This window comes from Ranitomeya imitator, chromosome 2, assembly GCF_032444005.1.
Source record: "Ranitomeya imitator isolate aRanImi1 chromosome 2, aRanImi1.pri, whole genome shotgun sequence".
Classification (NCBI taxonomy): domain Eukaryota; kingdom Metazoa; phylum Chordata; class Amphibia; order Anura; family Dendrobatidae; genus Ranitomeya; species Ranitomeya imitator.
Window position 1 is genome coordinate 94274346 of NC_091283.1, and position 72089 is coordinate 94346434.

Here is a 72089-nt window from a genome sequence, read left to right on the forward strand (position 1 = left end):
TGGCAGCTGCCGCCTGGTGCTGGATGCTGCAATTCATGTTACAATCTTCCAGTATTTATATGTCAGCGATACCTAAATGCCTCCCGCACAATGCACAAGTAACACGATTGCTATCTATGCTGAAAGGCTTTTAATTTCTTCCCAAATTTAATGTCCCTTATTCTATAATTATTATTATTATTATTATTCTCTGGGTATCTCCAGACCCCAGAGCATAATAAATGTAAGACGTAAAGGAAGAAAAATCCTTATACTCACCTCTCCGGCCCATCTGCTCCTCACCATTACTAGTCCACTTCTTCATTGCTGACACTTGTGCTGAAATCCCCAATTACTCATTATTTATGATATGAGCAGTTATTGGTAATCTAGCGACTGACCAGTAATAAGCAGCGGGGACAGTCATCTGCCCCTTTTTCCCTGATGAAGCTGGTCCACTCAGCGAAACATGTTGTGGAGGGATAGCTGAATTCATATTTTAGTAGTCAGAGTTCAGGGCTTCTTAAACATTGACTCGATAGCTTATGACACTTGGTGACCTGCATGCCCCTATATAACTCCAATGATCATAATCTATGACTGTGAATGACTATATAATCTTCATCCCTGTAAATTTTATCTTTTCCTTGACCTTGCATTGAGTAACCAATAAATATTAATTTTTATAATACAAATAAATAATATAGTGTTGTGGGAAGTTGGATTCTAATTTGCCCTAGATAAAACAGTGATTATCTATATTCTTAAGGATTAGGTACATCTTTTGCTTTGTGTATGTGCCAGAAATTGACTGGGGTAGATTTCAGCTACAATAAAGCATAGGTAACGTTCAAGGATAACCAGACATTTATAGTTACATAGCTCCGGATTATTAAAGGTGAAAGCATTAATGATAATAATAAAACAACAAGATATCAACAAGCTAATTGTACTTTTAGTGCACATACCAGTCTAGTACATCCAGGACTGTCACAATTCTTCTTCCCTCTGAGGAAGCGACATTTTAATGCGAAACGCGCGTCGGGGAACATGGCCGCCGTCTAGGCAGGACGGACTACTGAAATTGCTAATTATTCCCTGCATTACTAACATTGACATGCTATATTGAACGTTGTATTGTTTGCCTTTATAACTGTTCACATGTTTATCACTAAGTTATATGAGATGTTAACTGTGTATAGGCATTTCATATATCTTCTCATCAGTTTCCATAATGGGATAACCCTTCTTTTTGTTTGCATCTTAGAATGTATTATATAGGTATTATATAGGTAAAACCATCAGACCTTTAAATGTAAGATTTTGCGAACATTATTGTTCAATCCAATCAGGGAAAGGATCTTTGAGGCGTATAGAGCAAGAAAGACACAATTCAGGCCTGAAAACCTTGCATTTGGTTAAGAGGCAGTATTAACTTCTGGACCAAGGTTAGTCTGGACATAGATACTGTATACCCTTAGAAGAAATCTCTTATGTCCTTTAATGAATAAAATTGCAATTTATTAGTTATAAAAATCATGTCTCGAGAATGATTTTTAATGTAATTGTTTATTGCTCATTGTCTAGGTTACTGGCTACCACTGCAGTTTAGCAGCAGTGGCCAAACAAGTGCTGCACTTACAAGTTTTTTTCGATAGAGCTTGTAAGCACTTCTCTGAAGAGGGCCGGATTGCTGGAGTGCACTGTTAGCGCCTGATCCAGCAAGCTTCAGTGAAACATTGATCCTCTGTTCCTGCAGAGAGAAAGCCGCCTATTCTACTTAAAATTCTTGCAGCCGACTTTGCTATTTGTGCTTTTTTTGTGTTGTTCCAATACACACAAAGGAAAACAAACGTGTATAACAAAATGTCTGTAATTGCAATAATTGTCTGCAAGAAATACTTCATTTTCTGGAACAACTTCAACGGTGCCATTTTCAGCCATGATTGTAGCTTTTTGGTACAGATTATACCCGATATTTTTAATGTGGGCCCCTAATCCATAGGTTAAACCACCGGCCTGGAATTATTTTGTTGATTTCCACAACACAAATTTCACATAAAAACACATAAATAAGTGTGGAAAATAAGTGCGGATTTTAGATGCAGAAAATTTCAGTTTAGAAATACGTGCAACTTGTGAACCTCACCTAAAATGTAAACATATATTAGGAAAAAATATCGTAGCTGGGAAATAATTGTCAGTAACTAAATCTAACAGAAAAATCTGGTTCATGATGATTTAGAGAAATTGTGCAGTATCAAACTGTGCTGGCATCACATCCTTGCACATACGCTCGGGTGGACAGAAAACTTGGAACACCACTTCACCACTGATGCAGTCAGCACTCACTGGAACTAAACTAACTCCATCTGTGTGATGTCTGCTTAATTATCAAGAAAAACTTTAACCTACAGTTGTGGCCAAAAGTATTGACACCCCTGCAATTCTGTCAGATAATACTCAGTTCCTTCCTGATAATGATTGCAATCACAAATGCTTTGTTATTATTATCTTCATTTAATTTGTCTTAAATGAAAAAAAACACAAAAATAATAGTCCTAAAGCCAAATTGGATATATTTCCACACCAAACATAAAAAAGGGGGTGGACAAAATTATTGGCACTGTTCGAAAAATCATGTGATGTTTCTCTAATTTGTGTAATTAACAGCACCTGTAACTTACCTGTGGCACCTAACAGGTGTTGGCAATAACTAAATCACACTTGCAGCCAGTTGACATGGATTAAAGTTGACTCAACCTCTGTCCTATGTCCTTGTGTGTACCACATTGAGCATGGAGAAAAGAAAGAAGACCAAAGAACTGTCTGAGGACTTGAGAAACCAAATTGTGAGGAAGCATGAGCAATCTCAAGGCTACAAGTTCATCTCCAAAGACCTGAATGTTCCTGTGTCTACCGTGCGCAGTGTCATTAAGAAGTTTAAAGCCCATGGCACTGTGGCTAACCTCCCTAGATGTGAACGGAAAAGAAAGATTGACAAGAGATTTCAACGCAAAATTGTGCGGATGTTGGATAAAGAACCTCGACTAACATCCAAACAAGTTCAAGCTGCCCTTCAGTCCGAGGGTACAACAGTGTCAACCCGTACTATCCGTCGGCGTCTGAATGAAAAGGGACTGTATGGTAGGAGACCCAGGAAGACCCCACTTCTTACCCCGCGACATAAAAAAGCCAGGCTGGAGTTTGCCAAAACTTTCCTAAAAAAGCCTAAAACGTTTTGGAAGAATGTTCTCTGGTCAGATGAGACAAAAGTAGAGCTTTTGGGCAAAGGCAACAACATAGAGTTTACAGGAGAAAAAAGGCATTCAAAGAAAAGAACATGGTCCCTACAGTCAAACATGGCGGAAGTTCCCTGATGTTTTGGGGTTGCTTTGCTGCCTCTGACACTGGACTGCTTGACCGTGTGCATGGCATTTTGAAGTCTGAAGACTACCAACAAATTTTGCAGCATAATGTAGGGCCCAGTGTGTGAAAGCTGGGTCTCCTGTTGTGAATTCTGTGGCTGAATTCACTCCTGTGGTCACAAGTGGTACTGCAGCTTCTGAGCTTCCTCCCTCAGGTGTTCTGGTGAGCTCGTTAACTGCTTCATTACTTAACTCCGCCTGATGCTGCTATCCTTGCTCCTTGTCAATGTTTCAGTGTTGGATCTGAGCTTCTCCTGATTGTTCCTGTGACCTGCTGCTCTGTATAGCTAAGTGCTTTTTGCTTTTTTTGTTGCTTTTTTTTTCTGTCCAGCTTGTCTTTTGTTTTGCTGGAAGCTCTGAGACGCAAAGGGTGTACCGCCGTGCCGTTAGTTCGGCACGGTGGGTTTTTTTTGCCCCCTTTGCGTGGTTTTGCTTTAGGGTTTTTTGTAGACTGCAAAGTTCGCTTTACTGTCCTCGCTCTGTCCTAGAATATCGGGCCCCACTTTGCTGAATCTATTTCATCCCTATGTTTTGTCTTTTCATCTTACTCACAGTCATTATATGTGGGGGGCTGCCTTTTCCTTTGGGGAATTTCTCTGGGGCAAGTCAGGCCTATTTTTCTATCTTCAGGCTAGCTAGTTTCTTAGGCTGTGCCGAGTTGCCTAGGTAGTTGTTAGGCGCAATCCACAGCCGCTTTTAGTTGTGTTTAGGATAGGATCAGGTGTGCAGTCTACAGAGTTTCCACGTCTCAGAGCTCGTTCTTGTATTTTTGGGTATTTGTCAGATCACTGTGTGCGCTCTGATTGCTAAGCACACTGTGTTTCTGGATTGCCTTCATAACACCTGTCATTAGCAAACATAACAGTACAAGGAGCCAAACTAATGATTCTCAATAGAGGGAAAGAAAAAGTTCTGACATCATTTTTTTTTTTTTTCTGCTCTGTGTTCACTTTTTTTTTTTCCCCTAGACATTTGGGTGATTCTGGACACAGGTGTGGACATGGATATTCAGGGTCTGTGCTCTTCAATGGATAATCTCGTTATAAATGTACAAAAAAATCAAGATACTATTGATCAGAAATCTATGTTAGAACCAAGAATTCCTATTCCTGATTTGTTTTTTGGAGATAGAACTAAGTTTCTAAGTTTCAAAAATAATTGTAAGCTATTTCTGGCCTTGAAACCTCATTCTTCTGGTAATCCTATTCAACAGGTTTTGATTATTATTTCTTTTTTGCGCGGCGACCCTCAAGACTGGGCATTTTCTCTTGCGCCAGGAGACCCTGCATTGAGTAGTGTCGATGCGTTTTTCCTGGCGCTCGGATTGCTGTACGATGAGCCTAATTCAGTGGATCAGGCTGAGAAAAATTTGCTGGCTTTGTGCCAGGGTCAGGATGATATAGAAGTATATTGTCAGAAATTTAGGAAATGGTCAGTACTCACTCAGTGGAATGAATCTGCGCTGGCAGCTTTGTTCAGAAAGGGTCTCTCTGAGGCTCTTAAGGATGTCATGGTGGGATTTCCTATGCCTGCTGGTTTGAATGAGTCTTTGTCTTTGGCCATTCAGATCGGTCGACGCTTGCGCGAGCGTAAATCTGTGCACCATTTGGCGGTACTGCCTGAGGTTAAACCTGAGCCTATGCAGTGCGATAGGACTATGACTAGAGTTGAACGGCAGGAATACAGACGTCTGAATGGTCTGTGTTTCTACTGTGGTGATTCCACTCATGCTATTTCTGATTGTCCTAAGCGCACTAAGCGGTCCGCTAGGTCTGCCGTCATTGGTACTGTACAGTCCAAATTCCTTCTGTCCATTACCTTGATATGCTCTTTGTCGTCGTTTTCTGTCATGGCGTTTGTGGATTCGGGCGCTGCCCTGAATCTGATGGATTTGGATTATGCTAAACGTTGTGGGTTTTTCTTGGAGCCTTTGCGGTGTCCTATTCCATTGAGAGGAATTGATGCTACACCTTTGGCCAAGAATAAACCTCAATACTGGGCCCAGCTGACCATGTGCATGGCTCCTGCACATCAGGAAGTTATTCGCTTTCTGGTGTTGCATAATCTGCATGATGTGGTCGTGTTGGGGTTGCCATGGCTACAAACCCATAATCCAGTATTGGATTGGAATTCCATGTCGGTATCCAGCTGGGGTTGTCAGGGGGTACATGGTGATGTTCCATTTTTGTCGATTTCGTCATCCACCCCTTTTGAGGTCCCAGAGTTCTTGTCTGATTATCAGGATGTATTTGAAGAGCCCAAGTCCGATGCTCTACCTCCGCATAGGGATTGTGATTGTGCTATCAATTTGATTCCTGGTAGTAAATTCCCTAAAGGTCGATTATTTAATTTATCCGTGCCCGAACACGCCGCTATGCGCAGTTATGTGAAGGAATCCCTGGAGAAGGGACATATTCGCCCATCGTCATCACCACTGGGAGCAGGGTTCTTCTTTGTAGCCAAGAAGGATGGTTCGCTGAGACCGTGTATTGATTACCGCCTTCTTAATAAGATCACTGTTAAATTTCAGTATCCCTTGCCTTTGTTATCTGACTTGTTTGCTCGGATTAAGGGGGCTAGTTGGTTCACTAAGATAGATCTTCGTGGTGCGTATAATCTGGTGAGAATCAGGCAAGGAGATGAATGGAAAACTGCATTCAATACGCCCGAGGGTCATTTTGAGTATCTAGTGATGCCGTTCGGACTTGCCAATGCTCCATCTGTGTTTCAGTCTTTTATGCATGACATCTTCCGTGAGTATCTGGATAAATTCCTGATTGTTTACTTGGATGACATTTTGATCTTCTCAGATGATTGGGAGTCTCATGTGAAGCAGGTCAGAATGGTTTTTCAGGTCCTGCGTGCTAACTCTTTGTTTGTGAAGGGATCAAAGTGTCTCTTCGGTGTGCAGAAAGTTTCATTTTTGGGGTTCATCTTTACCCCTTCTACTATCGAGATGGATCCAGTTAAGGTCCAAGCCATCCAGGATTGGATTCAGCCGACATCTCTGAAAAGTCTACAAAAGTTCCTGGGCTTTGCTAATTTTTATCGTCGCTTCATCTGTAATTTTTCTAGCATTGCCAAACCATTGACCGATTTGACCAAGAAGGGTGCTGATTTGGTTAATTGGTCTTCTGCTGCTGTGGAAGCTTTTCAGGAGTTGAAGCGTCGTTTTTGTTCTGCCCCTGTGTTGTGTCAGCCAGATGTTTCTCTTCCGTTCCAGGTCGAGGTTGATGCTTCTGAGATTGGAGCAGGGGCGGTTTTGTCACAGAGAGGTTCTGATTGCTCAGTGATGAAACCATGTGCTTTCTTTTCCAGGAAGTTTTCGCCCGCTGAGCGTAATTATGATGTGGGCAATCGAGAGTTGCTGGCCATGAAGTGGGCATTCGAGGAGTGGCGTCATTGGCTTGAAGGAGCTAAGCATCGCGTGGTGGTATTGACTGATCATAAGAACTTGACTTATCTCGAGTCTGCCAAGCGCTTGAATCCTAGACAGGCCCGTTGGTCGTTATTTTTTGCCCGCTTCGACTTTGTGATTTCGTACCTTCCGGGCTCTAAAAATGTGAAGGCGGATGCTCTGTCTAGGAGTTTTGTGCCCGACTCTCCGGGTTTATCTGAGCCAGCGGGTATCCTCAAGGAAGGAGTCATTGTGTCTGCCATCTCCCCTGATTTGCGGCGGGTGCTGCAAAAATTTCAGGCGAATAAACCTGATCGTTGTCCAGCAGAGAAACTGTTCGTCCCTGATAGGTAGACTAATAAACTTATCTCTGAACTTCATTGTTCGGTGTTGGCTGGTCATCCTGGAATCTTTGGTACCAGAGAGTTAGTGGCTAGATCCTTCTGGTGGCCATCTCTGTCACGGGATGTACGTACTTTTGTGCAGTCCTGTGGGATTTGTGCTAGGGCTAAGCCCTGCTGTTCTCGTGCCAGTGGGTTGCTTTTGCCCTTGCCGGTCCCAAAGAGGCCTTGGACACATATTTCGATGGATTTCATTTCTGACCTTCCCGTTTCTCAAAAGATGTCAGTCATTTGGGTGGTCTGTGATCGCTTTTCTAAAATGGTCCATCTGGTGCCCTTGGCTAAATTGCCTTCCTCCTCTGATTTGGTACCTTTGTTCTTTCAGCATGTGGTTCGGTTGCATGGCATTCCTGAGAATATTGTTTCTGACAGAGGTTCCCAGTTTGTTTAAAGGTTTTGGCGAGCCTTTTGTGGTAGGATGGGCATTGACCTATCCTTTTCCTCGGCTTTCCATCCTCAGACTAATGGCCAGACCGAACGAACCAATCAGACCTTGGAAACATATCTGAGATGTTTTGTTTCTGCAGACCAGGATGATTGGGTGTCCTTTTTGCCGTTGGCTGAGTTCGCCCTTAATAATCGGGCCAGCTCGGCTACCTTGGTTTCTCCATTTTTTTGCAATTCTGGGTTCCATCCTCGTTTCTCTTCAGGACAGGTTGAGTCTTCGGACAGTCCTGGTGTGGATTCTGTGGTGGATAGGTTGCAGCAGATCTGGACTCAGGTAGTGGACAATTTGATCTTGTCCCAGGAGAAAGCTCAACTTTTCGCTAATCGCAGACGCCGTGTGGGTCCCCGACTTCGTGTTGGGGATCTGGTTTGGTTATCTTCTCGTCATATTCCTATGAAGGTTTCCTCTCCTAAATTTAAACCTCGTTTTATTGGTCCGTATAGGATTTCTGAGGTTCTCAATCCTGTGTCTTTTCGTTTGACCCTCCCAGACTCCTTTTCCATACATAATGTATTCCATAGGTCGTTGTTGCGGAGATACGTGGCACCTATGGTTCCATCTGTTGAGCCTCCTGCCCCGGTTTTGGTGGAGGGGGAATTGGAGTATATTGTGGAGAAGATTTTGGATTCTCGTGTTTCTAGACGGAAACTCCAGTATCTGGTTAAATGGAAGGGTTATGCTCAGGAAGATAATTCCTGGGTTTTTGCCTCTGATGTTCATGCTTCCGATCTTGTTCGTGCCTTTCATGCGGCTTATCCTGGTCGGCCTGGGGGCTCTGGTGAGGGTTCGGTGACCCCTCCTCAAGGGGGGGTACTGTTGTGAATTCTGTGGCTGATTTCACTCCTGTGGTCACAAGTGGTACTGCAGCTTCTGAGCTTCCTCCCTCAGGTGTTCTGGTGAGCTCGTTAACTGCTTCATTACTTAACTCCGCCTGATGCTGCTATCCTTGCTCCTTGTCAATGTTTCAGTGTTGGATCTGAGCTTCTCCTGATTGTTCCTGTGACCTGCTGCTCTGTATAGCTAAGTGCTTTTTGCTTTTTTTGTTGCTTTTTTTTTCTGTCCAGCTTGTCTTTTGTTTTGCTGGAAGCTCTGAGACGCAAAGGGTGTACCGCCGTGCCGTTAGTTCGGCACGGTGGTTTTTTTTTGCCCCCTTTGCGTGGTTTTGCTTTAGGGTTTTTTGTAGACTGCAAAGTTCGCTTTACTGTCCTCGCTCTGTCCTAGAATATCGGGCCCCACTTTGCTGAATCTATTTCATCCCTACGTTTTGTCTTTTCATCTTACTCACAGTCATTATATGTGGGGGGCTGCCTTTTCATTTGGGGAATTTCTCTGGGGCAAGTCAGGCCTATTTTTCTATCTTCAGGCTAGCTAGTTTCTTAGGCTGTGCCGAGTTGCCTAGGTAGTTGTTAGGCGCAATCCACAGCCGCTTTTAGTTGTGTTTAGGATAGGATCAGGTGTGCAGTCTACAGAGTTTCCACATCTCAGAGCTCGTTCTTGTATTTTTGGGTATTTGTCAGATCACTGTGTGCGCTCTGATCGCTAAGCACACTGTGTTTCTGGATTGCCTTCATAACACCTGTCATTAGCAAACATAACAGTCTCCCTCAGAGGTCATGGGTCTTCTAGCAGGACAATGACCCAAAACACACTTCAAAAAGCACTAGAAAATGGTTTGAGAGAAAGCACTGGAGACTTCTAAGGTGGCCAGCAATGAGTCCAGACCTGAATCCCATGGAACACCTGTGGAGAGATCTAAAAATGGCAGTTTGGAGAAGGCACCCTTCAAATATCAGGGACCTGGAGCAGTTTGCCAAAGAAGAATGGTCTAAAATTCCAGCAGACCATTGCAAGAAACTCATTGATGATTACCGGAAGCGGTTGGTCGCAGTTATTTTGGCTAAAGGTTGTGCAACCAAGTATTAGGCTGAGGGTGCCAATACTTTTGTCTGGCCCATTTTTGGAGTTTTGTGTGAAATGATCAATGTTTTGCTTTTTGCTTCATTCTCTTTTGTGTTTTTTCATTTAAGACAAATTAAATGAAGATAATAATGCCAAAGAATTTGTGATTGCAATCATTTTCAGGAAGAAACTGAGTATTATCTGACAGAATTGCAGGGGTGTCAATACTTTTGGCCACAACTGTATATAAGTTTTGACAGCAAGTGATACTTTCTATTTCAGAACAGCAAATACATGGACAAGATGAGCAAAACTGATAAGTTCCCGCAACTGTCATCATTATATTGATGCAGTGATATCATAAAAAGTAAAGTGTATAGGTCCTGATTTATTATTTGCAATTTTTAAGCAATTTTTTATTTTTTGTCTTAAGGCATTCATTGATGATTTCTGTGCCAAATTCTTCAAAATAGCACACTTAGTTCATGAAAAATTCTCAAAATCAAAAATACCTTATTTTTATTCTTTACAGGAGTTGTCCGGTCATAGGAGGAAAGACTGCAGTCACTTTATGCGTCTACAGGCGTCTCAATTCTTACAGTGTGCGCCCCACACATTGCCAAGATTCTATAGTGCTGCCGGTGAGTGTGGATTATCATCACGTGTCCGTAGGTATGTGATTTACAAATTTTCTGGCCACATCCCAACTAGACATGCATTGATTGAGATCAAGATCGTTTAGTCGGCATGTGACTGCATTTATGCAAATTGCATTCGTGCGCTGATGTGACTGTCCATTCTCACCGGGGAATCCTGACCGTGTGTGATTTTCACACTGTAAAAATTCAGAAGTCTGCAGTTACATAAATTGACTGCAGACTTTCATTAGCCGACTGGACAACCCCTTTATCATTTCTTGCAACTTTTTTTACTATAAAAAGTTGCATGTTCTGTTAAGATTGCGCTAAAATTTCAGGCTTAGGTAAAATCGTTCCAGAGGAGACTCTTGTGCATTTTCACAAATTTTTTCAACTTTTTAATAGGTCAAAACTGATTAATTAGCCAAAAATATCTGCAAACTCCCCCAAACCTCCCATAGTGACAAACATAATGAAAACAGGTGAACACATGTAACATACACTTTAAAAAAAGGTGCAAATGATAAACACAGTATAAGGCCATGTGCACACGTATAATGGGACCCTGAGGATTTTTCTGCTGCAGATTTGCTAAATCTGCAGTAGAAAACCGCTGCGGATTTACCGCGGTTTTTCCGCTTTTTTTCTGTGGTTTTACAACTGCGGTTTTACATAGGGGCAGTTGTAAAACCGCTGCGGAATCCGCAGAAAGAAGTGACATGCTGCGGAATGTAAACCGCTGCGTTTCCGCGTGTTTTTTTCCGCAGCATGTGCACAGCATTTTTTGTTTCCCAAATGTTTACATTGAACTGTAAATGCATGGGAAACTGCTGCGGATCCGCAGCTGCCGAAACGCTGCGGATCCGCAGCAAAATCCACATCGTGTGCACATACCCTAAGAACATCAAAACTAGACAACACGACACAAATGCAATAATGAATCAGACCCAAAGGCTCTATAGGTAAGTAAAATACATGCACTGTGCAAGATGCTCGGTAGATCGTAAATCAGGACTCAATCATTTCCCTTTCTTACGGCATTGGCTTCGTTTTATGAGCGGAGTTCCCCTTTCTCTCCACAGCAGGCATCTATGTGGGAAAATCATTTACATCCAGATTGCTCAGCATTCCCTCCAGTTTAACAAGACAGATTTCCGTCATAAGCTGCTCTTCAAATCTAAAATCTCTTTTTCTAAGGGAGCGTTTCATGGGTAAAACAACCATGACTTTAATAAAGGCCGATTTATTTTTTGCCTCTCAACCATCCATTTGCTTGTTAATAAAATCACAGCGAGATCTCATAATATTTAAGAGGGAATTCAGTGACGCTTTGCATTAGACCATAGAGGATTTGGCGTTTAGAGTTGTTAAAATGCTGTAAAAAAAAAAAAACCGAACCCTCGTGTAATTAGCTTACAATAGCTCGTTAGATCATTAAAATCATCTGCAGTTTCCATTTTAACCAGATGAAATATGAATAGTAACTGTGTTATTAGTATCCCGTTTATTGCAACCGGCGAGACATCTATTAGCATAGTTAACAGTTATAGTTTGCCGTGTATCACTACAATGCAAATGATTCTTCAAATAAACGCTCGCTGCTCTAAAATATTCCCCACGCAGCGCATTGTAAAAGGATAGATAAATAAAATGAGCTCTCGAGGATATATTGTGATCCATTATTGCTCTTCTCTCTGAAAGTATCTTTTTACTCCATCAGGAATATAACTAGATAATCATTCAGTACTGCAATATAAAGTGGCTGTTCAGGATTCGGAAAAAAAATTCTTCATTTTCCCTAGAAACAGTGGCAAGCCTGTGCATCCGTTGTGTCTAGTATTTCAGTTTACCACCATGTGAGCGAATAGGGTATAACTACTTTATCAGATGCAGCCTAAGGATAGTTTCACACATCAGTTTTTTGTGTTCAGGCTAAATCCGGCCAAATTGGTAATAAAAACGGATCCGGCGCAAACTGTGAAAAACTGATGCACCGGATCCGTTATTTAGCTGGATCCATCCTTCTTTCTTTGACTTCCTGGTTCGGGAGGAGAGAGAAGAGAGAGAAGAGAGAGAAGAGAGAGGAGAGAGAGGAGAGAGGGGAGAGAGAGGAGAGAGAGTAGAGAGAGGAGAGAGAGAGGAGAGAGGAGAAAGGAGAGAGGAAAGAGAGAGAGAAGAGAGAGGAGAGAGAGGAGAGAGAGGAGAGAGAGGAGAGAGAGGAGAGAGGAGAGAGAGGAGAGAGGAGAGAGAGGAGAGAGAGGAGAGAGAGGAGAGAGGAAAGAGAGAGAGAAGAGAGAGGAGAGAGAGGAGAGAGGAGAGAGAGGAGAGAGAGAGAGAGAGAAGAGAGAGGAGAGAGAGAGAGAAGAGAGAGGAGAGAGAGGAGAGGAGAGAGAGGAGAGAGAGGAGAGAGGAGAGAGGAGAGAGAGAGAAGAGAGAGAGACCAGAACGGAAAATCTGCATGATTTGTATGGAAAATGCTTTGAAAACCGGATGCGGGCGCCGGATTTATTGTTTCACACCTCCGTTTCATGTGTTTTTGGCCGATTCCGTCACTGTGCATTTTTTTCCGCCGGACAAAAAAACGTTGCAGTTGACGTTTTCTCCATCCGCCGGAAACGACTATTTTGACGGATCCAGAAAAAAATGGATGAAACGTCTGGTAATCAGGCACAATCCGGCGCTAATACAACTCTATGGGAAAAAAACAGATCCGGCGTAAAAAAAATAACGGATCCGTTTTTTCAAAAAATTGCCGGATTGTGCATGAAGCAAAAAGCCAGATGTGTGAAAGTAGCCAAAGGTCTCTTTCAGATGACCCTATTGTTAGTCGGAGTGTGAGTGCGATCCAACAAAATATCGAACTGCCATCGTACCAGTGTAATTTCATGGGGTCGTGAACTTGTCCAATATTTTTCCGAGAAACTGGGCCATGCAAGTCAATGAGTCAGAGACAAAACATCGGATGGCACTCAGTTGACAACCGGGAATGACCCGATTTTCACATACTGAGAGGATGGAGAAACCTTTTATTTCCCATCTTCTTATCATCCAAGAACACTATGATTACACATTGATCAAACTCTGATCAGAGTGTGATTAGCATAAAATTGACCCTATTCTCTTGGATGAGAGGAAATACAGTCAAGTGACCCTAGCCGATAGACAAAATGATGTTATTTCTAGAATGTGAGCAGTCTTATTATTTTTAATCCTGGAAAATCCCTTTAAATAGAGCTGGAACTTAAAGAATACTTAACACCAGGTCAAAAGTGACCAGTATTTTCTGTCATACTTTCCCGCTGCTCCCCTGAGTGTTCCATTTTTTTAAAATTGGCCCACATGGTTCCAGAGATATGGAGCCTTTCATTTGGCGCATACATTTTGTCATGAAAAATGGGAGGGACTAGCAATGGCCTCCATGCCTGCTATCCAATTCCTCCTTTTAGGCCACGTTCAGTGTTTGTTCAGTATTTTACATCAGTATTTGTAAGTCAAAACGAGGAGTGGATGATAAATACAGAAGTGGTGACGTGTTTGTATTATACTTTCCGTCTAACTGTTCCACTCCTGATTTTGGCTTACTGATGTAAAATACTGACTGTGAATGGGGCCTTAGACTTAGCCAGAAGCTGGATCCAATAGAATATCTACAAGTGCTATAATGACAGGAATAACAAACTGCATAGAGTAATATTGCAATGTGTTATATGAGTGATCTAGCTAAACCCTTAATGGGACTAAAATTAAACATTAAAGCAGTTAAAACAGTTAAATCTAAATTTAGTGTAATAGGAGTGATCTGTAAAATAAAGTTAATGAGTCACTTTTACTACATTGTGAACACTGTAAAAAATGCAGAATTGCTCTTTTTCATCACATTAGAGGTATCTCAAAATGGTATAATTTAAAAATGCTTGCCAGGAAATACTCACCGACACCCAGCTCCAGCGATGTCTCCTCTCAGCGCCGGCAGCCTGTGCTGTGTGAGTGGTCACGTGGTCCCGCTCATTACAGTGAGGAATATGCGCATAATCCTCACTGTAATGAGCAGGACCACGTGACCGCTCACACAGGGCCTGCTGCCGGCGCTGAGAGGAGACATCGCTGGAGCTGGCGGTCGGTGAGTATTTCCTCGCAAGCGGGAGGGGGGGGGAGGCGCACAGGGGATGGGAGGCGGGAGGGGGCGCACATTTTTAAGGGAAAAGAAAAAAAAAGATTATTCATTCCTTCTCTCCAGCGAACGCTGCTGGGAAGAAGGGATGAATACCGGGTTCAGCACTGCACGCAGGGGACAGCGCTTAACTGTAGCGCTGTCTCCTGCATGGTCCATGTGGTCCTCAGTCGGCACACGGGCGGCACACGGCTGCCGCACGTGTGCCACACTGATGTGCTACGTAAGCACATGGACACGGATAATTCCGGTACCGATTTTTCCGGTACCGGAATTATCTGGACATGTGGGACAGGCCTTATTATCGGAGTTAAAGGGGTGGTAAACTATTATATAACTGCTCCCCATCCATCCTAACAGCTGCTGACAAGAATATTTATAATTGGTTTTTATTTAATTACTAGATGGCAGCCCGATTCTAAAGAATCGGGAGTCTAGAATCCATATATACTTTATTTATTCAAATGTAAAAATAATACAATTAATAAATAATAGTAAGAAAGAACAAAAAATGACTGCACTCACCAGCTCTTGACAATTCTTGTTATTTAAGGTACAGTTACACAGGATCCATGAACATGCTTATGAGGGGAGGGATGAAAGACATCAGACGACAACTTTGCGTGTTGCGGCAAATACCACAACAACGGTTCTTTGCTTAAGAACAATGTCAGGTAGTAGGAAAATACCCAGTTAATAATAGGCAATAGTTCTTTGCAGGAATGCAGATATTAATAAATAGGCAGTTTATATTGCAGAGAAATTGCTGGGCAATAATGGACAATGTCCTTATGTGGCAAATAATAGAGCAATATACCCAATGTGGCAAAGAAGAGGTTAATAAACGGCAGTCTCTCAGTATAACAGTCAGTGAATAATAGGCAGTATATGGAGAAAACACCAAACAAAAGTTCAAAATTGGTGTGAAAATGTCACTGAACCACTTCACAACTAAATATATATAGTTTTGGTAAATGGTATTATCATTTTTTTGACGAAATTCGGCAGGAGCTTGAAGAGCAACGTCACTGGGCCCGCCTCCACGCAGTAGAAACTTGCTGTGAGGTAAAAATTCAAAAATCACACCAAAATGGCGGGCGGAGTGTGTCACAGTACGGCACGTTTCTGATTGGTCGCTCGCAGCAGGCGGCAACCAATCAGACACTGGACACTGTTGACGTCACTTATCTCCGGACATTAGCTCCGGACATTATCTCCGGACATTAGCTCCGGACATTAGCTCCGGACAGGAAGTTGGCACAAATTGCAGGAAGTAGTATTCTAGGCAATTATATATTAGATATCCTTTCTGGCTAATGGTCACATGATTCGATGTGTCTCTATTCTACTTTCTTCTGATGACTTTCTGTCAATTTAGCTGGCTTGAAGGTAATGTGTAATTAGAAAAAAATAAATTGTTTAAAAAGGTTTTTAAAAATGTATATCTCATATCAAAATAAAACTGAGTAATTTAGCAATTTTCACACTGGCTACTGGGGCTACTATAAATTCTAACTTCTTGTTGTTTCAGGAAATGCACATGAACATTGTTAGGGCTGGCGCAACAAACCAAATAATTAGAGAAAAGGAATAAGGTGCGTTCGCAGCCCGGGGTCCACCATGCAGAGATGGAACCTGCTGCTAAGCAATGATGAATTATATGGCAGTACAATGAGGACACACACACGGGTTAGCTTCACCCTGTGTCAAAGAAGCGATCCCTGTTTTGTCACAGAGCCGCAGTACCGCACGTAACAGAAATAATAATAAAGTAGCACTAGAGTGCATGCAGTGCCGCTCTGGCAGACGCTTATAACCACCAGACTTGGGTTATGAAAGTGCGGAGATAGTGCACGGTGCTGCACTGGCGGTCACAGTAATAGACGTTGTTTGTGTACTAGTGTTGGTAATGAGTCGGGCGCTAGATTACAATCATCCTCCTTACGTTAGCATTTAAACACAAGGGAGGGGATGTTTAAAGAGCGACTTTCACTCACAACACACACACGTAAACAAGAGTATACTAGCGCATTGCCATGCGGCCATGCAAACCTTTTATAGCTGCAGCAAGTTCAGGACCTTCCTAGAGGACCAATGAGAACTGCTACAGTAACTGAGCAACTTCAGGACCTTCCTAGAGGACCAATAGGAGTTGCTGCAATACCTGAGCATGTGACCCCAGATCTCCACTGAGAGGTCTTCCTTTAGGCATGCTCAGAAGGGAAAAAGCAGTACATAGTCCCAGAGACAAAAAAACTTGTTCCAGCTCCATATTAAAATACAGGCTTGATACTTTATTAAATCCTGTTTAGAAGCAGTGGCCGTACAGCCCTCAAGAAGCATACGGGAGAGAGCGACGCGTTTTGATCTTTGTCAAAGCTATAAATGTAAGTTCACATTCACATTAAATTGAATCCGATGATGAATAGAATTCCCACAAAAAGTCACATGACTTGTCAAAGGTCCTAAACATATGAACTAAAGAAAACTACAAATAAGTTTACCTCTATGCATTAGTCCCAGAGACGTCTGCTCGCCGCTGATCAGTACAGGCTACAATGGCAGAGCCTGAAAAGGCAGCAGTAACCCTTTGTACAGAATCAGACTGAGCGAGGCGCTGGGACTGATGTCTCCGCTGAGCAGGATCTACTGTGGCTCATGCAGAATGAGAGGCTGCAGCAGACATGGTTCGAGATTCCCCCTGTGCAGCGGCGGGAAGTTGACTCCTAACATTACCCCCTCCTTGGGCCTCGCTACGCTCAAAGGCTGCAATGAGCAGTGGAGCCCGAATGTGCTCTACAGGTTCCCAGGTTCTGTCCTCAAGACCGTGGCCCTTCCAGTCCACCAGATAGTATTTTTAGCCATTGTACTACCTTGCACCCCACGATAGCATTCACCTCGTACTCATCTGTGGACGACCCCTATTTCCCGGCAGATGTCTCAGAAAACCGGGACATATAGTCGGGCTTTAAGAGGGAAACGTGGAAGGTGTCAGTGATACCAAGGTGCGGAAGAAGAGCCTAATGGTAGACCACAGGGTTAACCTGTTCCAGAACCTTGAAAAGACCAATGTAGCGAGGCGCAAACTTAGTGGACTCAACTCGAAGCCTGTTGTTATGGGCAGAGAGCCACACTAAGTTGCCAGGAGCGAAGGTCGGAGCGGGGTGCCGGTGAGCATCAGAAACCCTTATTCTCTCCTTGGAAGCCCGAATGGCATCTTGTGTGCGGTCCCAAATGTCACGTGCTTCCACTGCCCAATCTGCCACCCTGGAATCAGTGGATGACACGGGCATGGGCACAGGGACACACGGATGCTGGCCGTAATTAAGGAGAAAAGGAGTCTGCCCAGTGGAATCGGCTACGGCATTGTTCAGAGCAAATTCTGCCCAAGGTAGCAAAGATGCCCAGTCATCCTGCCTAGCAGACACAAAATGTCGCAAATATATCACCAGAGTCTGGTTGGCCCGCTCTACCAACCCATTCATCTCAGGATGATATGCAGAGGAGAGATTTAGTTCTATGCTGAGTAGATGACAGAGCTCTCTCCAAAACCAAGACTCGAACTGGGGACCCCGGTCGGTGACAATTTTATCAGGCATACCATGTAAGCGGAAAATGTATTTAATGGACAACGCCGCCAAGGCCCATGCAGAAGGTAACCGTGGAAGCGGCACCAAGTGCACCATCTTAGAGAAATGATCGGTGACAACCCAGATAATGGTGCAGTTACGAGACTTGGGTAAGCCCACCATGAAGTCCATCCTGACCATCTACCAGGGCCTGTCTGCCACCAGCAGGGGTAAAGTTGCCCAGCAGGCCATAGCCGAGGAGACCGATTTTTGGCGCAGGAGACACATGCCTGAATATAGTCACCAACGTCATGGGCCATATGCGGCCACCAGTACGTCCTCACCAAGAGCTCAGATGTTCTCTTGGTCCCAAAATGTCCACCCACCCTGGATGAGTGAGCCCAAGAGAAAACCTCCGGTCGCTAATTAGATGGAATAAAAGTCTTGCCTGGGGGCACAGTCTCTAGCAAATCCGGAGCCACAGTTCTCAGGTTCTCAGAAGGGATAATAAGCTGAGGCTCCTCCTCCTCCTCAGATGACACTACGTAGCGAGAGAGAGCTTTGGCACGAATGCTCTTCTCCCCGGAGAGAAGATGGAGAGTAAAATGGAATCGGGAAAAGAACAGGGACCATCTAGCCTGGCGAGAATTCAGCCTCTGGGCCATCTGTAAGTACACCAAGTTCTTGTGGTCTGTGAACACTTGGAAGGGAAAGTGAGCTCCCTCCAAGAGGTGTCTCCACTCTGACAAAGCCAACTTCATGGCTAGCAACTCCCTGTCCCTGATGGAATAATTCCTCTCCACTGGTGAAAAGGTCTTGGAGAAGAAGAAGCAAGGATACTTCTGACCTTGAGCATCCTTTTGGAAAAGGACTGCTCCAGCACCAACGGATGAGGCATCCACCTCCATAATAAATGGCTTATCTACATCGGGGCGATGTAGGATGGGAGCGCTAGCGAAGTGTGACTTAATGGAGAGAAAGGCCTTGGAGACCTCCTCTGACCACAGCTTGGGATTTGCTCCCTTCTTGGTGAGGGCAACCAAGGGAGCTACCAAAGTTGAGAAGTGTGGGATGAACTGACGATAGTAATTAATGAACCCCATAAAGCACTGCACCGCTTTAAGAGAATGATTGATTATCTTAAACTTGGTAACTAGGGTTGAGCGAAACGGGTCGAACATTTTCAAAAGTCGCCGACTTTTGGCGAAGTCGAGTTTCATGAAACCCGATCCGACCCCTGTGAGTGGTCGGCCATGCGGTACGCGACTTTCGCGCCAAAGTCGCGTTTCAATGACGCGAAAAGCGCCATTTCTCAGCCAATGAAGGTAAACGCAGAGTGTGGGCAGCGTGATGACATAGGTCCTGGTCCCCACCATCTTAGAGAAGGGCATTGCAGTGATTGGCTTGCTGTCTGCGGCGTCACAGGGGCTATAAAGGGGAGTTCCCGCCGAGCGCCATGTTACTGCTGCTGATCTGAGCTTAGGGAGAGGTTGCTGCCGCTTCGTCAGAAGCAGGCATAGCATTAGGCAGGGTCCATTAACCACAAAACCGCTTGTGCTGTAGCGATTTCCACTGCCCAACACCACCTTCGGTGTGCAGGGACAGTGGAAGCTCCTTTTTTTTTTTTTTTCCTCAGCGCTGTAGCTCATTGGGCTGCCCTAGAAGGCTCCCTGATAGCTGCATTGCTGTGTGTACGCCGCTGTGCAAACCAACTGCTTTTTTCAAAGCACAAATCCTCTTGTTCCTTCCTTTCTGCACAGCTATCTTGTTTGTTTGTCCACACTTTTTATTTAATTTGTGCATCAGTCCACTCCTTATTGCTGCCTGCCATACCTGGCTGAGATTACTGCAGTGAGATAGTAATTGAAGGACAGTTCCTTTTTTTTTTTTTTTTTTTTTTGTGGGAGATTAAGATTGACATTTCTGCTAGAGTGCCATCTCTGTCTGTGTCATCTCTCACTCAGTGGGCCATAGAAAGCCTATTTATTTTTTTGCTTGATTTGGGTTCCAAAATCTACCAGAAAAAATCACAACATCAATCAGTGGGAGAAAAATATTGGCCTCAGGGCTTGTGTGCCACTCCTTACTCCTGTGTGTGCCATCTCTCACTCAGTGGGCCATAGAAAGCCTATTAATTTTTTTGCTTGATTTGGGTTCTAAATTCTACCTGAAAAAATCAATAAATCAATCAGTGGGAGATTAATATTGGCCTTTGGGCTTGTGTGCCAGTCCTAAGCGTGCCATCTCTCTCTCTCTCAGATAGTGGGCCATAGAAAGCCTATTTTTTTATTATTTTATTGGGTTTATAAATTTTCCCTGGAAAAAAAAAAAAAGTGGGAGATTAATATTGGCCTCTGGGCTTGTGTGCCAGTCCTGAGCGTGCCATCTCTCTCACAAATAGTGGGCCATAGAAAGCCTATTTATTTTTTTGGTTGATTTGGGTTCATAATTCTACCTGAAAAAATCAATCAATCAATCAGTGGGAGATTAATATTGGCCTTTGGGCTTGTGTGCCAGTCCTAAGCGTGCCATCTCTCTCTCTCAGATAGTGGGCCATAGAAAGCCTATTTATTATTATTTTTTTTATTGGGTTAATAAATTTTCCCTGGAAAAAAAAAATGGGAGATTAATATTGGCCTCTGGGCTTGTGTGCCAGTCCTGACTCCTGTGAGCGTCATCTGTCACTCAGTGGGCCCTAGAAAGCCTATTAATTTTTTTGCTTGATTTGGGTTCCAAAATCTACCAAAAAAAATCACTAAATCAATCAGTGGGAGATTAATATTGGCCTCTGGGCTTGTGTGCCACTCCTGACTCCTGTGAGCGTCATCTGTCACTCAGTGGGCCCTAGAAAGCCTATTTTTTGTTTTATTTGTTTTTTAAATTCTCCCTGAAAAAATCATTTTATTTTCTTTGGTTTCTAAATTATTCCTGAAAAAATTCATTTTTTTTGTATTTTTTTTTCTCTCAAGTCTCCCTGAAAAAAAAAAAAAAAAAAAAAAAATCTGTGGGAGATTCATATTGCCCCTTCTGCTTGTGTGCCAGTCTTGACTCCTGGGTGTGCCATCTCTCTCTCTCTCCCCAATTGTGGGCCATAGAAAGCCTATTAATTTTTTTGCTTGATTTGGGTTCCAAAATCTACCAAAAAAAATAACTAAATCAATCGGTGGGAGATTAATATTGGCCTCTGGGCTTGTGTGCCACTCCTGACTCCTGTGTGCGTCCTCTCTCACTCAGTGGGCCCTACAACGCCTTTTTTTTTTTTTTTTTTCCTAAATTCTCCCTGAAACAATCATTTCATTTTATTTGTTTTATAAATTCTTCTGTAAAAAATAATTTTTTTTTTATTTATTTTTTTTCTGAAGTCTCCCTTTTAAAAAAAACAAACACAAATCAGTGGGAGATAAATATTTACATTTGCGCTTCAGTGACAGTCCTGCTTGTGTGCCATCTCATTTGTTGCCAACAACAACAGAGTGTGTAACATTGTGGCTGATTTTCGTTGTGGTCTCACCCACCTGTAAAGGGGTAGCTAAATCATACTGAAGTTATAGCTCACCGTGTAAGTTGTGTGACAGCAACAAATACCGTTCCCCTGGAACCAATTTTAAATTGCCTACAGCCAGCCCATTTTATTATGTTAGGCCTTCGAAGCCTGTCTGCGGTCCCTCCTTCCACTAGGCCTCCACTGACCTGTCTACTGCTGCCCGTGTTCCCCTGGAACCAATTTTAAACTGCCTACAGGCAGCCCAATTTATTATGTTAGGGCTTCGAAGCCTGTCTGCGGTCCCTCCTTCCACTAGGCCTACACTGACCTGTCTACTGCTGCCCGTGTACCCCTTGAACCAACATCATAAAATAAAAAAAAAAGTATTTTGCTTATAAAAAAGAAAATACTGGTGAGATATCAAATGCAGACATTTTAACATTAAAAACAAACACACAACTAAAATCTGGTACAGTACTAAAAATGGCCACCAGCTACAATTACTTTATCCTGCAAGTATTTAACTGAAAGGTTTTTTAAATTGAAAACACAGATATGGCATCCACCGAGTGTTGTCCTGTCGCGTCTTCTTTATATTATTGCCGAGAAGATGCAAAACAATGAAAATAATAAAATCATTAATTACCAAAATAATAGAGAAAGTCAACACCACATTGCAAATAAACATTCATTCCAAATAAAGAAGCAGGGCGCGTCCGAGGGTGAGTATATACCTAATAAGAATATAATCACCCTCGGACGCACAATGCTTATTTCCAACAGCCTTCCTTCCTAAGAATCAGCCCTTCCGTGGTGTAGAGAGACGTTGTGTTACACTCCAAGGTGTTCCCCAGGTTGCCTTTCCTGAGCTTCGATCTTCCGGCTCTCGTTTAGTAGTTGTTGGAAACCAGGGATTCAAGCTTCAGGAGGCTAATTTGCATATTCCAGGTGCCTTCTGGGAGAAGCGAAGTCTCCCTAAGCTAGAAGATCGTTGGGTACAGCCGGGACCAGCTGCTTCGAAAGCATCACCAAACCAGGGATTCAAGCTTCAGGAGGCTAATTTGCATATTCCAGGTGCCTTCTGGGAGAAGCGAAGTCTCCCTAAGCTAGAAGATCGTTGGGTACAGCCGGGACCAGCTGCTTCGAAAGCATCACCAAACCAGGGATTCAAGCTTCAGGAGGCTAATTTGCATATTCCAGGTGCCTTCTGGGAGAAGCGAAGTCTCCCTAAGCTAGAAGATCGTTGGGTACAGCCGGGACCAGCTGCTTCGAAAGCATCACCAAACCGCGTGCCTGTAGGACATTATTGCAAGAGAGCTTGGCTGAGTAGATTACACAAGAAGGAAAACACACAGCAAGTCAGCAGGATCTAGGAGCAACATGGCAGATGTGACAACCTACATGGTGAGCTGCAGCATGTGCTACATGTTCACAGATCGACCAGAAGAATAATCCAATTTCACCTGTCAGAAGTGTAGACTAGTGGCCCTTTTAGAAGAAAAGGTGCGGGGTCTGGAAGAAAGAATAGCAACTTTGAAACTCATCAAAGAGAATGAAGACTTTCTAGACAGAACAGAAGCATCTCTACTGGTCACAGAAGGTGAAAAAAGTGTCAGAGAACCTCCAAAAGCAGATGAGTGGAAGCATGTGACCAAAAGAAGCAAGAAGACCATGGAGAAATCACCAACCACACAACTGAAGAACCGATATCAAATCTTTGTAGAGGATGAAGATGGCACACCTAAGAATGAAGCAATACCAGCAAGCAAAAAAGAAAAGGGCACACAGCAACAAGTGACAGCAAAAAGTACAGCCAAGAAGCAACGAAGAGTGGTGGTGGTGGGAGACTCACTACTGAGAGGCACCGAAGCAGCCATCTGCAGACCGGACATAACTGCAAGAGAAGTATGCTGCCTTCCAGGTGCGATGATCAAGGATGTGACCGATAGGATACCAAAGCTCTTCAGCTCCAAGGACGTCCACCCATTTCTTCTGATACATGTTGGCACCAATGACACGGCAAGGAAGGACCTACCGACAATCTGCAAGGACTTTGAAGAGTTGGGGAAGAAAGTAAAGGAACTGGATGCACAGGTAGTTTTTTCTTCTATCCTTCCAGTAGACGGGCATGGCACCAGGAGATGGAACAGGATCCTTGATGCAAACAACTGGCTAAGACGATGGTGCAGACAACAAGGATTTGGATTCCTGGACCACGGTGTGAATTACTGGTATGATGGACTCCTCGCCAGAGACGGACTACACCTCAACAAACCTGGGAAACACACATTCGCCAGAAGACTCGCTACACTCATCAGGAGGGCGTTAAACTAGAAGAAGAGGGGACGGGAAGAAAAACATTAGACTCGAACAAAGACGACCCAGGAAAACATACTCAGAAGGGAGGTAAGAACATTTCTAAAACAATCCACAGTGAGGAGATTGGAACAAAACAAAATCCTCTAAACTGCATGCTCGCAAACGCCAGAAGCCTGACAAACAAGATGGAAGAACTAGAAGCAGAAATATCTACAGGTAACTTTGACATAGTGGGAATAACCGAGACATGGTTAGATGAAAGCTATGACTGGGCAGTTAACTTACAGGGTTACAGTCTGTTTAGAAAGGATCGTAAAAATCGGAGAGGAGGAGGGGTTTGTCTCTATGTAAAGTCTTGTCTAAAATCCACTTTAAGGGAGGATATTAGCGAAGGGAATGAGGATGTCGAGTCCATATGGGTTGAAATTCATGGAGGAAAAAATGGTAACAAAATTCTCATTGGGGTCTGTTACAAACCCCCAAATATAACAGAAAGCATGGAAAGTCTACTTCTAAAGCAGATAGATGAAGCTGCAACCCATAATGAGGTCCTGGTTATGGGGGACTTTAACTACCCGGATATTAACTGGGAAACAGAAACCTGTGAAACCCATAAAGGCAACAGGTTTCTGCTAATAACCAAGAAAAATTATCTTTCACAATTGGTGCAGAATCCAACCAGAGGAGCAGCACTTTTAGACCTAATACTATCTAATAGACCTGACAAAATAACAAATCTGCAGGTGGTTGGGCATTTAGGAAATAGCGACCACAATATTGTGCAGTTTCACCTGTCTTTCACTAGGGGGACTTGTCAGGGAGTCACAAAAACATTGAACTTTAGGAAGGCAAAGTTTGAACAGCTTAGAGATGCCCTTAATCTGGTAGACTGGGACAATATCCTCAGAAATGAGAATACAGATAATAAATGGGAAATGTTTAAGAACATCCTAAATAGGCAGTGTAAGCGGTTTATACCTTGTGGGAATAAAAGGACTAGAAATAGGAAAAACCCAATGTGGCTAAACAAAGAAGTAAGACAGGCAATTAACAGTAAAAAGAAAGCATTTGCACTACTAAAGCAGGATGGCACCATTGAAGCTCTAAAAAACTATAGGGAGAAAAATACTTTATCTAAAAAACTAATTAAAGCTGCCAAAAAGGAAACAGAGAAGCACATTGCTAAGGAGAGTAAAACTAATCCCAAACTGTTCTTCAACTATATCAATAGTAAAAGAATAAAAACTGAAAATGTAGGCCCCTTAAAAAATAGTGAGGAAAGAATGGTTGTAGATGACGAGGAAAAAGCTAACATATTAAACACCTTCTTCTCCACGGTGGAAAATGAAATGCTAGGTGAAATCCCAAGAAACAATGAAAACCCTATATTAAGGGTCACCAATCTAACCCAAGAAGAGGTGCGAAACCGGCTAAATAAGATTAAAATAGATAAATCTCCGGGTCCGGATGGCATACACCCACGAGTACTAAGAGAACTAAGTAATGTAATAGATAAACCATTATTTCTTATTTTTAGTGACTCTATAGCGACAGGGTCTGTTCCGCAGGACTGGCGCATAGCAAATGTGGTGCCAATATTCAAAAAGGGCTCTAAAAGTGAACCTGGAAATTATAGGCCAGTAAGTCTAACCTCTATTGTTGGTAAAATATTTGAAGGGTTTCTGAGGGATGTTATTCTGGATTATCTCAATGAGAATAACTGTTTAACTCCATATCAGCATGGGTTTATGAGAAAGCGCTCCTGTCAAACCAATCTAATCAGTTTTTATGAAGAGGTAAGCTATAGACTGGACCACGGTGAGTCATTGGACGTGGTATATCTCGATTTTTCCAAAGCGTTTGATACCGTGCCGCACAAGAGGTTGGTACACAAAATGAGAATGCTTGGTCTGGGGGAAAATGTGTGTAAATGGGTTAGTAACTGGCTTAGTGATAGAAAGCAGAGGGTGGTTATAAATGGTATAGTCTCTAACTGGGTCGCTGTGACCAGTGGGGTACCGCAGGGGTCAGTATTGGGACCTGTTCTCTTCAACATATTCATTAATGATCTGGTAGAAGGTTTACACAGTAAAATATCGATATTTGCAGATGATACAAAACTATGTAAAGCAGTTAATACAATAGAAGATAGTATTCTGCTACAGATGGATCTGGATAAGTTGGAAACTTGGGCTGAAAGGTGGCAGATGAGGTTTAACAATGATAAATGTAAGGTTATACACATGGGAAGAAGGAATCAATGTCACCATTACACACTGAATGGGAAACCACTGGGTAAATCTGACAGGGAGAAGGACTTGGGGATCCTAGTTAATGATAAACTTACCTGGAGCAGCCAGTGCCAGGCAGCAGCTGCCAAGGCAAACAGGATCATGGGGTGCATTAAAAGAGGTCTGGATACACATGATGAGAGCATTATACTGCCTCTGTACAAATCCCTAGTTAGACCGCACATGGAGTACTGTGTCCAGTTTTGGGCACCGGTGCTCAGGAAGGATATAATGGAACTAGAGAGAGTACAAAGGAGGGCAACAAAATTAATAAAGGGGATGGGAGAACTACAATACCCAGATAGATTAGCGAAATTAGGATTATTTAGTCTAGAAAAAAGACGACTGAGGGGCGATCTAATAACCATGTATAAGTATATAAGGGGACAATACAAATATCTCGCTGAGGATCTGTTTATACCAAGGAAGGTGACGGGCACAAGGGGGCATTCTTTGCGTCTGGAGGAGAGAAGGTTTTTCCACCAACATAGAAGAGGATTCTTTACTGTTAGGGCAGTGAGAATCTGGAATTGCTTGCCTGAGGAGGTGGTGATGGAGAACTCAGTCGAGGGGTTCAAGAGAGGCCTGGATGTCTTCCTGGAGCAGAACAATATTGTATCATACAATTATTAGGTTCTGTAGAAGGACGTAGATCTGGGTATTTATTATGATGGAATATAGGCTGAACTGGATGGACAAATGTCTTTTTTCGGCCTTACTAACTATGTTACTATGTTACTATGTTACTATGAAACAACGCTGCATTAGGCCTTCAAATTGGGTATGGGGTGTAGAGAGATGGTGTGTTCCACTCCAAGGTGTTCCCCAGGTTGCCTTTCCTGAGCTTCGATCTTCCGGCTCTCGTTTAGTAGTTCTTGGAAACTACACTGCATTAGGCCTTCAAATTGGGTATGGGGTGTAGAGAGAGGGTGTGTTACACTCCAAGGTGTTCCCCAGGTTGCTTTTCCTGAGCTTCGATCTTCCGGCTCTCGTTTAGTAGTTCTTGGAAACTACACTGCATTAGGCCTTCAAATTGGGTATGGGGTGTAGAGAGAGGGTTTGTTACACTCCAAGGTGTTCCCCAGGTTGCCTTTCCTGAGCTTCGATCTTCCGGCTCTCGTTTAGTAGTTGTTGGAAACTACGCTGCATTAGGCCTTCAAATTGGGTATGGGGTGTAGAGAGAGGGTGTGTTACACTCCAAGGTGTTCCCCAGGTTGCCTTTCCTGAGCTTCGATCTTCCGGCTCTCGTTTAGTAGTTCTTGGAAACTACACTGCATTAGGCCTACAAATTGGGTATGGGGTGGAGAGAGATGGTGTGTTACACTCCAAGGTGTTCCCCAGGTTTCCTTGCCATTGCTTCGGTCTTCCGACTCTCGTTTAGTAGTTGTAGAAAAGTACACTGCATTAGGCCTACAAAATGGGTATGGGGTGGAGAGAGATGGTGTGTTACACTCCAAGGTGTTCCCCAGGTTGCCTTTCCTGAGCTTCTATCTTCAGGCTCTCATTAAATTGTGGTTAAATGGAACAACTGCATTTGGCGTACTAGTTGGTTTGGGGCCTACTATCGGTGTCTGCCACTCCTTGCTGTTCTCCTGGTTTCCTGTCCTGAAATTCCATTTTCAGGCTCTCGTTAAGTAGTTGTTAATGTTAGACTGCATTTGGCCTACTAGTTGGGTTGGGGCCTACTATCGGTGTCTGCCACTCCTTGCTGTTCTCCTCCACTGAACAAAGCTGTGCCGCCTGTTTACTACGGTTGCCAATTTTGAACTGCATTTCGACTACTTACTGATTTGGCCCTACTCTCTGTGTCAGCCTCTCATTCCAGTTGTCCTCCACTGCAATGCCCCCTGGTTATTCCTGTGTTACCAATTTTGAACTGCATTTAGCCCACTTTATTCTTTGGGCCTATATCTGTGTTTCCACTTCATCGTGCCCATTGCCCAGCCAGTGATAGATGAGTCTGCTGGTACATTGACCCATAACGCAACATTCCCCGTGCATGCTACACAACAACATTGTGACCCTGCTGAAAGTCAGGTTGCTCTTCCCGCATACCATACCACCTTACACGGGGACAAAGAGGAAGGTGCAGATGAAAGTGCAGGTTCCTTCATCAGGTGGGGGGAGGAATACTAGTTGGCGACGTCACTGGCACAGGGCCTCTCATAGTACGCAAAAGTGTTGCTGCCGGTGGGAGGCGCCCCCGCCGTGCAAACACACCGCTGTACTTTGAGGGGCCCTGTGCCAGTGCCAATGCCAACAAGTGGGCCCCCCCTGCTTGCTCAGGATCACAGCACTTGCAAAGTTGAAATACTTACCTCTCCCTGCTCCACTGCCGTGATGTGGTCCAGATTTCCTGGGCCCACTAATTACTTGAACCAGCCCTACCCACCACAACTTTAGCCAAATGACCCCCAATTTCAAATGCCTTCCAATTATTATAAGGTAAATTACGCTTGACAAGCTTCATTAAGAAGAATGGATGGTTTTGACATTAAAATGGGCACTCTAGGTGTTTTCCTGGCCCCCACTCACTGCCGACTATGCTGCCCCATTCACTTGCATTGGGTTTCGTGTTTCGGTCGATCCCGACTTTTCGCCATAATCGGCCGATTTCACTCGACCCGACTTTTGAGATAGTCGGGTTTCGCGAAACCCGGCTCGACTCTAAAAAGGTCAAGGTCGCTCAACTCTATTGGTAACTTTTGACTGCTTCATATGAACTGCTGACTTGTAAAGCCATATGGAATGTGTTTGCAATATATAAATAAAGGTTATTATTATTAGTAGATTGAATATGGTGAAGTCCAAGCTGTTAGCATTGCCATGTGTAGGAGGAAAGAATCTTTTACCTGAGCACAACTACACAAATGAGGGTTTGCTGCTGTGCTGACACAGGGTGGAGTAGGTTGAACACGACAAGCTGTTAGACTTTGAGAGAGGTGCAGTCGGAGATGTTACTGTGGCTTGAGAAAGATGAGGTGTGCTTGGTATGCAAGTTCAGTCAAAAACAGCAGGCATGTCCAATTCCAGATTGGCTGACAGGCTCTCAGTCACCCCAACTGTAGGGGGTAAACAAATAGAGGGTCTTCTGCCAGAGACCTGTATGACAACGCTTGCCACAGTGAGGGAGGAGGAATAATCAAAAGATGTGGTTGTTGGGGTGGACAGTGGTTGGCGAGGTCCACTAGTCTGCATGTTAGCACAGTGACATTCCCAGATTAACGTATGTTGTTCACGCTGTGCCAGTTAATGCATGTAGCACTGAAATTATTTCTTTTTTTTTCTCTACTAAGTCATTTTTAAAAAAGTTGACAACTTACATGATATTTTTAGATTTTTGCCAGTGTGAAATTAAGACCCAAGATAAGCAACTGCAGAACCGCGAACACTGCTGTTCACTGCCAGAGTTGGGGCTCAGGATGCATGTCATGGTTGCATAATTTTGTTTCTGTGTAACCTCCTCATCTTCCTCCTCCTCTTTTGAGCTTCTCAGCTGCATGCCTCTGAGTTTACACCAAGTGTGATCTACTACCTCATTGTCATCCTCTCTGTTCTCCCCCTCCTTGCCCTGATAGTCACCCTCCTCCTCTTCCTGCCTGGACAGCACTGTACAGTACGAGAGCACTTCAAGTATCTGAGATTTGTCACGAATGGATCACCTTCATCCAATGGGGTTAATGTCTGTTGACAAGGGTTTGCATTATGCTCGGACCCAACTTCGTCAGGCCATGGATCAAACTAAGGAAAGATTTGGCCATCGGTGCAGATGATTTCCTCCTCTTTACTCTGTGAATCCCTAAGTACACTTCCTATGCCCATGGCATACAATGTGTGAAGAAATCTGCAGACTCAGCCATCTGTGGTTTCCAATAGCCAGTTGGGCGCTTGGAGAGTTGTGTTGTGGGGGAAAACAAGGGTAATTGGGGTGCCACCACTGAGGACTGTACTGTGTGTGATGTTAAGGTGGAGGAAGAGGAGCAGAGGCCACCTGATGCAGCACTTGCCATCTATTGGAGCACATGCTATTTCTGGCCCTCATCTACAAAGGGTACCGCTTTATGGCTGCCAAAGAAAGGGAGTGGAGTAGCCCGTCCAGTAACAGAAGTTGTAAAAATGCTGCACAATTGCTCACTGCAGCAAAACAAACCAACGTCTCATCCCTCATATCATACCTGTCTCATAACCCTATACAGCTATTAAGTACTTTCAATTCTGTCCTGCATCCACCAGCTCCTCCTCCCTCTCCTCTCATCTCAGCTGAAGACTTTGTCTCACCACCTGTGAACTTGACACAATAACGTCCCACCTCATTGCAAGCTTTACCACAGTCTTCATCACAGCCTAACCCACCTCTTCAACCTGTCACTAACAACTGGTGTCTTCCCTCCTGATTGAAACATACCTCGATCACACCCATCCTCAAAAAGCCCACCCTTGACCCATCCTGTGTCTCACTATCGCCCAATATCATTTGTCCCCTATGCCTCCAAACTACTGGAACAACACATACATTATGAACTGTCCTCCCACCTTTCCTCTTGCTCCCTATTTGACCGCTTACAATCTGGCTTCAGACCGCACCATTCCACTGAAACTGCCCTTACTAAAGTCACCAACGACCTACTAACCGCCAAATTAAAACTAAAACTAAAAAAAAACTAAAACTAATTAAAAGTTTCTCCTCTTCCTGGACCTGGCATCTGCCTTTGACACATAGGACCATTCCCTTTTACTACAGACTTTCTGATCTGTTGACATTACAGACTTGGCCCTTTGCTGGATCTCCTCATACATAACTGACAGGACATTCATAGTAACATAGTAACATAGTTAGTAAGGCCGAAAAAAGACATTTGTCCATCCAGTTCAGCCTATATTCCATCATAATAAATACCCAGATCTACGTCCTTCTACAGAACCTAATAATTGTATGATACAATATTGTTCTGCTCCAGGAAGACATCCAGGCCTCTCTTGAACCCCTCGACTGAGTTCGCCATCACCACCTCCTCAGGCAAGCAATTCCAGATTCTCACTGCCCTAACAGTAAAGAATCCTCTTCTATGTTGGTGGAAAAACCTTCTCTCCTCCAGACGCAAAGAATGCCCCCTTGTGCCCGTCACCAATCTCCAGGATAGACATATTTGCATTAAACAAAAGCATATATATTTATTCTGCCTCACTTTAACCCAAAAATAAATGACTATCAAGAGTGCAGAGTTGTCAAATAGATGAACACAAGCTAAAACATCTAAGCATATGTATCAGCATCTCATCACATTGGCAATGCATGTACGTAACCAACTAATGACTCACTAAAACCCAGTAGAAATTGCCACAATTATCTTTATTGTATTTTTAACAATCACCAATCAACCAATTCAATCCTGCAAGCAGCCTCCAGGCTTCCTCATGTCTGGCTGCCTGTTAACAGATCTTTTACATAAGCACCTGACATGTTTATTCTGTACGTCTCTTTATATTACCATCTGCTATACTGCTTATCTCCATGAACTTCTACTTGACCTCAAAACTCTGCAAGTGCATCATTCTCCCACAACACTGCAGCATTGGGCTACGTTACAAGGTTCGCCTGCATTTGTAGATATAATAGATGAGGTCCCTAGATCAGGACTTATTCTATATTAGCTATACGTGAGCACCACAAATGCATCTCTCAAGACAGAATGGTCATACTCATGACCATATATAACACAGACGCTAATTTACCTCAATGCTTAATAAGGGTTATTCAATTTATAGCAAATTATTCAATGGAAAAGTGCTAGTCTGTTAGGTCAATCACCAGATCAGTGTTCCTATGTCCCTCGGTCTCAAGACTGCTGCCAGGAGTTCAATGGAGGACAGCCAGGCTATCTTCATATGCAGACTTTCAATGGAAATAAACAGTGCTTGAGCTCTATCAACTCAGGTGGACAACAGGAATATCAGTTAGGGTATGTTCACAACGCATGCACAACGCATGCAAAAACGCATGGTTTTGTGACGCATGCGTCCATTTTTGGCTTGCTTTTGGACGCAAAAAAAATGCAACTTGCTGCGTCCTCTGCACCCTGACGCTTGCGCCAAAAATGATGCATGCGTCACAAAACGCAAGACAACGCATGTCCATGCGCCCCCATGTTAAATATAGAGGTGCATCACACATGCGTCGCCGCGGCTGCGCCCGACGCAACGCTAATGTGAACGTAGCCTTATCCACTGATCTAACAGTTATAGGTGATCGTTAGAGATGAGCAAATGTCTAATTCAGGAGATTTGTTCAAATCACATTGTAATGCAAACCAAAAAGTGCACCAATTGCCATTAAAATACTTTTTGTATGCCGAGTTCTCTCCAGACTGCAAAGTATAATAAACAGAGAGCTAAAGTGAGATTAAAATTGAATACAATATAATATACTTGCATCACTCCTCATTTGTCCTTACCCTGCAGCTCTTATCTGGTCCTCCACTTGCTTGCTATTCAACTCCTAGGTGCTGACTCCAGCACATCCGTCACTAGCCAGGCTGCATGTATTGGTGACATGCTGTATCTATGTAGGTGTATCTATGACATGCATTGCTCCCCAGCCACATGGGGTGGGGCACACGTCATGATCTCATCTTTAGATTATCTGAAAAAAAAATTCAAATTTGACAAATATTGCCGATTTTCTCAATAAATGTATTGCCAATTTGATTCGCAACAAAATTATATGTGCACATAGCTTTTTCAAAGACAAGCCCAACAATACCCTTACCTATAGAGTCCGCTCTTTCATATCTGAGAAATCAGCGTTTGAATATATACGTAAATGAGGCTGGAGACCGGAAGCCTCTGTCACTCCAGCTTTATTCTCTGCCCAACTCCACCTCCTCCTGCTTAAATGCCAGCTCCTTTGCCTGAAGTCACACAGTATACAGTCTATCAGTCAAGCAGGAGGAGGTGGCCTTGAGTGTGAAATAGAACTGCAGTGACGGAGGCTTCAAACCTACAGCCTCATTTGCATATCAATTAAACTTTGGGTTCGCAGTAATGGAGGAATGGACTTTATAGGCAAATATATTGCTGGACTTATCTTTTGAAAGGGCTACATGCACATATAAATAATATGGGGGCTAAAATCCTGCTGTCAGATTCAATTTACCAAACAGTAGATGGACTGGAATGTACTTTTAGGAAAGCAGTGGCTTTCTCCTTGTACTATTACCATCTACATAATTGTTGTTAGCGTGCTGCTGATGGTGGACTCATGAACATTAACTAATGTGAAAGGCATTTAGTTGCTTAGAGGTTACTTTGGGTTCCTTTGTGACTCCAGAGACTATCATACACCTTTCTTTTGGAATGAACTTTATTAGTTGACCACTCCTGGGTATGGTTAAAAATTATCTTAACCCCCTAGTGACAGAGCCAATTTGGTACTTAATGAACGAGCCAATTTTTGCAATTCTGACCACTGTCACTTTATGAGGTTATAACTCTGGAACGCTTCAACGGACCCCGCTGATTCTGAGATTGTTTTTTCGTGACATATTGTACTTCATGTTAGTGGTAACATTTCTTCGATATTACTTGCGATTATTTATGACAAAAAACGGAAATATGGCGAAAATTTTTAAAATTTTGCAATTTTAAAACTTTGTATATTTATGCCCTTAAATCAGAGAGATATGTCATGAAAAATAGTTAATAAATAACATTGCCCACATGTCTACTTTACATCAGCACAATTTTGGAAACAAAATTTTTTTTTGTTAGGGAGTTATAAGGGTTAAAAGTTGACCAGCAATTTCTCATTTTTACAACACCATTTTTTTTTAGGGACCACATCACATTTGAAGTCATTTTGAGGGGTCTATATGATAGAAAATAATGAAGTGTGACACCATTCTAAAAACTACACCCCTCAAGGTTCTCAAAACCACATTCAAGAAGTTTATTAACCCTTTACGTGCTTCACAGGAACTGAAACAATGTGGAAGGAAAAAATGAACATTTAACTTTTTTTTGCAAACATCTTAATTCAGAACCATTTTTTTTATTTTCACAAGTGTAAAAACAGAAATGTAACCATAAATTTTGTTATGCAATTTCTCTTGAATACGCCAATACCCCATATGTGGGGGTAAACCACTTTTTGGGCGCACCGCAGAACTTAGAAGTGAAGGAGCACCATTTGACTTTTTCAATGCAGAATTGGCTGGAATTGAGATCGGACGCCATGTCACGTTTAGAGAGCCCCTGATGTGCCTAAACAGTGGAAACTCCCCACAAGTGACCCCATTTTGGAATCTAGACCCCTTAAGGAACTTATCTAGATGTGTGGTGAGCAGTTTGAACCCCCAAGTGCTTCACAGAAGTTTATAACGTAGAGCCGTGAAAATAAAAAAATCGCTTTTGTTTACACAAAAATGATCTTTTCGCCCACAAATTCTTATTTTCACAAGGGTAACAGGAGAAATTAGACCACAAAAGTTGTTGTGCGATTTCTCCTGAATACGTCGATACTCCATATGTGAGGGTAAACCACTGTTTGGGTGCATGGTAGAGCTTGGAAGTGAAGGAGCGCCGTTTTACTTTTTCAATGTAGAATTGGCTGGAATTGAGATTGGACGCCATGTCGCGTTTGGAGAGCCCCTGATGTGCCTTAACAGTGGAAACCCCCCACAAGTGACACTATTTTGGAAACTAGAACCCTTAAGGAACTTATCTAGATGTGTGGTGAGCACTTTAAACCCCCATGTGCTTCACAGAAGTTTATAACGTAGAGCCGTGAAAATAAAAAATATTTTTTTTTCCACAAAAAAGATTTTTTAGCCCCCAAGTTTTTATTTTCACAAGGGTAACAAGAGAAATTGGACCTCAAAAGTTGTTGTCCAATTTGTCCTGAGTATGCTGGTACCCCATATGTGGGGGTAAACCACTGTTTGGGCGCACGGCAGAGCTCGGAAGGAAGGAGCGCCGTTTTGGAATGCAGACTTTGATAGAATGGTCTGCGGGCATTATGTTGCGTTTGCAGAGCCCCTGATGTACCTAACCAGTAGAAACCCTCCACAAGTTACCCCATTTTGGAAACTAGACCCCCCAAGGAACTTATCTAGATGTGTGGTGAGAACTTTGAATGCCCAAGTGCTTCACAGAAGTTTAGAATACAGAGTCATGAAAATAAAAAAAAAAAATTTTCCACAAAAAAGATATTGTAGCCCCCAAGTTTTTATTTTCACAAGGGTAACAGGAGAAATTGGACTGCAATAGTTGTTGTCCAATTTATCCCGAGTACGCTGATGTGCCACATGTGGGGGTAAACCACTGTTTGGGCGCACGGCAGAGCTCGGAAGGAAAGGAGCGCCTTTTTGGAATGCAGACTTTGATAGAATGGTCTGTGGGCATTATGTTGCGATTGCAGAGCCCCTGATGTACCTAAACTGTAGTAACCCCCCACGAGTGACCCCATTTTGGAAACTAGACCCCCCAAGGAACTTATCTAGATGTGTGGTGAGAACTTTGAATGCCCAAGTGCTTCACAGAAGTTTAGAATGCAGAGTCGTGAAAATAAAAAAGATTTTTTTTTTCACAAAAAAGATATTGTAGCCCCCAAGTGTTTATTTTCACAAGGGTAACAGGAGAAATTGGACCCCAGAAGTTGTTGTCCAATTTATCCTGAGTATGCTGATGCCCCATATGTTGGGGTAAACCACTGTTTGGGCGCACGGCAGAGCTCGGAAGGGAAGGAGCGCCGTTTTGGAATGCAGACTTAGATAGAATGGTCTGTGGGCGTTATGTTGCGTTTGCAGAGCCCCTGATGTACCTAAACAGTAGTAACCCCCCACAAGTGACCCCGTTTTGGAAACTAGACCCCCCAAGGAACTTATATAGATGTGTGATGAGAACTTTGAATGCCCAAGTGCTTCACAGAAGTTTATAATGCAGAGTCGTGAAAATAAAAAATATTTTTTTTTCACAAAAAAGATATTGTAGCCCCCAAGTGTTTATTTTCACAAGGGTAACAGGAGAAATTGGACCCCAGAAGTTGTTGTCCAATTTATCCTGAGTATGCTGATGCCCCATATGTTGGGGTAAACCACTGTTTGGGCGCACGGCAGAGCTCGGAAGGGAAGGAGCGCCGTTTTGGAATGCAGACTTAGATAGAATGGTCTGTGGGCGTTATGTTGCGTTTGCAGAGCCCCTGATGTACCTAAACAGTAGTAACCCCCCACAAGTGACCCCGTTTTGGAAACTAGACCCCCCAAGGAACTTATATAGATGTGTGATGAGAACTTTGAATGCCCAAGTGCTTCACAGAAGTTTATAATGCAGAGTCATAAAAAAAATATATATATATTTTTCCACAAAAAGGATTTTGTAGCCCCCAAGTTTTTATTTTCACAAGGGTAGCAAGAGAAATTGGACCCCAGAAGTTGTTGTCCAATTTATCCCGAGTATGCTGATGCCCCATATGAGGGGGTAACCCACTGTTTGGGCGCACGGCAGAGCTCAGAAGGGAGGGAGCACCATTTGACTTTTTGAGTGCAAAATTGGCTATCATGTTTGGAGACCCCCTGATGTACATAAACAGTGGAAACCCCCCAATTCTAGCTCCAACCCTAACCCCAACACACCCCTAACCCTAATCCCAACCTGATCCATAATCCTAATCACTAACCCTAACCATAATCACAACCCTTACCCTAAAACAACCCTAATGTCAACCCTAACCATTACCCTAATCAAAACCCTAAATCCAACACACCCCTAATCCTAATCTCAACCCTAACCTCAAACCTAACCCTAATCCCAATACACCCCTAATCACAACCCTAACCTTAACCCTAATCCCAAACCTAACCCTAATGCCAAGCGTAACCCTAATGCCAACCCTAACCCTAATACCAACCCTAATCCAAACCCTAACCCTAATCCAAACTCTAACCCTAACTTTAGCCCCAACCCTAGCCCTAACTTTAGCCCCAACCCTAGCCCTAAGGCTACTTTCACACTTGCGTTGTTTGGCATCCGTTGCAATCCGTCGTTTTGGACAAGAAATGGATCCTGCAAATGTGCCCGCAGGATGCGTTTTTTGCCCATAGACTTGTATTGCCGACGGATCGTGACGGATGGCCACACGTCGCGTCTGTCGTGCACTGGATCAGTGTTTTGGCGGACTGTCAGCACAAAAAAAGTTCAATGTAACGTTTTTTTGTACGTCGCATCCGCCATTTCTGACCGCGCATGCGTGGCCGTAACTCCACCCCCTCCTCCCCAGGACATAGATTGGGCAGCGGATGCGTTGAAAAACTACATCCGCTGCCCACGTTGTGCACAATTTTCACAACGTGTGTCGGTATGTTGGGCCGATGCATTGCGACGGCCCCGTACCGACGTAAGTGTGAAAGAAGCCTAACCCTAAATTTAGCCCCAACCCTAACTCTAAATTTAGCCCCAACCCTAACCTCAAATTTAGCCCCAACCCTAACCCTAAATTTAGCCCTAACCCTAATCCTAGCCCTAACCCTACCCCTAACCCTACCCCTAATCCTAACCCTACCCCTAGCCCTAACCCTACCCCTAACCCTACCCCTAACCCTACCCCTAACCCTACCCCTGACCCTACCCCAAACCCTACCCCTAACCCTACTCCTAAACAGTTAATTACCGGCGATCGCAAAACAGGAGTCGGTAAAACCGACCCCGATCATGCTCTTTGGGGTCTCGGCTACCCCCGGCAGCCGAGACCCCAAAGATTCTCGCGGGGCCGGCCGGCGGGCGCACTGCGCATGCGCCCGCCATTTTGAAGATGGCGGCGCCCACCGGGAACCACGAGGAGCATCGGGGGAGATAGGTGAGTATTGGGGGGCTACCTGGGACCCCCTTTCTCTGTCCTCCGATGTGCGATCACATCGGAGGACAGAGAAATTAAAAAGAGATCGCGTTTTTGTTTTTTTTTTGCGATCGCCGGTAAACGGTTAATTACCGGCGATCGCAAATGCGGGGTGGGTTAAAAACCCCCCGAATCATGTTCTCTGGGGTCTCGGCTACCCCCGGCAGCCGAGACCCCGGAGAAAATCCGACTCTGGGGGGCGCTATTTACTTTTTCCACAGCGCCGTTAATTAACGGAGCTGTGGTTTAAGTACCCTTAGCGGCCGCCGTTAAAAGGTGTATCGGCGGTCGCTAAGGGGTTAAAATTCCTCCATTTATACACAATCTGTCTTACTGTGGATTGGTGAGCTCAATATTCTTTAGATATGACTTTGTAACCTTTTCCAGCCCGATGAACATCAACAGCTCTTCTGAGGTCCAGAGAAATATCCTTCTGCTTGTGCCATGATACACTTCCACAAACGTGTTGTGAAGATCACACTTGAATTGATCCCTGGTATTTAAATAAAACAGGTCACTGACTCAAACTTAATTGTCATCTCATTGATTGAAATCCCCCAACTCTAGTTTCACGTGCAAATAATCTGCAAATTCTAAAAGTTTGCATACTTTTGAACTCACCGGCATGTGATATTGGATTATTTTCTTCATTTTAAAAAGTGCCAAAGTCTAAAATGTTTGACTTATTTGTTTTTTTTTTGGTTCTCGTTATCTACTTTTAGGAAATTTAGGATTCTCAATTTTCAAGCACCACTAAATTATGCCAGAGAACATTGACCGTATTTACTCATTCTCCCTGCAGATATCACTACATGGGAAATTTAGCATTACGCATTACAATCATTTAATTCCCAAATATCAGTGAGAGATAGTGCTGTCGCCTATGATTGACTAACATAGGGAGGTTCTGACGAAGGGGTTTTTCTTTATCACAACACCTTTAAGTTGGGCATATATGCAAAATACAAGCAAAACCAATATTATAGCCTTTTATTAACCTTAATATATTCCTATGTTTTAACGTCTTCATAAAAAGAAATAAGTGAATTGTGTCAGTCTCAAAGGTCTGACTTACACCATTGATACCAGAGGTATTCCGCAGAAAAGCATCTTGATAATGGCAGTAGTTATGTAAATAATGAGCACTATGTTCGAGGCTCAAGATATTACTAACAACATTTCACTCCATTTAAATAACTTCTCGTGTAATCTCACTGACTATATGTATGCATAAGTACAGTATCGTTTGCAGTTAAATGCCATACATTATTTTCAGAAAGCCGCACTCCGCTTTCTGCGGAAGGATTATAGAACCTTAAAATATAATATTAGAAAGAAAGAATAAAATCATACAAACCTGTAAAGGATATGCTTTCCACTAACTCTGGTTATCCTTCAAGCTCCAGGAACATTAGGTTGATCGGCTTCTGTCAAAACTGACATGCGTCTGTGAATAGATTAAAAAAAGCTACACTTCATCATGGACCCTTTTTAAAAAAAAAATAATAAGGCAGTTTTATCAGTGCATTTATGGCAGGTGAAAATACTTTAGAAAATTTGACATTTAGGACAGACACCATATTTTTATCACTAATAAGGCAAGCAGGGCACCAGAGTTGCTCCAAATATCTTATGAACCATTTTTCAACAGAAAAAATGTGAGGACACAATGCTAGGCTTGACTCCAAATAATTTTAAACCTAACCCAAATTTATTTCACTTGGACAGCACTTGGAGAGATCTCTTGGCATCACAGACTTTGCCCTATCCTGTATCTCGTCATACCTAACAGACCGAACATTCAGTGTCTCCCTCTCCCACACCACCTCCTCACCTCGCCCCCTGTCTGTCGGTGTTCCCCAAGGCTCAGTCTTAGGACCCCTGCTCTTCTCCATCTACACCTTCGGCCTGGGACAGCTCATAGAATCCCACGGTTCGCAGTATCATCTCTACGCCGATGACACTCAGATCTACCTATCTACCCATCTCTTCAACCTATCACTAACAACTGGTGTTTTCCCCTCAAGCTTTAAACATGCCTCCATCACACCTATCCTCAAAAAGCCCTCTCTTGACCCTTCCTCTGTATCTAGCTATCGCCCTATATCACTTCTCCCTTATGCCTCCAAACTACTGGAACAACACGTTTACCTTGAACTGTCCTCCCATCTCTCTTCTTGCTCCCTCTTTGACCGCTTACAATCTGGCTTCTGGTCACACCATTCCACTGAAACTGCCCTAACTAAGGTCACCAATTACCTCTTAACCGCCAAGAGCAAGCGACACTACTCTGTCCCCCTCCTCCTCCTCGACCTGTCGGCTGCCTTTGACACAGTGGACCACTCCCTATTATTACAGACCCTCTCATCCCTTGGCATCACAGACTTGGCCCTATCCTGGATCTCATCATACCTAACAGACCGGACATTCAGCGTCTCCCACTCACACACCACCTCCTCACCTCGCCCCCTATCTGTCGGAGTCCCACAAGGTTCAGTCCTTGGGCCCCTGCTCTTCTCTATTTACACCTTTGGCCTGGGACAGCTCATAGAATCTCATGGCTTTCAGTATCACCTCTATGCTGATGACACACAGATCTACATCTCTGGACGAGATATCACCTCCCTACTAACCAGAATCCCTCAATGTCTGTCCACTCTTTCATCCTTCTTCTCCGCTAGATTTCTGAAACTTAACATGGACAAAACAGAATTCATCATCTTTCCCCCATCTCACGCGACCCCCCCAACGAACCTATCCATTACAGTAAATGGCTGTCCACACTCCCCAGTCCCACAAGCTTGCTGCCTCGGGGTAATCCTTGACGCTGATCTCTCCTTCAAACCACATATCCAAGCCCTTTCCACTTCCTGCCGACTTCAACTCAAAAATATTTCACAAATCCGTTCATTCCTCAACCATGAATCTGCAAAAACCCTTGTCCATGCCCTCATCATCTCTCGCCTTGACTACTGCAACCTCCTGCTCTGTGGCCTCCCCTCTAACACTCTCGCACCCCTCCAATCTATTCTAAACTCTGCTGCCTGACTAATCCACCTGTCCCCCCGCTATTCCCCGGCCTCTCCCCTCTGTCAATCCCTTCACTGACTCCCCATTGCCCAGAGAATCCAGTACAAAACCCTAACCATGATGTACAAAGCCATCCACAACCTGTCTCCTCCATACATCTGTGACCTCGTCTCCCGGTACTCACCTACACGCAACCTCCGATCCTCACAAGATCTCCTTCTCTACTCCCCTCTTACCTCCTCTTCCCACAATCGTATACAAGATTTCTCTCGCGTATCACCCCTACTCTGTAACCCTCTACCACAACACATCAGGCTCTCGCCTACCATCGGAACCTTCAAAAAGAACCGGAAGACCCACCTCTTCCGAAAAGCCTACAACCTGCAGTAACCACCGATCGACCAAACCGCTGCATGACCAGCTCTATCCTCACCTACTGTATTCTCACCCATCCCTTGTAGATTGTGAGCCTTCGCAGGCAGGGTCCTCACTCCTCCTGTACCAGTTATGACTTGTATTGTTTAAGATTATTGTACTTGTTTTTATTATGTATACCCCTCCTCACATGTAAAGCGCCATTGAATAAATGGCGCTATAACAATTAAAAATAATAATAATAATAATATGGACCCGACCTCACCTCCTTGCCGACAGAAATCCCACAATGTCTGTCTGCTATTTCAGCCTTCTTTTCTGCTCGCTTTCAAAAACTGAACATGGACAAAACAGAATTCATCATCTTTCCCCATCTCACTCTACCTCTCCACGAGACCTATCCATCAATGTCAATGGCTGCTCACTTTCCCCAGTCCCACATGCTCGGTGCCTCAGGGTGATCCTTGACTCTGCCTTCTCTTTCAAGCCACATATCCAAGCCCTTGCCTCCTACTGCTGACTCAAACTCAAAAATATCTCCTGGATCTGTGCATTCCTTTACCATGAAACCTCAAAAACGCTAGTGCACGCCCTTATTTCCCGCCTCAATTACTGCAACCTCCTACTCTCTGGCCTCCCCTCTAGCACTCTGGCACCACTCCAATCTATCCTACACTCTGCTGCCCAACTAATCCACCTGTCTCCCCATTATTCCCCAGCCTCTCCTCTCTGCCAAGCCCTTCACTGGCTTCCTATTGTTCAGAGGCTCCAGTTCAAAACGCTATGACATACAAAGCCATCCACAACCTGTCTCCTCCATACATCTGTGACATGGTCTGCCGGTACTTACCCACCTTTGATACTCTCAAGATCTCCTTCTCTATTCCCCTCCTATCTCTTCTTCCCACAACGGCATACAAGACTTCTCCCGTGCTTCCCTCATACTCTGGAACTCTCTACCCCAGTGTTCCCCAACTCCGGTTCTCAAGAGCCACCAGCAGGTCATGTTTTCAGGATTTCCTTAGTATTGCAAAGATAATAATTGCATCATCTGGACAGGCAAGCATTCAATCACCTATGCAATGCTAAGGAAATCCTGAAAACATGACCTGTTGGTGGCTCTGGAAGACCGGAGTTGGGGAACACTACTCTACTCCAACACATCAGACTCTCACCTACCACAGAAACCTTCAAAAAGAACCTGAAGACCCACCTCTTCTGACAACCTGCAGTGATGCTTAGTCAGCTGAACTGCCACATGACCAGCTCTATGCTCTCCTAATATATCCTCACCCATCCCCTGTAGACTGTGAGCCCTTGCAGGCAGGGTCCTCTCTCTGTCTGTACTTGTGTGTGCTTTGTTTTGCTCATGTTTATTGTACTTGTATATATATGCCCCTTTCACATGTAAAGCGCCATGGAATAAATGGCGCTATAAAAATGTATAATATTATTATTATTATTATTATTATTAATAAAAGAGCACGCTGTTGATGGTCACAAGATCAGATTGTACCAGTCTTTAGAGCAGAGATCAAACTGAAAGGGCTATGCCATTCAATACACTAATTGTATGGTATTAAACAGTATACATCATTAAATGTTTGATAGTACATTGAGAAAAATATTTTTTTGTAGTGTGGCACTTCTTCTAATCAGATTTCAACATGTAACACACCGGAGGGCAGGGCAGAACCCTCCAGTACACCTGGCATGGGTCAGATCCTCTGGTCCCTGCTACATGGTTGATGGTGGCCATGCCCGGTGCCTGACGCTTCGGACACACTGCAATAAGGAGGCACTCGGCTGCGGGTGTGCGGGGGTTAAATGTCGCATCTTACGGTTCTCTCTGGGTATGATGGTGATGGTGTTACCCATGATGTAGGTACAGAGGGAGAACAGGAGAGTCAGGGAGTAGTCAGGAGGCATCTTAATGGTGGGACAGGTTAAATTTACTTTCAATCCAGCCAGAAGGGTAAAAGCCATAGATGGTACAGTGGAAAACATGTGAAAATGACAACAGTCCAACTTCACAGAAAGTAGATGGTAGCAGAGACAGAGTGCTGGCTACATATGAGGAGTAGGGTTGAGCGACTTTTAGTTTTTTAGGGTCGAGTCGGGTTTCGCGAAACCCGACTATCTCAAAAGTCGAGTCAAGTGGAATCGGCCGATTATCGCGAAAAGTCGGGGATCGACCGAAACACGAAACCCAATGCAAGTCAATGGGGGAGCATAGTCGGCAGTGAGTGGAGGCCAGGAAAACATGTACAGTGCCCATTTTAATGGCAAAAAACATACATTCTTGTTCCTGAAGCTTGTCAATCTAAATGTACCTTATAATAATAGTAAGGCATTGGAAATTGGGGGTCATTTGGCTAAAGTTGTGGGGGGTAGGGCTGGTTCAAGTATTTAGTGGGCCCAGGAAATCTGGACCACGTCACGGCAGTGGAGCAGGGAGAGGTAAGTATTTCAACTTTGCAAGTGCTGTGATCCTGAGCAAGCAGGGGGGGCCCACTTGTTGGCATTGGCACTGGCACAGGGCCCTCAAAGTACGGCGGTGTGTTTGCACGGCAGGGGCGCCTCCCACCGGCAGCGACACTTTTGCGTACTATGAGGGGCCCTGTGCCAGTGACGTCACCAACGAGTATTCCTCCCCCCACCTGATGAAGGAACCTGCACTTTCATCTGCACTTTCCTCTTTGTCCCCGTGTAAGGTGGTATGGTATGCCGGAAGGGGAACCTGACTTTCAGCAGGGTCACAATCTTGCTGTGTAGCGTGCACGGGGAATGTTGCGTTATGGGTCAATGTACCAGCAGACTCATCTATCATTGGCTGGGCAATGGGCAGGATGAGGAGGAAACACAGATATAGGCCCAAAGAATAAAGTGGGCTAAATGCAGTTCAAAATTGGTAACAGGACTAACCAGGGGGCATTGCTTTGTTCAGTGGAGGAGAACAGCAAGGAGCGGCAGACACCGATAGTAGGCCCCAACCCAACTAGTAGGCCAAATGCAGTCTAACATTAACAACAACTTAACGAGAGCCTGAAAATGGAAGTTCAGGACAGGAAACCAGGAGAACAGCAAGGAGCGGCAGACACAGTTAGTAGGCCCCAACCCAACTAGTAGGCCAAATGCAGTTGTTCCATTTAACAACTATTTAACAAGAGCCTGAAGATAGAAGCTCAGGAAAGGCAACGAGGAGAACACCTTGGAGCGGCAGACACTGTTAGTAGGCCCCAACCAAACTAGTAGGCCCACTGCAGTTTTAAAATTCTGATAGGCTGAAAACCTGATAATTGCAGGCCATTTTTTTTAAAGAGGACAGCTGTATTGAGTGGCGCAGCCAGACACTACAAGTAGGCCTTACACCACAAAGTTGGCTCGACGCAGGTTTAAAAAAGGTTACATGGGTACACGGTCTGCATTGGTGTGCTCAGTGGAGGACAATTGGAAGGAGGGACCGCAGAAAGACTTAGTAGGCCTAAAATAACAAAATAGGCTCTATGCAGCTTCGATTATGTGGCAACCTGGAGAACACCTTGGAGCGGCAGACACCGTCTCTACGACCCAGACCCAACTTGTAGGCCTAATGCAGTGTTGTTTCAACAACTACTTAACGAGAGCTAGAAGATAGAAGCTATGGAGAGGCAACCTGGAGAACACCTTGAAGCGGCAGACACCTGTTATGGACCTGGTGGTTAGGAGCACCCGGAACGACCTGATGGTTAAACTCACACAGGACAAGCTCTGGGAAGTGGGAGATCTGCTGACCGCAACCCCTAATCCTATCACACAACTATAAATAGCCGTGGAGTGTACCTAACATGACCTAGACGCCTCTTCACAGCCTAAGAGCTAACTAGCCCTAAAGATAGAAAATAAAGCCTACCTTGCCTCAGAGAAATTCCCCAAAGGAAAAGGCAGCCCCCCACATATATTGACTGTGAGTTAAGATGGAAGTCACAAACACAGAAATGAAACAGGTTTCAGCAAAGGGAGGCCAGACTTACTAAACAGACTGAGGATAGGAAAGGTATCTTTGCGGTCAGCACAAAAAACTACAAAAGACCACGCAGAGTGTGCAAAAAGACCTCCGCACCGACTCACGGTGTGGAGGTGCCACTCTGCATCCCAGAGCTTCCAGCTAGCAAGGCAAAATCATGATAGCCAACTGGACAAAGAAACAATGAACAAATAATTAACTAGCAGGGACTTAGCTTCTGCTGGAGTAGACAGGTCACCAGAAAGATCCAAGAGCGAACTGAACCAGTACAAGAACATTGACAGCTGGCATGGAGTAACGATCTGAGTGGAGTTAAATAGAACAGCCAGCCAAGGAATAAACTACGTCACCTGTGGAAGGAACCTCAGAAGCAGCAGCTCCACTCACAGCCACCAGAGGGAGTCCATGGACAGAACTCGCCGAAGTACCATTCATGACCACAGGAGGGTGTTCGAAAAGAGAATTAACAACAGTACCCCCCTTGAGAAGGGGTCACCGAACCCTCACCAGAGCCCCCAGGCCGATCACGACGAGCCAAATGAAAGGCACAAACTAGATCGGCCGCATGAACATCAGAGGAAAAAACCCAGGAATTATCTTCCTGACCATAACCCTTCCACTTGACCAGGTACTGGAGTTTCCGTCTCGAAATACGAGAATCCAAAATCTTCTCCACCACATACTCCAACTCCCCCTCGACCAACACCGGGGCAGGAGGATCAACGGAGGGAACCATAGGCGCCACGTATCTCCGCAATAACGACCTATGGAACACATTATGGATGGCAAAAGAAGCTGGAAGGTCCAAACGAAATGACACAAGATTAAGAACTTCAGAAATCTTATACGGACCAATGAAACGAGGCTTAAACTTAGGAGAGGAAACCTTCATAGGAACATGACGAGATGACAACCAAACCAAATCCCCAACACGAAGTCGGGGACCAACACAGCGCCGGCGGTTAGCGAAACCTTGAGCCTTCTCCTGGGACAATGTCAAATTGTCCACCACATGAGTCCAAATCTGCTGCAACCTGTCCACCACCGTATCCACACCAGGACAGTCCGAAGGCTCAACCTGCCCTGAAGAGAAACGAAGATGAAAACCAGAATTACAGAAAAAAGGCGAAACCAAAGTAGCCGAGCTGGCCCGATTATTAAGGGCGAACTCAGCCAAAGGCAAGAAGGACACCCAATCATCCTGATCAGCAGAAACAAAGCATCTCAGATATGTCTCCAAAGTCTGATTAGTTCGTTCGGTTTGGCCATTTGTCTGAGGATGGAAAGCCGAAGAAAAAGACAAATCAATGCCCATCTTAGCACAAAAGGACCGCCAAAACCTCGAAACAAACTGGGAACCTCTGTCCGAGACGATGTTCTCCGGAATGCCATGCAAACGAACCACATGCTGGAAAAACATTGGCACCAAATCAGAGGAGGAAGGCAATTTAGACAAGGGTACCAAATGGACCATCTTAGAGAAGCGATCACAAACCACCCAAATGACCGACATCCTTTGAGAGACAGGGAGATCTGAAATAAAATCCATGGAAATATGCGTCCAGGGCCTCTTCGGGACCGGCAAGGGCAAAATTAACCCACTGGCATGAGAACAGCAGGGTTTAGCCCGAGCACAAGTCCCACAGGACTGCACAAAAGAACGCACATCCCGTGACAAAGAAGGCCACCAAAAGGATCTAGCCACCAAATCTCTGGTACCAAAGATTCCAGGATGACCCGCCAACACCGAACAATGAACCTCAGAGATAACTCTACTAGTCCATCTATCAGGGACAAACAGTTTCTCCGCTGGACAACGGTCAGGTCTATCAGCCTGAAACTTCTGCAGCACGCGCCGCAAATCAGGGGAGATGGCAGACAAAATTACCCCCTCTTTGAGAATACCCGCCGGCTCAGGAACACCCGGAGAGTCAGGCACAAAACTCCTTGACAGGGCATCAGCCTTCACATTCTTAGAGCCCGGAAGGTACGAAACCACAAAATCAAAACGGGAGAAAAACAGCGACCATCGAGCCTGTCTAGGATTCAACCGTTTGGCAGACTCGAGATAAGTCAAATTCTTGTGATCCGTCAAGACCACCACGCGATGCTTGGCTCCTTCAAGCCAATGTCGCCACTCCTCGAATGCCCACTTCATGGCCAACAACTCTCGATTGCCAACATCATAATTGCACTCAGCAGGCGAGAATTTTCTAGAAAAGAAGGCACATGGTTTCATCACCGAGCCATCAGTACTTCTTTGCGACAAAACAGCCCCTGCTCCAATCTCAGAAGCATCAACCTCAACCTGAAACGGGAGCGAAACATCTGGCTGGCACAACACAGGGGCAGAAGAAAATCGACGCTTCAACTCCTGAAAAGCCTCTACAGCCGCCGAGGACCAATTGACCACATCAGCACCTTTCTTGGTCAAATCAGTCAACGGTTTAGCAACACTAGAAAAATTAGCGATGAAGCGACGGTAAAAACTAGCAAAGCCCAGGAACTTCTTCAGGCTCTTCACAGATGTCGGCTGAGTCCAATCATAAATGGCCTGAACTTTAACAGGGTCCATCTCGATAGTAGAAGGGGAAAAATGAAACCCAAAAATGAAACCTTCTGAACCCCAAGGAGACATTTCGACCCCTTCACAAACAAGGAATTCGCACGAAGAACCTGGAACACCATTCTGACCTGCTTCACATGAGACTCCCAATCATCCGAAAAGACCAAAATATCATCCAAATATACAATCATGAATCTATCCAGGTACTCTCGGAAGATATCATGCATAAAGGACTGAAACACAGATGGAGCATTAGAAAGCCCGAATGGCATAACCAGGTACTCAAAATGGCCCTCGGGCGTATTAAATGCTGTTTTCCATTCATCGCCCTGTTTAATTCACACAAGATTATACGCCCCTCGAAGATCTATCTTGGTGAACCAACTAGCCCCCTTAATCCGAGCAAACAAATCAGACAGCAGCGGCAAAGGGTACTGAAATTTGACTGTGATCTTATTAAGAAGGCGGTAATCAATACAAGGTCTCAAAGAGCCATCCTTCTTGGCCACAAAAAAGAACCCTGCTCCCAACGGTGATGACGACGGGCGAATATGACCTTTCTCCAAGGATTCCTTTATATAACTCCGCATAGCGGCGTGCTCTGGCACAGATAAATTAAACAGTCGGCCCTTAGGAAACTTACTACCAGGAATCAAATTAATAGCACAATCTCAATCCCTATGAGGAGGTAAGGCACCGGATTTGGGCTCCTCAAATACATCCCGGTAATCTGACAAAAACTCAGGGACTTCAGAAGGAGTGGAAGGCGAAATTGACAGCAATGGAACATCACCATGTACCCCCTGACAACCCCAGCCGGACACAGACATAGATTTCCAATCCAATACTGGATTATGGACCTGTAGCCATGGCAACCCCAAAACGACCACATCATGCAGATTATGCAACACCAAAAAGCGAATATCCTCCTGATGTGCAGGAGCCATGCACATGGTCAATTGAGTCCAGTACTGAGGCTTATTCTTGGCCAAAGGCGTAGCATCAATTCCTCTCATTGGAATAGGATACTGCAAGGGCTCCAAGAAAAAACCACAGCGCCTGGCAAACTCCAAGTCCATCAAATTCAGGGCAGCGCCTAAATCCACAAATGCCATAACAGAATAGGACGACAGAGAGCAAATCAGAGTATCGGACAAAAGAAATTTAGACTGTACCGTACCAATGGTGGCAGACCTAGTGAACCGCTTAGTGCGCTTAGGACAATCGGAGATAGCATGAGTGGAATCACCACAGTAAAAGCACAGCCCATTCCGACGTCTCTGTTCTTGCCATTCAGCTCTGGTCAAAGTCCTATCACATTGCATAGGCTCAGGCCTATGCTCAGAGAATACCGCCAAATGGTGCACAGCTTTGCGCTCACGCAAGCGCTGATCGATCTGAATGGCCAAGGACATAGACTCATTCAGACCAGCAGGCGTGGGAAATCCCACCATGACATCCTTAAGGGCTTCAGAAAGACCCTTTCTGAAAATTGCCGCCAGGGCACATTCATTCCACTGAGTAAGCACAGACCACTTTCTAAACTTCTGACAGTACACCTCCACTTCATCCTGACCCTGACACAAAGCCAGCAAGATTTTCTCTGCCTGATCCACTGAATTTGGTTCATCATAAAGCAATCCAAGCACCAGAAAAAACGCATCTACATCACTCAATGCAGGATCTCCTGGCGCAAGGGAAAATGCCCAGTCTTGGGGGTCACCACACAACAAAGAAATAATGATTTTTACCTGTTGAACGGGGTTACCAGAGGAGCGGGGTTTCAAAGCCAGAAACAGTTTACAATTATTTTTGAAATTCAGGAATTTAAATCTATCCCCAGAAAACAAATCAGGAATTGGAATTCTAGGCTCTAACATCGGATTCTGAACCACAAAATCTTGAATGTTTTGTACACTTGCAGTGAGATGATCCACACAAGAGGACAGACCTTGAATGTCCATATCTACACCTGTGTCCTGAACCACCCAGAGGTTAAGGGGAAAAGAAAGACAAGAAACACTGCAGAGAAAAAAATGGTCTCAGAACTTCTCTTATCCCTCTATTGAGATGCATTAATACTTTAGGCCAGCTGTACTGTTATGGACCTGGTGGTTAGGAGCACCCGGAACGACCTGATGGTTAAACTCACACTGGACAAGCCCTGGGAAGTGGGAGCTCTGCTGAACGCAACCCCTAATCCTATCACACAACTAGAAATAGCCGTGGAGCGTACCTAACACGACCTAGATGCCTCTTCACAGCCTAAGAGCTAACTAGCCCTAAAGATAGAAAATAAAGCCTACCTTGCCTCAGAGAAATTCCCCAAATGAAAAGGCAGCCCCCCACATATATTGACTGTGAGTTAAGATGGATGTCACAAACACAGAAATGAAACAGGTTTCAGCAAAGGGAGGCCAGACTTACTAAACAGACTGACGATAGGAAAGGTATCTTTGCGGTCAGCACAAAAAACTACAAAAGACCACGCAGAGTGTGCAAAAAGACCTCCGCACCGAAGGAAACAATGAACAAATAATTAACTAGCAGGGACTTAGCTTCTGCTGGAGTAGACAGGTCACCAGAAAGATCCAAGAGCGAACTGAACCAGTGCAAGAATATTGACAGCTGGCATGGAGTAACGATCTGAGTGGAGTTAAATAGAACAGCCAGCCAAGGAATAAACTATGTCACCTGTGGAAGGAACCTCAGAAGCAGCAGCTCCACTCACAGCCACCAGAGGGAGTCCATAGACAGAACTCGCCAAAGTACCATTCATGACCACAGGAGGGAGTTCGAAAACAGAATTCACAACAGACACCTTCTCTACGACCCAGACCCAACTTGTAGGCCTAATGCAGTGTTGTTTCAACAACTACTGTTATGAACTGGTGATTCAGAAACACAATGGACCTGGTGGTTAAGAGCACACAAAGTGACCTGATAGTTACTAATAACATAGGACGAGCTCTAAGACGTGGGAACTCTGCTGACCGCAATCCCTAATCCTATCACACCACACTAGAGGTAGCCGTGGAGCGCTCCTCACCAGACCTAGGCGCCTCGGGCACAGCCTGAGAAACTAGCTAGCCCTGAAGATAGAAAAATAAGCCTACCTTGCCTCAGAGAAATTCCCCAAAGGAAAAGGCAGCCCCCCACATATAATGACTGTGAGTAAAGATGAAAATACAAACATAGAGATGAAATAGGTTTTAGCAAAGTGAGGCCCGACTTACTGAATAGACCGAGGATAGTAAAGATAGCTTTGCGTTCAGCACAAAAACCTACAAACAACCACGCTGAGGGCGCAAAAAGACCCTCCGTACCGACTAACGGCACGGAGGTGCTTCCTCTGCGTCCCAGAGCTTCCAGCAAGCAAGAAAAATCAATATAGCAAGCTGGACAGAAAAAATAGCAAACAAAAGTAACACAAGCAAAACTTAGCTTATGCAGGGCAGACAGGCCACAAGACGATCCAGGAGAGAGCAATACCAATACTGGAACATTGACTGGAGGCAAGGAACAAAGAACTAGGTGGAGTTAAATAGAGCAGCACCTAACGACTTAACCTCGTCACCTGAGGAAGGACACTCAGAAGCCGCAGCCCCACTCACATCCACCAGAGGAAGCTCATAGACAGAACTGTTGTGAATTCTGTGGCCAAGCTCCCTCCTGTGGTCGTGAGTGGTACTTCGGCTGGTTCTGTCTATGAGCTTCCTTTGGTGGATGAGAGTGGTACTGCGGTTTCTGAATTTCCTTCCTCAGGTGGTGAGGTTAAGTCGTTAGGTGCTGCTCTATTTGACTCCACCTGGTGCTTTGATCCTGGCCTCCAGTCAATGTTCTAGTATTGGTCTTGCTTTCTGCTGGATCGTTCCTGTGGCCTGTCTGCCCTGCATAAGCTAAGTTTTGCTTGTGTTATTTTTGTTTGCTATTTTTTTCTGTCCAGCTTGCTATATTGGTTTTTCTTGCTTGCTGGAAGCTCTGGGACGCAGAGGGAGCACCTCCGTACCGTTAGTCGGTGCGGAGGGTCTTTTTGCCCACTCTGCGTGGTTGTTTGTAGGGTTTTGTGTTGACCGCAAAGCAATCTTTCCTATCTTTGTTCTGTTCAGTAAGTTGGGCCTCACTTTGCTAAATCTATTTCATCTCTGCGTTTGTATTTTCATCTCAACTCACAGTCATTATATGTGGGGGCTGCCTTTTCCTTTGGGGTATTTCTCTGAGGCAAGGTAGGCTTATTTTTCTTTCTTAGGGCTAGCTAGTTTCTCAGGCTGTGCTCGAGGCGCATAGGACTGGTCAGGAGCGCTCCACGGCTACCTCTAGTGTGGTTGGATAGGATTAGGGATTGCGGTCAGCAGAGTTCCCACGTCTCAAAGCTCGTCCTATGTTTTTGGTAATTGTCAGGTCACTTTGTGTGCTCTGAACTTCAAGGTCCATTGTGGTTCTGAATCACCTGTTCATAACAGTACTGGAGGCCCAAAGTACTAATGCTTCTCAATAGAGGGAAAAGAGAAGTTCTGAGACCATTTTTTTTTCTTTGCACTGTGTTCTGTCTTTCTTTTCCCCTGTACATCAGGGTGGTTCAGAACACAGGTGTGGACATGGACATTCAGGGTCTGTTCTCTTTGATGGATAATCTCGCTATAAATGTACAGAATATTCAAGATTTAGTGGTTCAGAATCCTATGTTAGAACCTAAAATTCCTATTCCTGAGTTATTTTCTGGAGATAGAGCTAAGTTTTTGAATTTTAAAAATAATTGTAAACTATTTCTGGCTTTGAAGCCCCGCTCCTCTGGTGACCCAGTTCAACAAGTTAAGATCATTATTTCTTTATTACGTGGCGACCCTCAAGACTGGGCATTTTTCCTTGCGCCAGGAGATCCTGCATTATGTAATATTGATGCGTTTTTTCTGGCGCTTGGATTGCTGTACGATGAACCTGATTCAGTGGATCAGGCAGAGAAAAATTTGCTGGCTCTGTGTCTGGGTCAGGATGAGATAGAGATTTATTGTCAGAAGTTTAGAAAGTGGTCGGTGCTCACTCAAAGGAATGAATGTGCGCTGGCAGCTCTTTTCAGAAACTGTCTCTCTGAAGCCCTTAAGGATGTCATGGTGGGATTTCCTATGCCTGCTGGTCTGAATGAGTCTATGTCTTTGGCCATTCAGATTGGTCGACGCTTGCGTGAGCGTAAATCTGTGCACCATTTGGCGGTATTATCTGAGCATAAACCTGAGCCTATGCAGTGCGATAGGACTTTGACCAGAGCTGAAAGGCAAGAACACAGACGTCAGAATGGGCTGTGTTTCTACTGTGGTGATTCCACTCATGCTATCTTCGATTGTCCTAAGCTCACTAAGCGGTTCGCTAGGTCTGCCACCATTGGTACGGTACAGTCGAAATTTCTTTTGTCCGTTACTTTGATCTGCTCTTTGTCTTCCTATTCTGTCATGGCATTTGTGGATTCAGGCGCTGCCCTGAATTTGATGGACTTGGAGTTTGCAAGGCGCTGTGGGTTTGTCTTGGAGCCCTTGCAGTGTCTTATTCCATTGAGAGGAATTGATGCTACACCTTTGGCCAAGAATAAGCCTCAGTATTGGACCCAGCTGACCATGTGCATGGCTCCTGCGCACCAGGAGGATATTCGCTTTCTGGTGTTGCATAATCTGCATGATGTGGTCGTGTTGGGGTTGCCATGGCTACAAGACCATAACCCAGTATTAGATTGGAAATCAATGTCTGTGTCCAGCTGGGGTTGTCAGGGGGTACATGGTGATGTTCCATTTCTGTCTATCTCATCATCCACCCCTTCTCAGGTCCCAGAGTTCTTGTCTGATTACCGGGATGTATTCGATGAGCCCAAGTCCAATGCCCTACCTCCGCATAGGGATTGTGATTGTGCTATCGATTTGATTCCTGGTAGTAAGTTTCCTAAGGGTCGACTGTTTAATTTATCTGTACCTGAGCACGCCGCTATGCGGAGTTACGTGAAGGAGTCTTTGGAGAAGGGTCATATTCGCCCGTCATCGTCGCCATTGGGAGCGGGGTTCTTTTTTGTGGCCAAGAAGGATGGTTCGCTGAGACCTTGTATTGATTACCGCCTTCTAAATAAAATTACGGTCAAATTTCAGTACCCCTTGCCGCTGCTGTCTGATTTGTTTGCTCGGATTAAGGGGGCTAGTTGGTTCACCAAGATAGATCTTCGTGGTGCATATAATCTTGTGCGTATTAAATGGGGCGATGAATGGAAAACAGCATTTAATACGCCCGAAGGCCATTTTGAGTACCTGGTTATGCCATTCGGGCTTTCTAATGCTCCATCAGTGTTTCAGTCCTTTATGCATGACATCTTCCGAGAGTACCTGGATAAATTCCTGATTGTATACTTGGATGATATTTTGGTCTTCTCGGATGATTGGGAGTCTCATGTGAAGCAGGTCAGAATGGTGTTCCAGGTCCTGCGTGCTAATTCTTTGTTTGTGAAGGGGTCAAAGTGTCTCTTTGGTGTTCAGAAGGTTTCATTTTTGGGGTTCATTTTTTCTCCTACTATCGAGATGGACCCTGTTAAAGTTCAGGCCATTTATGATTAGACTCAGCCAACATCTCTGAAGAGTCTGCAGAAGTTCCTGGGCTTTGCTAATTTTTATCGTCGCTTCATCAATAATTTTTCTAGTATTGCTAAACCGTTGACTGATTTAACCAAGAAGGGTGCTGATGTGGTCAATTGGTCTTCTGCTGCTGTGGAAGCTTTTCAGGAGTTGAAGCGTCGTTTTTCTTCTGCCCCTGTGTTGTGCCAAACAGATGTTTCGCTTCCGTTCCAGGTCGAGGTTGATGCTTCTGAAATTGGAGCAGGGGCTGTTTTGTCGCAGAGAAGATCTGATTGCTCGGTGATGAAACCATGCGCCTTCTTTTCCAGGAAATTTTCACCTGCTGAGCGAAATTATGATGTTGGCAATCGAGAGTTGCTAGCCATGAAGTGGGCATTCGAGGAGTGGCGTCAATGGCTTGAAGGAGCTAAGCATCGCGTGGTGGTCTTGACTGATCACAAGAACTTGACTTATCTCGAGTCTGCCAAACGGTTGAATCCTAGAAAGGCTCGTTGGTCGCTGTTTTTCTCCCGTTTTGACTTTGTGGTTTCGTACCTTCCGGGCTCTAAAAATGTGAAGGCGGATGCCCTGTCTAGGAGTTTTGTGCCCGATTCTCCGGGTTTGCCTGAGCCGGCGGGTATTCTCAAAGAGGGGGTAATTTTGTCTGCCATCTCCCCTGATTTGCGGCGGGTGCTGCAAAAATTTCAGGCTAATAGACCTGACCGTTGCCCAGCGGAGAAACTGTTTGTCCCTGATAGGTGGACGAATAAAGTTATCTCTGAGGTTCATTGTTCGGTGTTGGCTGGTCATCCTGGAATCTTTGGTACCAGAGTTTTGGTGGCTAGATCCTTTTGGTGGCCGTCTCTGTCGCGGGATGTGCGTTCTTTTGTGCAGTCCTGTGGGATTTGTGCTCGGGCTAAGCCCTGCTGTTCTCGTGCCAGTGGGTTGCTTTTGCCCTTGCCGCTCCCGAAGAGGCCTTGGACACATATCTCTATGGATTTTATTTCGGATCTCCCCGTCTCTCGAAGAATGTCGGTCATTTGGGTGGTTTGTGATCGCTTCTCTAAGATGGTCCATTTGGTGCCCTTGTCTACATTGCCTTCCTCCTCTGATTTGGTGCCATTGTTTTTCCAGCATGTGGTTCGTTTACATGGCATTCCAGAGAACATCGTTTCTGACAGAGGTTCCCAGTTTGTTTCGAGGTTTTGGCGAGCCTTTTGTGCTAGGATGGGCATTGATTTGTCTTTTTCCTCGGCTTTCCATCTTCAGATGGATGGCCGGACTGAACGAACTAATCAGACCTTGGAAACATATCTGAGATGTTTTGTTTCTGCTGATCAGGATGATTGGGTGTCCTTTTTGCCTTTGGCTGAGTTCGCCCTTAATAATCGGGCCAGCTCGGCTACTTTGGTTTCGCCGTTTTTCTGCAATTCTGGGTTCCACCCTCGTTTCTCTTCAGGGCAGGTTGAGTCTTCGGACTGTCCTGGTGTGGATACTGTGGTGGATAGGTTGCAGCAGATTTGGACTCATGTAGTGGACAATTTGACTTTGTCCCAGGAGAAGGCTCAACGTTTCGCTAACCGCAGGCGCTGTGTGGGTCCCCGACTTCGTGTTGGGGATTTGGTTTGGTTGTCATCTCGTTATATTCCTATGAAGGTTTCCTCTTCTAAGTTTAAGCCTCATTTCATTGGTCCATATAGGATTTCTGAGGTTCTTAATCCTGTGTCTTTTCATTTGACTCTTCCAGCTTCTTTTTCCATCCATAACGTGTTCCATAGGTCATTGTTGCGGAGATACGTGGCACCTGTGGTTCCATCTATTGATCCTCCTGCTCCGGTTTTGGTTGACTGGGAGTTGGAGTATATAGTGGAGAAGATTTTGGATTCTCGTGTTTCGAGACGGAAACTCCAGTATCTGGATAAGTGGAAAGGTTATGGTCAGGAAGATAATTCCTGGGTCTTTGCCTCTGATGTCCATGCTGCCGATCTGGTTCGTGCCTTTCATGTGGCTCATCCTGGTCGGCCTGGGGGCTCTGGTGAGGGTTCGGTGACCCCTCCTCAAGGGGGGGTACTGTTGTGAATTCTGTGGCCAAGTTCCCTCCTGTGGTCGTGAGTGGTACTTCGGCTGGTTCTGTCTATGAGCTTCCTTTGGTGGATGAGAGTGGTACTGCAGCTTCTGAGTTTCCTTCCTCAGGTGATGAGGTTAAGTCGTTAGGTGCTGCTCTATTTGACTCCACCTGGTGCTTTGATCCTGGCCTCCAGTCAATGGTCTAGTATTTGTCTTGCTTTCTCCTGGATCGTTCCTGTGGCCTGTCTATCCTGCATAAGCTAAGTTTTGCTTGTGTTATTTTTGTTTGCTATTTTTTTCTGTCCAGCTTGCTATATTGGTTTTTCTTGCTTGCTGGAAGCTCTGGGACGCAGAGGGAGCACCTCCGTACCGTTAGTCGGTGCGGAGGGTCTTTTTGCCCCCTCTGCGTGGTTGTTTGTATGGTTTTGTGTTGACCGCAAAGCAATCTTTCCTATCTTCGGTCTGTTCAGTAAGTTGGGCCTCACTTTGCTAAATCTATTTCATCTCTGCGTTTGTATTTTCATCTCAACTCACAGTCATTATATGTGGGGGGCTGAGTTTTCCTTTGGGGTATTTCTCTGAGGCAAGGTAGGCTTATTTTTCTTTCTTAGGGCTAGCTAGTTTCTCAGGCTGTGCTCGAGGTGCATAGGACTGGTCAGGAGCGCTCCACAGCTACCTTTAGTGTGGTTGGATAGGATTAGGGATTGCAGTCAGCAGAGTTCCCACGTCTCAGAGCTCGTCCTATGTTTTTGGTAATTGTCAGGTCACTTTGTGTGCTCTGAACTTCAAGGTCCATTGTGGTTCTGAATCACCTGTTCATAACACAGAACCAGCCTAAGTACCACTCATGACCACAGGAGGGAGCTTGACAACAGAATTCACAACAGTACCCCCCCCCTTGAGGAGGGGTCACCGAACCCTCACCAGAGCCCCCAGGCTGACCAGGATGAGCCAAATGAAAGGCACGAACCAGATCGGTAGCATGAACATCAGAGGCAAAGACCCAGGAATTATCTTCCTGACCATAACCCTTCCACTTAACCAGGTACTGGAGTTTCCGTCTCGAAATACGAGAATCCAAAATCTTCTCCACTATATACTCCAACTCCCCCTCAACCAAAACCGGGGCAGGAGGATCAACGGATGGAACCACAGGTGCCACGTATCTCCGCAACAATGACCTATGGAATACATTATGGATGGAAAAAGATGCTGGAAGGGTCAAACGAAAAGACACAGGATTAAGAACCTCAGAAATCCTATACGGACCAATGAAACGAGGCTTAAACTTAGGAGAGGAAACTTTCATAGGAATATAACGAGACGACAACCAAACCAAATCCCCAACACGAAGTCGGGGACCCACACAGCGCCTACGGTTAGCGAAACGTTGAGCCTTCTCCTGGGACAATGTCAAATTGTCCACCACATGAGTCCAAATCTGCTGCAACCTATCTACCACAGTATCCACACCAGGACAGTCCAAAGACTCAACCTGCCCTGAAGAGAAACGAGGATGGAAACCAGAATTGCAGAAAAACGGGGAAACCAAAGTAGCCGAGCTGGCCCGATTATTAAGGGCGAACTCAGCCAAAGGCAAAAAGGACACCCAATCATCCTGATCAGCAGAAACAAAACATCTCAGATATGTTTCCAAGGTCTGATTGGTTCGTTCAGTTTGGCCATTTGTCTGAGGATGGAAAGCCGAGGAAAAAGACAAATCAATGCCCATCCTAGCACAAAAGGCTCGCCAAAACCTCGAAACAAACTGGGAACCTCTGTCAGAAACGATGTTCTCCGGAATGCCATGTAAACGAACCACATGCTGGAAAAACAATGGCACCAAATCAGAGGAGGAAGGCAATCTAGACAAGGGTACCAAATGGACCATCTTAGAGAAGCGATCACAAACCACCCAAGTGACCGACATCTTTTGAGAGACGGGGAGATCCGAAATAAAATCCATAGAGATATGTGTCCACGGCCTCTTCGGGACTGGCAAGGGCAAAAGCAACCCACTGGCACGAGAACAGCAGGGCTTAGCCCGAGCACAAATCACACAGGACTGCACAAACGAACGCACATCCCACGACAGAGACGGTCACCAAAAGGATCTAGCCACCAAAACTCTGGTACCAAAGATTCCAGGATGACCAGCCAACACCGAACAATGAACCTCAGAGATAACTCTACTTGTCCATTTATCAGGGACAAACAGTTTCTCCGCTGGGCAACGGTCAGGTCTATTAGCCTGAAATTTTTGCAGCACCCGCCGCAAATCAGGGGAGATGGCAGACAAAATTACCCCCTCTTTGAGAATACCCGCCGGCTCAGGCAAACCCGGAGAGTCGGGCACAAAACTCCTAGACAGGGCATCCGCCTTCACATTCTTAGAGCCCGGAAGGTACGAAACCACAAAGTCAAAACGGGAGAAAAACAGCGACCAACGAGCCTTTCTAGGATTCAACCGTTTGGCAGACTCGAGATAAGTCAAGTTCTTGTGATCTGTCAAGACCACCACGCGATGCTTAGCTCCTTCAAGCCAATGTCGCCACTCCTCGAATGCCAACTTCATGGCCAACAACTCTCGATTGCCAACATCATAATTACGCTCAGCAGGCGAAAACTTCCTGGAAAAGAAGGCACATGGTTTAATCACCGAGCCATCAGAACTTCTTTGCGACAAAACAGCCCCTGCTCCAATCTCAGAAGCATCAACCTCGACCTGGAACGGGAGCGAAACATCTGGCTGGCACAACACAGGGGCAGAAGAAAAACGACGCTTCAACTCCTGAAAAGCTTCTACAGCAGCAGAAGACCAATTGACCACATCAGCACCCTTCTTGGTCAAATCAGTCAACGGTTTAGCAATACTCGAAAAATTATTGATGAAGCGACGATAAAAATTAGCAAAGCCCAGGAACTTTTGCAGACTCTTCAGAGATGTCGGCTGAGTCCAATCATAAATTGCCTGAACTTTAACAGGGTCCATCTCGACAGTAGAAGGGGAAAAAATGAACCCCAAAAATGAAACCTTCTGAACACCAAAGAGACACTTTGACCCCTTCACAAACAAAGAATTAGCACGCAGGACCTGGAACACCATTCTAACCTGCTTCACGTGAGACTCCCAATCATCCGAAAAGACCAAAACATCATCCAAGTATACAATCAGGAATTTATCCAGGTACTCTCGGAAGATGTCATGCATAAAGGACTGAAATACTGATGGAGCATTGGAAAGCCCGAATGGCATAACCAGGTACTCAAAATGGCCCTCGGGCGTATTAAATGCTGTTTTCCATTCATCGCCCTGTTTAATACGCACAAGATTATACGCACCACGAAGATCTATCTTGGTGAACCAACTAGCCCCCTTAATCTGAGCAAACAAATCAGACAGCAGCGGCAAGGGGTACTGAAATTTGACTGTGATTTTATTTAGAAGGCGGTAATCAATACAAGGTCTCAACGAACCATCCTTCTTAGCCACAAAAAAGAACCCTGCTCCCAATGGCGACGACGACGGGCGAATATGACCCTTCTCCAAGGATTCCTTTACGTAACTCCGCATAGCGGTGTGCTCAGGCACAGACAAATTAAACAGTCGACCCTTAGGAAACTTACTACCAGGAATCAAATCGATAGCACAATCGCAATCCCTATGCGGAGGTAGGGCACTGGACTTGAGCTCATCAAATACATCCCGGTAATCCGACAAGAACTCTGGGACCTCAGAAGGGGTGGATGATGAAATAGACAGAACTGGAACATCACCATGTACCCCCTGACAACCCCAGCTGGACACAGGCATAGATTTCCAATCCAATACTGGGTTATGGACCTGTAGCCATGGCAACCCCAACACGACCACATCATGCAGATTATGCAACACCAAAAAGCGAATATCCTCCTGATGCGCAGGAGCCATGCACATGGTCAGTTGGGTCCAGTACTGAGGCTTATTCTTGGCCAAAGGCGTAGCATCAATTCCTCTCAATGGAATAGGATACTGCAAGGGCTCCAAGAAAAACCCACAGCGCCTAGCAATGTCCAAGTCCATCAAATTCAGGGCAGCGCCTGAATCCACAAATGCCATGACAGAATAGGATGACAAAGAGCAGATCAAAGTAACGGACAAAAGAAATTTCGACTGTACCGTACCAATGGTGGCAGACCTAGCGAACCGCTTAGTGCGCTTAGGACAATCAGAGATAGCATGAGTGGAATCACCACAATAAAAACACAGCCCATTCCGACGTCTGTGTTCTTGCCGTTCAGCTCTGGTCAAAGTCCTATCACATTGCATAGGCTCAGGTTTATGCTCAGATAATACCGCCAAATGGTGCACATTTTTACGCTCACGTAAGCGTCGATCGATCTGAATGGCCAAAGACTTAGACTCATTCAGACCAGCAGGCATAGGAAATCCCACCATGACATCCTTAAGGGCTTCAGAGAGACCCTTTCTGAAAATTGCTGCCAGCGCACATTCATTCCATTGAGTGAGCACAGACCACTTCCTAAACTTCTGACAATATATCTCTACCTCATCCTGACCCTGACACAGAGCCAGCAAATTTTTCTCTGTCTGATCCACTGAATTAGGTTCACCATACAGCAATCCGAGCGCCAGAAAAAACACATCAATATCGCATAATGCAGGATCTCCTGGCGCAAGGGAAAATGCCCAGTCTTGAGGGTCGCCACGTAATAAAGAAATAATGATCTTAACTTGTTGAACTGGGTCACCAGAGGAGCGGGGTTTCAAAGCCAGAAACAGTTTACAATTATTTTTGAAATTCAGAAACTTAGCTCTATCTCCAGAAAATAAGTCAGGAATAGGAAATCTAGGTTCTAACATAGATTTCTCAACCACAATGTCTTGAATATTTTGTACTCTTGCAGCGAGATGATCCACACAAGAAAACAGACCTTTAATGTCCATCACTACACCTGTGTCCTGAACCACCCAAATGTCTAGGGGAAAAGAAAGACAAAACACAGTGCAGAGAAAAAAAAATGGTCTCAGAACTTCTCTTTTCCCTCTATTGAGAAGCATTAGTACTTTGGGCCTCCAGTACTGTTATGAACTGGTGATTCAGAAACACAATGGACCTGGTGGTTAAGAGCACACAAAGTGACCTGATAGTTACTAATAAGATAGGATGAGCTCTGAGACGTGGGAACTCTGCTGACCGCAATCCCTAATCCTATCACACCACACTAGAGGTAGCCGTGGAGCGCTCCTGACCAGACCTAGGCGCCTCGGGCACAGCCTGAGAAACTAGCTAGCCCTGAAGATAGAAAAATAAGCCTACCTTGCCTCAGAGAAATTCCCCAAAGCAAAAGGCAGCCCCCCACATATAATGACTGTGAGTAAAGATGAAAATACAAACATAGAGATGAAATAGGTTTTAGCAAAGTGAGGCCCGACTTACTGAATAGACCGAGGATAGTAAAGATAGCTTTGCGGTCAGCACAAAAACCTACAAACAACCACGCTGAGGGCGCAAAAAGACCCTCCGTACCGACTAACGGCACGGAGGTGCTTCCTCTGCGTCCCAGAGCTTCCAGCAAGCAAGAAAAACCAATATAGCAAGCTGGACAGAAAAAATAGCAAACAAAAGTAACACAAGCAAAACTTAGCTTATGCAGGGCAGACAGGCCACAAGACGATCCAGGAGAGAGCAATACCAATACTGGAACATTGACTGGAGGCAAGGAACAAAGAACTAGGTGGAGTTAAATAGAGCAGCACCTAACGACTTAGCCTCGTACCTGAGGAAGGAAACTCAGAAGCCGCAGCCCCACTCACATCCACCAGAGGAAGCTCATAGACAGAACCAGCCGAAGTACCACTCATGACCACAGGAGGGAGCTCGACCACAGAATTCACAACAAACTACTTAACGAGAGCTAGAAGATAGAAGCTATGGAGAGGCAACCTGGAGAACACCTTGGAGCGGCAGACAATCTTAGTAGGCCCTAACCAAACTAGTAGCCCCACTGCAGTTGTTCGATTAAAAAACTAATTAAGACGAGCCTGAAGATTGAAGCTCAGGAAAGTAAACCAGGAGAACACCTTGCAGCGACAGACAATCTTAGTAGGCCCCAACCAAACTAGTAGCCCCACTGCAGTTGTTCGATTAAAAAACTAATTAAGACGAACCTGAAGATTGAAGCTCAGGAAAGTAAACCAGGAGAACACCTTGGAGCGACAGACAATCTTAGTAGGCCCCAACCAAACTAGTAGCCCCACTGCAGTTGTTCGATTACAAAACTATTTAAGACGAGCCTGAAGATTGAAGCTCAGGAAAGGCAACCAGGAGAACACCTTGGAGCGGCAGACACCGTCTCTACAACCCAGACCAAACTTGTAGGCCTAATGCAGTGCTATTTCAACAACTACTTAACAAGAGCTTCAAGCTAGAAGCGAGGGAGAGGCAACAGAGAGAACACCTTGGAGCGGAAGACTCAGTTTGTAGACCACGACAAAACTTGTGGTCCCAATGCAGTTTTATAATTCTGACAAGCTGAAAATGCACCTTTTTTGGGGGTTTTTTTTAGAGGAGGACAGCTGTATTAAGTGGCGCAGACAGACACGGCTAGTAGGCCTTACACCACAAAGTTGGCTCACTGCAGGATGACAAAAAGTTATATGGGTACACGGTTGGCATTGGTGTGCTCAGCGGAGGACAAATGGAAGGAGGGACCGCAGAAAGACTTAGTAGGCCTAAAATAAAAAAAAAATAGGCTCAAAGCTGTTTGAATTATCTTGCAGAGGTACACAGGCAGCATTGGTGTGTTCAGCGGAGGACAAATGGAAGGAGGAACCGCAAAAAGACTTAGTAGGCCTAAAATAAAAAAAAATAGGCTCAAAGCTGTTTGAATTATCTTGCAGAGGTACACAGGCAGCATTGGTGTGGTCAGCGGAGGACAATTGGAAGGAGGAACCGCAGAAAGACTTAGTAGGCCTAAAATAAAAAAAAATAGGCTCAAAGCTGTTTGAATTATCTTGCAGAGGTACACAGGCAGCATTGGTGTGGTCAGCGGAGGACGATTGGAAGGAGTGTCTGACACAGTTAGTACTCCCCAAAAATAAATAGATGTTAATGTCTCGCAAAACAACAAAACCAAAAAACAAAAGGGTGGCATACTTAGGTACAGGGGTGGGCTCCTCTGCTGAGTTTCAAACAGTAATTTGGCGCTAAGTATTTCCTGGTGCCAATATAGGACATTGACCCTGACTATTTTAACTAGCATCATACATGTCAACAAATTGGTATTGTCAGTGCCAGGCATTGAAGGATGTCAGCGCATAGACTAAACATTGGTGGAGCTGTGAGAGATAATTTTGCAAGTGGTAGAGCACTGTTTGAGCTGGGGGGGGAACTCTCTTGTGGCCGGCAGTACAGGCCCAGGGCCCCTCATGTTACAACAGTGTGTCTGACGTTGGGTGCGCACCACCACCGCCAGAGACACTTTATTGTACTATGAGGGACCCAGTTGCAGTGCTGTCGACCAAAAGCGGGCACACCCACCTCTTCAGACAAATGGCACTCTCACGGGTGCTTGCGCCAAGTGGCACGACCACGGCCCTGTGGGGGGAGTTAGCCCATTTAGGGAGGTGTCAACATGATGTATGCTGAACAAACAGCTGCTGCTAATTAAGAGATAGGAACAGTCAGTAAGACGAGTCCACAAGCAAGACCTTTTTATAGGAAAGCTAGGTGTCAGCCAGGAAAAGTGGGGCAAAATAATTCGAAATCCATGAGTGGTTCATTTTAATGAAGGTTAGATCATCAACATTTTGGGTAGCCAGATGAGTCTTTTTTCCGGTCAATATTGAACCAGCAACACTGAATACTCTTTCTGATAGCACACTAGCTGCTGGGCAAGCAAGCTCCTGCAATGCATATTCTGCCAATTCAGGCCAGGGGTCTATTTTGGATGCCCAGTAATCAAATGGGAATGACGGTTGAGGGAGAACATCGATAAGGGATGAAAAATAGTTAGTAACCATGCTGGACAAATGTTGTCTCCTGTCACTCTGAATTGATGCTGCAGTACTTGTCCTGTCTGCGGTCATTGCGAAATCACTCCACAACCTGGTCAGAAAACCCCTCTGTCCAACGCCACTTCTGATTTGTGCACCTCTAACACCTCTGCCCTGTTGCCCCCTGCAGCTCGTGTCAAAACCATCACCGGCGCTGTGTGCTGGGAATGCCTGAATCAAACGGTCTACAAGAGTTGCGTGTTTGGTTGCTAATATTTGTTCGAGGTTCTCATGTGGCATGAAATTTTGCAATTTGCCTTTATACCATTATAGTGAGGATCAAGGAGGCAGGCCAACCAGTAATCGTCATCGCTCATCATTTTAATAATGCGTGGGTCCCTTTTGAGGATACGTAAGGCATAATCCGCCATATGGGCCAAAGCTCCAGTTGTCAAATCTGCGGTTGTGCTGGGTTGAGGGGCAGTTTCAGGCAAATCTACATCACTTGTCTCCCTAAAAAAACTAGAACCTGGCCATGCAACGCCACCAGTTGCTATTGGCCCCGGAGAAGCTTCCTCATTCAAAAAATACTCATCCCCATCATCCCCCTCGTCCTCCTCCTCTTCACCCGCTACCTCATCCTGTAGAATGCCCTGACCAGACAATGGCTGACTGTCATCAAGGCTTCCCTCTTCCTCGGCTGCAGACGCCTGCTCCTTTATGTGCATCAAACTTATGCTCATGCTTATTATGGCATTGTCTGCACTAACCAGCTGTGTGCATTCCCCAAAACACTGAAGGACTTGACACAGGTCTTGTAGCTTCGACCACTGCACACCTGACAACTCCATGTCTGCCATCCAACTGCCTGCCTGCCCGTGTATGTGTATCCTCCCACAAATACATAACAGCACACCTCTGTTCGCACAGCCTCTGAAGCATGTGCAGTGTGGAGTTCCACCTTGTTGCAATGTCGATGATTAGGTGATGCTGGGGAAGGTTCAAAGACCGCTGATGGTTCTGCATACGGCTGGAGTGCACGGGCGAACGGCGGATATGCAAGCAAAGTCAGCGCACTTGGAGGAGCAGGTCGGGTAACCCCGGATAACTTTTCAGGAAGCACTGCACCACCAGGTTTAAGTTGTGAGCCAGGAAAGGAATGTGTTTCAGTTGTGAAAGGGCTATGGCAGCCATAAAATTCCTTCCGTTATCACTCACTACCTTGCCTGCCTCAAGATGTACAGTGCCCAGCCATGACTGAGTTTCTTTCTGCAAGAACTCAGACAGAACTTCCGCGGTGTGTCTGTTGTCGCCCAAACACTTCATTGCCAATACAGCCTGCTGACGCTTGTACCATTATGGCACACCTCGTGTGCAATAGTGGCAGCTGCGGATGGAGTGCTCGTGCGACTGCGGTCTGTGGATGAGCTCTTGCTTCTGCAGGAGGATGAGGAGGAGGAGGAGGGGGGGCGAACGTCTACAGCCAACTGTTTCCTAGACCGTGGGCTAGGCAGAACTGTCTCAATATTGCTGTCCCCTGTGGACCCTGCATCCACCACATTAACCCAGTGAGCCGTGATGGACACGTAACGTCCCTGGCCATGCCTACTGGTCCATGCATCTGTTGTCAGTTGCACCTTTGTACTCACAGATTGCCTGAGTGCATGGCCGATGCGGTATTTTACATGCTGGTGGAGGGCTGGGATGGCTTTTCTTGAAAAGAAGTGTCGACTGGGTAGCTCGTAGCGTGGTTCAGCGTAGTCCATCAGGGCTTTGAAAGCTTCGCTTTCAACTCACTGGTAGGGCATCATCTCTAATGAGATTAGTCTAGCAATATGGGCATTGAAACCCTGTGTACGCGGATGCGAGGATGAGTACTTCCTTTTCCTAACGAGAGTCTCATGTAGGGTGAGCTGGACTGGAGAGCTGCAGATCGTGGAACTAGCGGGGGTGCCGGTGGACATGGCAGACAGAGAGGGTTGGAGATGGTATTCTTGCTGGTGCCCTACATGCAGTGTTTCCTACTACGAAACTGGTGATTCCCTGACAGCTTTGGCCTGGCGACGAAATCTGCACATTTGCTGCAGGTGGTGCGGGAAATGGTGGGCTTACAGTGAGGGAAGGGATGTAGCGTTGCTGACTAGCTTCATTGGCCGAGGGTGCTACAACCTTAAGGGACGGTTGGTAGTTAGTCCAGGCTTGCAAATGCATGGTGGTTAAATGTCTACGCATGCAACTTGTATTTAGACTTTTAAGATTCTGACCTCTGCTTAAGGTAGTTGAACATTTTTGACAGATGACTTTGCGCTGATCATTTGGATGTTGTTTAAAAAAATGCCAGACTGCACTCTTTCTACTATCGGGTACCTTTTCAAGCATTGCAGACTGAGCTTCTTTAAACGTATGTCCACGCTGTCCTACAACTGGTTTTGCAATGCGTTTTTGGCCAGATACGGGTGTGGCAGATGGAACCTGTTGCGATGTTGATGCCGTCTGCGGTTCCTCCTCCTCCGCATCAGAGCTACTGCCTCCTGCACCCTGTTCCCCCAATGGCTGCCAATCGGGGGTCAACAACTGGGTCATCTATGACCTCCTCTTCTATCTCGTATGCAACTTCGTCTGTGTCACCGTGTAAGCCGGTGGTATAGCGTTCGTGACGGGGCACCATAGTCTTATCAGGGTCTGCTTCTGGATCAGTACACCGCGAGGGCAATGTTGTGGTCTGAGTCAAAGGAACAGCATAGTAATCTGGCTGTGGCTGTGCATCTGTGCACTCCATGTCCGATTCAACTTGTAATGGGCATGGCCTGTTAAGTGTTTCACTTTCTAACCCAGGAACGGTATGTGTAAAGAGCTCCATGGAGTAACCCGTTGTGTCGCCTGACGCATCCTTCTCTGTTGTTCTTGGTGAAGAAGACAAGGAAGCGACTTGTCCCTGACCGTGAACATCCACTACCGACGCGCTGCTTTTACATTTAGCAGTTTCAGAAGAGGAGGCGAAAGAGCTAGAGGCTGAGTCAGCAAGGAAAGCCAAAACTTGTTCTTGCTGCTCCGGCTTTAAAAGCGGTTTTCCTACTCCCAGAAAAGGGAGCGTTCGAGGCCTTGTGTAGCCAGACGACGAACCTGGCTCAACAACTCGGTGCTAGGTGCTATATTGCTTTTCCCACAACCACCTGATGCTCCCCCACCACTACCATCATTACCAGCTGGCAATGACCGCCCACGGCCACGACCTCTTCCACCAGACTTCCTCATTGTTTGAAAAACGTGAGCAAACTAACTGTATTTGCTACTGTAAAACCAGTTACAAGGTGAACTCAAACTTCTGTTGGATTTATATATCTCTTTATAGGTGGGTCAGACTGCAGGGAAAACCAGGCCCAATGTATAACAGTACACAGCTTCAGTGGCAGACAGATATGCCACTAACAGGACTGACGCAGATGCAGACACTAACAATTCAAATCTCCCCCTTTTTATTTTTTCTGGGAGAATATTGAAGAAATGTGGCCCACTCTCATACAGTATATGTTCTGTGGCACAAAATTTGAGACAGGTGGCGCACACACAGGAGTGGCACTGAAGCGGAAATGCCAATCTTAATCTCCCACTATTTTTTTTTTCAGGGAGAATTTAAAAGAAATCTGACCCAGTATTACACACTAGGTTTAATGTGGCACACAATTTGAGACAGGTGGCACACACTGGAGTGGCACTGAAGCAGAAATGCCAATCTTAATCTCCCACAATTTTTTTTTAAGGGAGAATTTAAAAGAAATCTGGCCCAGTATTACACACTAGGTTTAATGTGGCACACAATTTGAGACAGGTGGCACACACAGGAGTGGCACTGAAGCGGAAATGCCAATCTTAATCTCCCACTATTTTTTTTTTCAGGGAGAATTTAAAAGAAATCTGACCCAGTATTACACACTGGTTTTAATGTGGCACCCAATTTGAAACAGGTGGCACACACTGGAGTGGCACTGAAGCAGAAATTCCAATCTTAATCTCCCACTATTTTTTTTTCAGGGAGAATTTAAAAGAAATCTGACCCAGTATTACCCACTAGGTTTAATGTGGCACACAATTTGAGACAGGTGGCACACACTGGAGTGGCACTGAAGCTGAAATGCTAATCTTAATCTCCCACTATTTTTTTTCAGGGAGAATTTAAAAGAAATCTGGCCCAGTATTACACACTAGGTTTAATGTGGCACACAATTTGAGACAGGTGGCACACACAGGAGTGGCACTGAAGCGGAAATGCCAATCTTAATCTCCCACTATTTTTTTTTCAGGGAGAATTTAAAAGAAATCTGACCCAGTATTACACACTAGGTTTAATGGGGCACACAATTTGAGACAGGTGGCACACACTGGAGTGGCACTGAAGCTGAAATGGCAATCTTAATCTCCCACTATTTTTTTTCACGGAGAATTTAAAAGAAATCTGACCCAGTATTACACACTGGGTTTAATGTGGCACACAATTTTAGACAGGTGGCACACACAGGAGTTGCACTGAAGCAGAAATGCCAATCTTAATCTCCAACTATTTTTATTTATGGGAGAATTGGCAAGAAGTCAGGCCCACTGTTAGACTGTATGTTTTCTGTGCCAGAAAATGAGACACAGATGCCACACACAGGACTGCCACTGATACAGATTTGCCAATTTTAATCTGCACCCTTTTTTTTTCCTTCAGGGAGACTAGTGAATAAATCTGGCCCACTGTATTAGAGTCTATTTTCTGTGGCAGAAAGTGGCTTGAAGAGATATAACGAAACAAAAAAAAGGGACTGTACTACAATTACTATCTCCCTGCAGTAATCTCAGCAATGTATGGCAGCCAGCAATAAAAAGGAGTGGACTGCTGCACAAAAAAAGTCAACAGTGTGGACAAACAAGAAAGCTGTGCAGAAAGGAAGGAGCAGCAGGATTTGTGCTTTGAAAAAAGCAGTTGGTTTGCACAGCGGTGTACAAACAGCAATGCAGCTATCAGAGAGCCTTCTAGGGCAGCCCAATGAGCTACAGCGCTGAGGGGAAAAAAATGTAGCCTCCACTGTCCCTGCAAACAAAAGGTGGTGTTGGACAGTGGAAATCGCTACAGCACAAGCGGTTTGGGGGTTAATGGACCCTGCCTAACGCTATCCCTCCTTCTGACGAAGCTGCAGCAACCTCTCCCTATGCTCAGATCAGCAGGTCGGCGGGAACGCCCCTTTATAGCCCCTGTGACGCGGCAGAAAGCAAGCCAATCACTGCAATGCCCTTCTCTAAGATGGTGGGGACCAGGACCTATGTCATCACGCTGCCCACACTCTGCGTCCACCTTCATTGGCTGAGAAATGGCGCTTTTCGCGTCATTGAAACGCGACTTTGGCGCGAAAGTCGCGTACCGCATGGCCGACCCCACATAGGGATTGGGTCGGGTTTCATAAAACCCGACTTTGCCAAAAGTCGGCGACTTATGAAAATGACCGACCCGTTTCGCTCAACCTTAATGAGGAGCGCATTATGGTATGTCCCTCCAGTGTCTAGTTCTGGTGTTCAATACTGATGCTATGGGAATACCTTCTACCCTTTCAGGGCTCGAATCTCTAGACGGACTCCATGCCTCAGTAGGGTGGTCTTTCCATTCGAAAGTGTGTTTTCTTCAGTAGGCACCCCTTGATTCTGTATCTCTATATAAACTAAAAATGCAAAAAATAATTCCACCAGATACACACAGATTTAGGAGTTCCTACCTACAGTCAAATTTTCTTGATTTTTGCCATGGCCGAGTACCATTTGCACCTCATCTAAAAGATCTGGTTGTGGCAGGTTGGTGCGAAATTTTCTGAATACAGTATAACCTGACATTAATAACACCCTCATTCTCCAGCTTGCTCAGTCAATCAGTCCTGTCCTCTGATGCTGCTCCTCCTCCCTCAGGTTGCTGTAGCATTACAGCTCTAAAAGGATAAATGTCTCATACTGAGAAGCACTGTCTGTTTCTGTTTGCATCAGTTCCTGCCCACCATGCTCAGTAAAGGGGTTACAAAAATAAAACATCAAACATAGCAGCTAGCACTGCAGTATGTCAAAGCCAACAACCAAAAGCGAAACAGACTTATTATTGGACAAATGTCTGATAGAAGTTTATCTTTAAATAAACTAATGTAACCAAAGGAATTATATCTGACATATATAGTAAAGATGCATTATAGCAAAATGGGGATATTAAAACTTAACCTTTAATTTTATATGCAAAACCAATACAAAACAAAAATATTAATGTCAATGTTACACAGTGTGTTACAACACAACTGCCCTCAACCAGTTAACAGTGAAGTATGTGGTAACTAAAAATGTCTTGATTGCTGTGTTCACTGCACCAAAAGTTAATAACATTTACTACAAATTGCTCAGGAAAGATATATATCTTGGTAACGTGTTAACCAGTGGAGAGAAAAATACTGTATGTAGAATTGAGAGTCCTCAGTGGTTGATACCTTTTAATGGCTAACAAAATATTGTAACAAATTGCAAGCTTTAGAGACTACTCAGGTCTCTTCATCAGGCATAGACTAAAAGAAATTCTCAAGAATCATATATTTATGCGCAATACAGCACAGAAAAATGCCATAGACAAGACAGGTGATGTGAAGCAGAATTGCCATTATGTGAGTGATAAACAGTTATGTCCATAAATATTGGAGGAGTTCATAGATAATGAATGTTTTATTGTCCTCTGATTGGGGTCTGGTTCTGTTATGATGACCCCACATGATCTGAGGAGCAAATTTCTTAGTTAATGTAAATAGAAATAAATCCATGCGACACATTCATTCCTGCACAGAGATTGTCAAAGGTCATCATCAGCTTATATTCCCATACTCTTCTGTCTCTCTGATATTTGAAGTTACCTTTTAATACAAGCCATTTCATCTCCATAATGTTATGATTGGGGAGACAAAAATGTATTGTCACAGGTAGATCCATTCTTTTTCTCTTATTGTATGGCGATGAGAGTTTATCCGTGTTCTCGGTTTCTGCCCTGTCTCCCCTACATACAGACCCACAGTTGGACATTTAGTACAAATAATTAAGTATACCACATTAGAAGTGACGCAGCTGAAAGTACCTGGTATCTTGTAGTCCTGATGTGAATTGGGGATCTTTATCTTGTCCGTTGTCATTATAAATGGACAGGTTTTCATAAAGAATACACCCAGCTTCATTCAGGACAGAACTGACCTATTGAATAAACTATCCTCTGCCAGAGGGAACCATCATGACCACCATGGATATGGAATCTTTGTACTCTAATATCCCACACCAGGATGGGTTAAATGCCTGCAAATTCTTCCTGGAAAACACAGGGACTGATGCTTATTCTGTGGTGAAACTTATAAAATTCATCCTCACCCGCAGTTACTTTGAATTTGACAACAAGACATAGCTACAGAAGACTGGCACAGCAATAGGAAGTAAAATGGTCCCACAGTGTGCAAATCTTTTCATGGCCAACGTTGAAAGTGACTTTTCTGTCCTCATGTCCCATCAGGC